Source organism: Thamnophis elegans, chromosome 2, assembly GCF_009769535.1.
Source record: "Thamnophis elegans isolate rThaEle1 chromosome 2, rThaEle1.pri, whole genome shotgun sequence".
NCBI lineage: Eukaryota > Metazoa > Chordata > Lepidosauria > Squamata > Colubridae > Thamnophis > Thamnophis elegans.
This window is the reverse complement of record NC_045542.1, coordinates 110,963,903-111,035,991: the sequence shown is the minus strand read 5'-3', so window position 1 is coordinate 111,035,991 and position 72,089 is coordinate 110,963,903. Positions and strand designations below refer to the sequence as shown.

The 72,089-nt window shown below is 37.2% G+C and overlaps 1 protein-coding gene across 1 annotated transcript; it reads left to right on the top strand.

The window, feature by feature from the left end:
• The first annotated feature begins 29,533 nt into the window (after positions 1-29,533).
• On the top strand, positions 29,534-44,783 carry PTPDC1 (protein tyrosine phosphatase domain containing 1). The gene is made up of 9 exons (XM_032211831.1): positions 29,534-29,747; positions 30,092-30,263; positions 31,041-31,121; positions 31,323-31,441; positions 32,205-32,342; positions 33,848-34,989; positions 36,051-36,236; positions 38,804-38,914; positions 44,667-44,783. Exons 1-9 carry the CDS (start codon positions 29,534-29,536, stop codon positions 44,781-44,783), a joined length of 2,280 nt encoding a protein of 759 aa, XP_032067722.1.
• The last annotated feature ends 27,306 nt before the right edge of the window (positions 44,784-72,089 follow it).

Here is a 72,089-nt window from a genome sequence, read left to right as displayed (position 1 = left end):
AAGGTAGTATGTTTGCACACCTGTCTGTTCTGAAGCACTTCGTTATATTTGTGTCTGAAATGCTGAGCTCCAGTTAGTATTGCAGGTAACAACCACTTGTTCAGCATCTGGTTGAATTACAATGGTGCTCAGTGAGTTTTACTTATTTACTTATTATTATTGAAATAATGGCTGTCACAGCATTCCTGTAGTCATGTGATTGTTATTTGAACACTTTGTAACTGGTTTGCATTTATGACAATTGCATTGTTCCATAGTAGGTATTCACTGTGAACTTTCCTGCTAGCTTCCCACAACTCTGGTAAGTTTCCAACACTTGGCAGTGCCATCCCAAGCCCTATCACACTGATGCCACTGATCAATGGCTCCTTGTGCACCATTCACCACCTGGGAGCAGCCACTTACCTGCCCACTTACCAGTCATCTGGGACTTGCAATTTCCTGCTAACTTCTCCACTGACTTTTATTGTTGAAAACCAGAAGGAGTTGGGAGGACAGTCTCACTTAGCAACCCTTGTTTAAAAACAGCAATGGGAACTGCTGCTATTGTCACTAAGCAATGTACTCCGGTGATATCTGGCTTTGCAACCATATTGCTTTGCAATGGAAATGCTGGCCCCAGTTACCATAGTTAACCAAAGAGTATCTGTATTGTTCCGGCGTTTTGTACTAACAGAAGTATCTGGACTGTCTTCAAGAGCAACAACTCATAAGTCATTTTTTAAATAACTTATTTGCATGATATTGTTCCAAATCAGTAAAATGGGATGTTTTTGCAATACTTTGCATGCTTTGTGGCTGAATTCATGGGTATTTTCTCCCTTGTGGTAGAGTACCTATTAATATTTACTTATTTCCAGAACAATAGAATCATAGGACTAGAAGCAACCTTGGATACCTTCTAATTTGTCAGGGATGGAATAAGGACTCCTGCTTTGCCCTAGGCATGAGTCCTTATTCCATCCCTGACAAATGGTTGTTCAATCTTTTCTTGAGAACCTCCACTGATGTCTTATGATATCTTTAAAACATGCCTATTCATACATTAAAAAGAAAGATACAGTGTTTGGATATTGGAATAGTAATTAAAGCCCATTTTTTAGTGTACATCAAGTAATAATGTGCTAATTGTTACTAATAATTGTTTGATTTTGCCTTGTGTGAATGGCATTCCCCCCTTACTGGTCCTTGAATCCCTGAGAGACAAGCCATCTTCTGCTGCAGATCATGCAGTGATGATCTGAGATATCGATACACATTCAATCTACTTGAGAATGAATAAAAACCTGAATGAATAGAAACTGAATGAATAGAAAATAACATTTTATTTTAAGTGAAGATAAGATTGTACTGTATCTCTTCCTTACCCAATTCATACTTACATAGAGTGTCTGTGAATAGAACCAGCTATTGCATTCGTATTGTTCTTATGCAAAAATATCTATTGAAGAGGTAAAAAAGATAATCCCTCAATTCAAGCTCAGATCCTGAAATATATAGAGAGTCATCCACGCTGTTTCCTTGGCAACAATATTGAAGTGGTTTGACATTACTGTACTACTATTACTACTACCTTTTATCCTGTTAATTATTCTGCTCTGGTATTAGTAACAAAGAAAATGACACTAAAATAAAAGCAAGGGTTGGAAACCTTTTAGTGGCCAAAGGCCACATTTAACTTTTTTTGTCAGGTCAAAAGTAACAGTGAGAAAGATAATGAAGAATGGATGGAGAGATGTTCATATATGTGATCAGAGCCAAGATTTTATGCTTTTTCTGTTTTACATTTTTTAAATGTAGTTTAGGAAAAGTAGAAGGATGTTTTGCACTTTTAAATGTGCTCACTACAATGAGCCAAAGCCATACCTTTATTAGAAACTCAAGAGTTTTTGCCTAATAGTCAGAGACAAATCGTTAGTTGATACAATATTTTTAGACTTAATTAGATTGCAGAATTAGGCCTCATACATGCAATAGCTGCCTCTAGAAACTTAATGTTTGCATAATTAGAATAGATACTTCTCTCTAAAATTTTGTGAATTTAAATTATCATACTCTAGTGGAATTATATCACAATGAATACAGTGACTCATACATTGTCAGTAATGTAAAAAGAACAATCATTAGAACAAGCACATTTGTTGCTAAAATATAATTTCATTTTAGCTTATAGACTGCTCTACATGCAATTTACAGGGGGAGGGGTTGAGTTATGATACAGTGTCCAAAATTACTGTATTTTTCATAGTTTAAAACGCATCTTCCCCCCCTCTCCAAAAAGAAGGTGAAAATCTGGGTTATACACTGAATATAGCATTTTTGGTCTCCTGAAACCCTGCCCTGAGCATTCCGTTTTTCGCAAAAATGGATATGCAGAGGGTTTGGGTGGCCTGCAAAGTGCTCCTGGGGGCCGGGGAGGGAAAATGATTGAAAACAGGCCCATTTTTCACAAAAACGGGGGTGTTTTTGCCTTCCTCAGCCCCCAGGAGCACTCTGCTGGCCTTCCAAACTCTTTGCACACCCCGTTTTTTGCAAGAAATGGGACTGTTTTTGCAAAAAAACATGCCATTTTTTGCTTGTTTTTTCACTCCCCAGCCCCCAGGAGCACTCTACAAGCCTCCCAAAGCCTCTGCACGTCCTCCCTTTTTTTTTGCAAAAAACGGTCCTGTTTTTGCCTCCCCCCAGCCCCCAGGAGCACTTTGCAGGCCTCTCAAACTCTGTATGTCCCATTTTTCATAAAAAAACTGGGCATGCAGAGGGTTTGGGAGGTCTTCAGAGTGCTTCTGGGGGCTGGGGAGGGCAACCCCCCCTTTTAAAAAAAAAATACCTGTTTAAAATGTTGGTGCATCTTATAGTCCGAAAAATATGGTATTTATCAGGTTTTGGCAGCTGCATTTGTTTTATCCTTTTATTCATTTCAGTTACTGTATTTACTTTAAGTAGATTAAGATATTTAGGTTATATTTTGTCAGACAAGAAAAGAGTATGTTGGAGTTACTACTTTCATGCTCCCTTACATTTGTTTTTTCTTTCTAAATAATGAACATTTCAGAAAGAATGTTAATATAGCAGAAATAAATTCAATGCACTTTCATTCAGTCTATTGAACTGAATAGAAACAGTGGATTGTATTGTAAATCTGGATCTAGGTAGGCAGTCATAAAGTCATACAAAATATAAGTTAAAAATGAATGATATTTTTATAAATTATATTAGAAATGAATATATATGTACTTGAATAATATTTACATTATATAAATACACACACACACACACACACACACATAGGATGGTAACTGTTAATGGCTATGACACTTTATATTTTTCTCCTTTTTGTTGCATTTTCTAAGTTTGAAAGCAGTTTTTATGCATAGTTTTATGTGTATTTGCATTATAGTTAACTTTGTGTTTAATTTTTTCATTTTCTGTTGTTTAAAGCAATAGAATTATTTTTTCATAAAGGTATGCTTATTATATATTTATAATTAATATAATCTTATTAAACTTGACAATTTAAAATCAATTGGATTTCAAAATAGTAAAAATGTTGCATTATGATTTTTCTTTAAAAGTGATATTAATATAAGAACCTTGGGTTATTCTCTTTTTATTTGTTAGCCATGTTTTTCTTTTATCTCAAAACTTGACATTTTCAAGGTTTAATGTATAATGAACAGAATAAATGCAAAATAACATGTAATACAATAAAATGAGAAGAAACAGAAGAACAGAAAATAAAATTGAATGCAGTTTCAAACTAGATAAATATTAGTATTGTATTTTGTACTTACTATGCAGCACAGCACAAGAAACTAAGCTGTTAATGACTCTTCCAAGATTACCTTTATAAATCCAATTAAGCACAGCAAAAACTGCACTGCTCCTTTACTAACCTTATGGTGCAAGCAGATCCTCTATCATGGTTTAGTTTTTATGATTAAGCAGAACTGAGAGTAATGGAAGAGTCCACCATTACTAGTTCTTTTTCCTGGGTTACAGGTAAGTGAGGCAACGTGAAATTATTGTGCACAGCTTCTTAAAATTCATTTGAAGTAAGGATAGGGTGCAAAATTCTGTGTAAAATTAGGATTTATGAAAAGTTCAGATATAAAAGAACTACTCAATTTGTTGAAAAATAGGCAAGTTATAAAAGAAAATATAGGTGTAGTTATTGAATCCATATACAAACTGGTAATTCTAATAAAATTGAAAAAAGTGAAATTTTTATTTTGTGAAGCAATTTTTATGTACAATTCATTAATATTCCATTATGGTTTTTAATGTTCATTTTTAGATTAAAATGTGTTCAGCTTACTGCAAAATTTCTGAACATTGTTATGCTACGGCAGGCGTGTCCAAACTTTTTTCAAGGAGGGCCAGATTTGGTGAGGTGAAAATTTGTGGGGCCGACCATTCAGCCTGACATTCTTTGAATCATTAACATTAATGTGTGGTTAATCAGCCGGCGGGGATAAGTGACAGGCTGAGCTGGTGGGGAGAAGAGGCTGCGGGCCACTCAAAATTTGAAAACAGGCTGCAATTGGCATTCGGGTCGGACATTAGACATGCCTATGCTAGGATATGATAGTATTCTGGCAATTTGATTATATATTGCTAATTAATATTTTTGTTTTTAATTGTAAGCCATTTCCAAATGCTGAATAATACAACTTTATACTTTTTGATATATTGTAAGCCATGATGACAGTGTATCATAAAGTTTAATGAATAAGTAAAATCTATGATTAAAACAGATAAAGAATGCCTTTTAGTAAGGAAAGGGTCTTGGATGTTGGAATACTTTATACTTACGTTATTTTAAAATATTGTTCTGGGTTCATCTGGCATCTTAGAAGAAAGAATTGTTATTTTTCCAAAGATACGTACTTTCTATATGCCAACATGCATAGTGTAAATCTGTGGACTTTAATGCATACATTAGAGTACTGGATGCTGTAGTTTTCTCTGCTACTTCTCTATATCAAAATTTCTGCTGGAATACAGTGACTCAGGTTTGAAGTAATGGCTGTTACCAACACTTCAAGTTCAAATGCCACTTTATACCAGTTTTTTTTTTGAACCTCTTCTGTAGGTGTGGCCTGCTTTGTGGGAGTGGCTTGCCATCCATGTGGCTGGGTGGGAGTGGCTTGCCGGCCATGTGACTGGGTGGGAGTGGCTTGCTGGCCATGTGACCAGATGGGTGTGGCTTGGCAGTCATGTGACTGGGTGGGAGTGACCAAGATGATGTCACTGAATTCTTTGCCCCAATGGATGATTTACAAAAAGATATAAAAAAGGAAATGTATTATTTTGTGTACTTACTACTTAAATAAGATTAAAATAAACAATATACAATATAAAATAAACAAAACAATAAAACAATAAAAGAGCTACTTTCAGAAGGAAGATGACTGTCCTTGCCAGTCTTCAATATCACTTACTCCAGTGAATGGCCTGCACAAAGAAGAGACACAGAAATGAACTCCTTCATTGCATGCACTGCATTAGGATGAAACCAGCACACAAAATAATAGAAAAGGAAGATTACTGTCCTTTTGTGTGTTGAAGTCACCCACTGACCACCTTGCTCCAATGAATGGCTTGCACAAAGAGATACAGAAAGGAAGACTTTAATTGCTTGCACTACTATATTAAGGATGAAACAAGCACACAAAGCAATAAAACAGCTACTTACATAGGAAAGATGACAGTCATACTCTGTTGTCTCTTCAGCCTGTTAAATAATACGAACTGCAGAAGAAATAAAACAATATTGGACTCGATTGTGGTTGTAAGCTGAGGACTACATTAAAGGTAACAGAAGGGACCTCTGTTTTCACCCAACAATGTACAGTCTTTTCAGGAAGGATGTTCCCCAACAAACAGGAAATATATAGTTTTTCATCTAAGAAGTTAGATCAAGAACTAATATCATAGGTAGATTCACAGAGCAATACAGATTTCTTTTTCTGAAATTTATTTCTCAGTTCAAAAAACAGGAATATATGAACTAGGTTAAGTATTTAGGACAGACCAAGTAGCTATTCAAGAGTTAGTGGTGTCGTGGTTAGAAGCAATAGTAAAGCAAGATATGGATTTAAAACCAGTAATATTTAGTTGGGCATTTCAAAGGGAATACAATACATATTTAATTTTACACATGTTAACAGCTGCTGGAATCATGTTTGCACAACAGCGGAATAACAAAGATATGAAAATGAATAAATATTACAATGTGCAGGAATGAATAAATTGACAATTAAAATCAAGAAGGCTTTGAATACTTTTTCACGTGAGATTTGTTTTATCAATTTTATCAACTAACAGAAACAGAAATTAGAAATCTAAAAGTATGAAAGAAAACACCAATTATGTAAGGGAAGGTCACTAAAATGTATAAGAAAATATTATTAGTACTTGATCATTATTAATGTGTAGATAACTGCGGGACATTACACATCCACACACACAAACTACGACAGTGCCAGGAAAACACCAAAAAATAACAATTTTCCCCCAAAAGACTGCAGATGAAACCAGTTTTTTCCCTAACCCTAAGGACAGGAAAGACAAAGCCACTGGAATAAAAACCATCAAGGCATTGTGTGAAATTATAAAGGACAGTGCTAGGAAGCTCACAGAACCAGGAACCACAATTACCTAAACAACCAGGTATCACACAGAAACACACAAAATCTGGCAAAGCTGCCTTGCACCAACCTGGCCTGCCCATAGAAAAGCACCCACTTTGAGACACATAAACCATGCACCAACCTGCACACTTAAAAGCAACATATTGCATCACAAATAAAACATTTGCAAAAAGGAATAACATTTCTTGTAATAAACATATTCTATCAACAATAAATAAATAAAAATTCCCTAAAAATATTTTTAAAGATATTCTATAAATAATAAAAAAATCCTTAAAAACCATTTAAAAATATTCCATACACAATAATTTAAAATAAATCCATTTTAAAATATTACACACACAATAATTTAAAATAAAACCAGTTAAAAGTATTCCACACACAATAATTGAAGGCCTTCCTTCTCGAAAGCTGTGAACTGACATACGCTAGCCTCCTGCCACCGCCACTCCCCCTCGCAGTTGCTTACCTGAGGGAAGCAGCAAGCTGCTGGAAGGCGAAGCAAAGGGAGGATCCGATCAGCAAGCGTGATGCGACAGCTGCTTGGTATGTTGGCTGTTGACGCAGCGCTATCAAACGGGTGTTAGAGGGGGTCGACTCCAGCCTGCTCACTGATTGGCTGGACAGTGAGTGGAGGGCTGGGCTAGTTTAGTATGGACAGCTGCAACGGAATGGGTGGGGCGAGCGAGCAACAGGGCCGGGGCAGGCATTACTTCTGGGTGGAATTTTTTCTAACCAGTATGGTAGATTGACGAACCTCTTCTACCGAACCGGTTAGAACCAGCAGGAACCCATCTCTGCTTTATACCATTATTTTTTTTAATGAATATTTTTATTTCCATTTTCATTTTCATAACACACACTCACATGTATACTATGCATAGCCCGTATCATATGGTATTAAATAATAATTACATCAGTTCCTCTTGTCAACAATGCCCAGAAAAATAGAAACCCATTATAGCTCTTCTGCTCTCCATACACCTCTTTCTTCTACCACCCTCCAACTTTCTATCTTCCCTCCATCATCCTTTTCTACTCTACTTCCCCTCCCTTTCTACTCCTCCTCTCTCTACAATCTACTCCTCCTTATCCTTCTCATCTTCCCCCCTTACCCTCTCTCCTATCCTTCTCTTTCCATCTTTCTTCTCCCTTCTGTTTCCCACTCCTCCTCTCCTTGGTGTATTTCCACTACATGTCAATATGCTTAACATATCCTAGTTTTGAAAAAAAAAATAAAAAAATAGTAATAATAATAGCAATGAAAATATAAGAAAAAAAAACAGTATACATGTGGGGTCAAATTACATTAAAATCTAACGTGTCTCATCAAACCTAATATATATCCCTCCCCCCCCCCAGCCCCCCACAACCTACCCCTCCCGGCTTCCCAGAACCCGTACACAGTATAGATTTTTAACAAACACAGTCTAAAATATATTGGAAAAAAGAATAAGAAATTAATAACATCTTTACATTGAACTTAGCTCTTCCTTGCTAAGCTAACTTTAAACAATTTAAATCATTCCTGATCTTAAGCATAAGCTATCTGGAATTTCTTAGTCCCGTATTTATTTTGTATATAATCAATCCATTTTTTCCAGTCTTGTTTATATCTTTCATTTGAGTGGTCCTTATGATATGCAGATATTTTAGCCATCTCGGCTAAATTTGTGACTTTCAATGTCCATTCTTGAATTGTAGGCAAGTCTTCCTTCTTCCAGTATTGCGCCACCAACAGTCTTGCTGCCGTTAAGTGCAGAATCAAGTTAATCTCTACCGCTGTACAGTCAGTAATTATACCTAACAAAAATAACTGAGGAGTAAACTTTATCCTTTTTTAAAGAACATTTTGCATAATCCACCATATTTTTATCCAAAATGCCTTAACCTTTTGGCAAGTCCACCATATGTGGAAATATGTAGCATCAAGAAAACCACATCTCCAACATTTGGGTTGTAAATTCGGATACATAGAAGCCAACTTTTTAGGATCTAAATGCCATCTATAGAACATCTTGTAAAAATTTTCTCTCAGGTTTTGGGCTTGTGTAAATTTTACATTTCTTACCCAAATTCTTTCCCATATATCCAACATTATTGGTTCTTCAATATTTTGAGCCCACTTTATCATACAATCTTTAACTAGTTCTGTTTCAGAACCCATCTGTACTAATACATTGTATATCCTCTTTATATGCATTAAACTTTGATCTCTTATTTGTTTAAATAAATTATCCTCGACTTGCATGAAACCAATTTTTTGATCTGTTTTCCACCTGGCCTGTAGCTGTCCATACTGGAACCAAGTTTGAATTACCTTTTCCTCTTTTAATACATCTAAGGATTTTAGTTGTAATACACCCCTTTCTAGGATAAGAAGCTGTCTGTAAGTAATTATATCCTGTTTTTGTGCTATGTTCATATTTTCTATTGCATGTCTAGGAATTGCCCACATGGGTATCTTGTCATTTAATTTGTATTGATATTTTTTCCAAACCCGCAGCAAAGCATTCCTTAAAATATGACTTTTAAAGTTTTTATCCACTTTTTTGTTGTATAACAGATAAGCATGCCAGCCATATACCAAATCATGTCCCTCAATATTAAGTATCCTATCATTAGTTAAGTCAATCCAATCACTAATTACAGATAATACTACTGCATCATAATATAATTTTAGGTTGGGTAATTTCAAACCTCCCCTCTCACGCACATCTTGCATTATTTTTAGCTTTACTCTCGGCTTCTTTCCTGCCCATACAAATTTATTAATACCCTTCTGCCATTCTAGCAGGTTCGCATCTTTTTTAAGTAGAGGTAGCATTTGGAAAAGAAATAAAAATTTAGGTAAGATATTCATTTTCACTGCTGCTATTCTTCCCAACAAAGATAACTGCAACTTATCCCATTTTTTCATCTCTGTCTGTATACTATGCCAAAATGGTTCATAATTATACTTATATAATTTCCCATTTGAGGTTGAAATATTAACTCCCAAGTATTTGACCTTCTTAACTGTTTCACATCCTATCATTCCTCCTAGTTCTTCCTTTTGTTTAGTATTCATATTTATAGCTAGTATTTTTGTTTTCCCTAGATTTACTTTAAAGCCAGACACTTGACCATATTGGTTAATCGTATTCATTAAGATCATACTAGATTCCTGCGGTTGATCTAATATAACCAAGTCATCCGCAAAAGCACGTACCCTGTACTCTTGCTGCCTAATCCTAATTCCCTTTAGACCCTTCAAGCCTCGTATTTTGTTCAGCAGTATTTCCAAAGTTATAATAAACAGTAATGGAGACAAGGGACAACCCTGTCTTGTACCTTTTCCAATTTGAAGAGTCTGTTAAACTTCCATTGACTATAATTTGAGCCGTTTGCTGTTGATATATTGCTTTGATTGATTGTAAGAAACTTTCTCCTATTTGCATTTTTTGCAGTGTTTTCAACAGGAATTGCCAATTAACTTGATCAAAGGCTTTCTCAGCATCCAGAAATATGAACGCGGCAGGAATTTGATTGTTCTTTCCCAAATATTCTAGTGCATTAATAATTAATCTTACGTTACTTCTCATTTGTCTCCCTTGAATAAAGCCTGTTTGATCACTGTGGATCAATTGTTGAATAACCAACATTAACCTATTTGCTAGTATTTTAGTAAAGATTTTATAATCTACATTAAGTAATGAGATAGGTCTATAATTTTTGGGTTGAGTAATATCTTGGTCTTCTTTAGGTATCAGGGATATAAAAAGTGTCTTCCAAGATGGGGGTACCTTACCTTCCGTTTGAATCTTATTAAATAATTCCTTAAGAGGTTGCTTTATACCATTATTCAATGACCTTTGGTGCAGCATTAAGTAGTGACAGTTCTAAATTCATTTCAAGAACTAATTGGAGTACTGTATAATTTCCCACTTGTTATATATTAGATGCTACTATTGTAGATTTATCATCACCTGTTTTTTCTATTGATCACAACTTAAGGATTCATTCTGTGAATGTCCTTGGAAGTACTATATATTTTGTTAGACTATGATGCTTTTCAAGTGACTGTCAGATACCTAAATGCAAAATATTTTCTGAAAAGGTCTATCCATAGAGAATCTTCCCAGAGCAACATAAAATCATCTATCCAAAAAGAAAAAACAGCTTTATTTATTTTAGGTATTTTATTAGATTTAGATACTTGTCATCTCTAAAGCAACTGAGTGGCACGCAATATAAAACAATATAAAAATACACAATAATGCACAAATAAAAAATACACCAATAATGTAAAATCTTGCTTCCTTTTTTTAATAATTATATGGCTATGAACTGCCGTAGTTCCTTTTATTTTCTTTGGTTGGGAAGTTGAAGTTAGCTATGTTTTCATTCCTTGATGAACTCAGATAAGATTGTGGAATAATTTTGCTGTATTATTGATTCATTTAATATGGTATACTGAGCAATATATTACTCTTTATGTAACATATTTTTACACTTTAAAATATTTATTCCATTTAAATCTGTATTAAATATCTAGTGCTTTTTTTCTCCTGATAACGTCCTTTCCCCAAATCAAGTTGGGAACAAAGTTTTGAGCATTCCTGAGAAGAGATATATCATTCCTGTTATAAAGTTAACATAGGTGACAGCTAATTCAATTCAGGATCAGATTTTAACTTGATTTCAGTAGGAGAAAGCACAAGCATTTATTTAAAAGTTAAAATTGAAAGCTTTTGAATTTTACCATGGATGTAAAAAATGTCTTGAGAGTTGAACTAGCAAAATCAAAGCATTTCTGAATGGCTAATCTTCCCTCTCTAATTGACTATTGTTAATTATCCCCCATTACCATTGACAAAAATTCATGACAACCCCATTGATTATTCACTGTTTTTAATTTGCACCCTCAGTTATTACTTGTATTCAGTATGTAACTGAATCATGTTCCTTTTCTCTTTGTTCCTTTAAAATTCAAGCCTTGACATTAGGTGGCATGCAGAATTTAAAGAGAGAAAAAAACCTGTCATAGAACTACCTCTGTAATTCCTTTGTAGTTTCTTAATTATCCATTCTTCATTTTGTGGGTGCATGCAGAAAGAGAGAGAGAGAGAGAGAGAGAGAGAAAGAGAGAGATTCAAAACCAATATACTGCTTAAAAATATATTGTTAAAAAAGGACAGTAATTTTTTCCCTATACTTAACATTCCTTATGTCCTATTTTGAATGTTACAATTATTTGTAAGTACTTTTTTTAATATTAGCCACATGTCAAGCTTCAGTATTAAAACCATAAGGGTTTATATGTTGACACCATAATAAAATGTAATGCAATCCTCTTTTATAAGTATCATATAAGCTCTTAATAAGCACCTGTTAATCCTGAAATCTTTTTTTTCTTTCTTGTATTATTTTGGATTTTTAGTATACATATACACACTGACTCTCTTTCCTTATGCCAGTGAAGTAATACCATTGATTATTAAAAGGAAGCTTCAGCTACTGCGTCCTACTGTATTGATCTGCAGTAAAACTTTCTTGATTATATCTTTGTTTTTGCAATCTGGACTAAGCCAGTCTGGAAAAGTGTGAGATCTTTCCCCATGGTCCATGACAGGTTCAATATCAGGTATCAATGGGTATCTGCCAAGAGCTACTTATTATAGTGAAACAGGAGTGTTCTGTAGCTTGTTCTTTGTTGTTACTATTTGGTCACCTGCCCTTATTGACCTTGTAAACAATGATAAAAAATGAAAAATACACACACTCTTCATTTGCATAGGTCAGTGGTGAGTTGCAGGCAATACGCCCTGGTACAGGCGTAGCGGAGCCAGCCTGGAGCACCGGATACCATTCTGGTACAGTGCTCTGGAGGGCCCACCCACCCGTCTGAGGTCCTTACTGGTGTTTTAAGGCTTCTGCGCCTCCGTGCATGTGCATGGTGTATACAGCACCTGTGCAATGCTCCACTGGGCAACTGGAGCATTGCGGAGGCGCTAAGAAACATGCACGTGCTGCGCGTGTCCATGTAGATGGTGCCGGGCCCGTTCCAACTGTACTGGTTGGAATGGAATCCTGAACCCACCACTGGAACATCTTGCAATATTCTAAGTCTAGGAAAGGGATGAAGAGAATGCGACCTGTTTATTGTATGTGGTCCACCAACATCTTTGAACATTTGAACTAGGTTTTTACACTAAGTTCTGTTGAATTAGGATATGTAAGCCTATTTCAGTTAATGCATAATTCTGATTCATAGTGGACCCAGTATTTTATCTTGATTTTTAAAAAGCTTGTCAATTGCTTATGACTGGAGCAATTCATAAACAGCTACTGAACCATTCTGAGTTATGTCTTATATTTGTAATTCACTTTGTTAAAAAGAATAGAACTGATTTTTCTTAAATAGATGAGGATAAAAAAGGAAGTATGATTAACAAAGAACTGAAATTAAAATTCTTGATGATTTTGGCTCTGCAAGAACCCCCCCCCCCCCCAAACCTCCTAAATACTATTGGAGAACTGTACATTTACTTAGGTATGTTAAATCTGTTAATGATTGTCTGGCCAATAAAGCCAAACCTAGTGTTTAGAAAAATCAAAATAACAAATGAAAGAATAATGCAAGGAATATAGTACTGGATACTGAAAATAAGTAAAAAAAAATCTGTTAAAGTGATGCCCATAATATTAACATCATAGTTTTTTTTGAGACAAAACAAAACAGTTATTACAAACAAATTATACCACTGAATATATCCCATTATTCAGTCTTACTAAAGATAGAAGCATTATAATAAAATATCTATAGAATAGTACAGTAGGTGGATAGCAAGCTATAATTTGCAAATCTTTTTATACATTAATACTATGATTCTAAATATAATCCTTTACAGGAGAAGAATTCATATAAGTCTATAGAAAAGGTACTGGGATTAACTGGGATTAAATTAATTAAATGATGGAGTAACAATATTCCTGTACTTTTTTCATAATACTATGTTTATTATTAATTAATAATATTTGATGTATGGTGAAATCTTTAATGGACTACTGGGGTTGTTGATTTCTTCCAACTGCCCATTAAAGTACATCATTGCAGAGAATTACCTCAAATTTTGGTGACATCATTTATCACCACTTCTGTTTTAAAATTAGCTTAAATTTGACAGCATGGACTAATTTGATTGTGTGAGATGTATTCATTATGTTGGTGAGATGTCCACCAGAAATCTGCTCCGGAATATAAAAGTTTATTAAGTGTTAACCTGTCAAATCAAGGTTTTGTTGTTCTGCCTTCGCAGAAATATATAGTCAAAGCAATATACAACAAATTAAATACATGTAAAACAATAACTATTAAAGATATTAAAGCTGTGAAACACTTGAAATAGTTAGTTAGAATACTTTAGACTACTTTATTGGCCAAATGGGATTGTACACACAAGGAATTTGTCTCCAGTGCATAAACAACAGAGTAATATAATCAGTGTGCATACAAACTATGTACATAGAAACAAGTGTTCATACAAACAAGGTAATATAACATATCAATAGGGGAAGGAAGTAGAAAAGATGAGAAGAATAATGGTAATACATCCATACCAGTGGTGGGTTCCAGATCCCGTTGCCACCGGTATGCTGCGATGGGGCCGCGACGGTCCATCTGCTCGGCGTGGCATGCCACAGGCACTGTACGCTGCATGCGCAAATGGCCCGGTTGGGTCAAATACAGATAAGGAACACAGGCTGGCGGTGCTCCCAGCAGGCATTGGTATGCCCGTACCGGGACATACTGGCCAGAACCCACCACTGATCCATACTACATAGATAACTATTCTTAGACATGAGACAATACTAAGATGTTCATCAGAGTGATGGCATGAGGGAAAAAAACTATCTTTGTGTCTAGTTGTTCTGGCATGCTATGCCATATAGCAGTGTCCCCAGGTGAGAGGTTGAAACAGTTTGTATCCAAGATGTGAGGGGCCTGTAGATATTTTCTCAGCCTTCTTTTGGCTCATTCAATATAAAACTACTCAATGGAAGGCAGGCTGGTTACACTTTTTTTTTCTGCAGTCCTAACTATCCATTGAAAGACTTAGTTGTGCTGAAACAGTGGACAATATTCTGTTACAGTATAAAAGTCTATATGTATTGCAATTCCTTTTTAAAATGTTGACAGGAGCACTCTGTCTCTGAAGGAGTGTTTCATACTAACAAGAGGTACAAGGAAAAAAACCTTCCCTGCTTGCCTGAGAGGTAGGCTTCTGTGAATGGGAATGCCTTAAAAACAGATGTCTTCTGCTGGCCTTAATGATCACATTTAACACAAGATAGATGATCTCCTTAGATGGGAAGACTTTAAACTACTAAACTAGGGTTGAAAGTAGAGATCAGCATCTTGAACATAGCTAGAGAAACTACTTGTCAAAAAAAAACCCAACAACAATGAGGAAAGTTCAGATAGTTCTCAAATTATAGCCATAATTGAGCATGGTGGCCACAAGTCATGATGGTCTCAATCTTAAAATATTTTCCATGGCAGTTATTCAAGTGAATAACTTAACAACAACAAACCATACATTGTTTGTTATGGACTAATTTTGGTTGGAAACCGAAAGTAAACCATCATAATTCGTGGTGACTGTGGGGCACTGCAAACCCTAATTGAGTGATAAGTTGAAGATTGTATTCTTGATCAGCTTTTTTGTATTTTTAAAGTCAGATGAAGCTTCTGCAGATTCTTTATGGTTAGTCTCATGTCTAATGTGGTGTAGCTAGTATTGTGCTCTAAACACATTGAAATGATACACATTTAAATAATAAAGGCATACATACATACGTACGTACGTACGTACTTATATTTAAATCATGAAAGCAAAGTTAATTTTCTAGATCAGAATGACTCGGGAAGTATCATAATTGGAACAGTGAAGTATCATAGTTGGGCATATCCTTCCTGCTGCTAGAACATTGAGTAATAAAGTTAGATCTTTCAGCTCAAAACTGGCTCTTTTAGGTGGTCATGATTCCTTCTAGAGTATATCAAATCCTCCTCTAAAAGATAAGTCCTTTTACTGGCTTAAAGAACTTAAATAGCATCAGCCTTCCTGGATTCATTTTGTCATATTTACTTTTATTCACAAAGTTGACTCCAAACAGTGTTAAAGATTCTGTTTCTTGAAATTAGGTGAAGATATCATTATTGCTGAACTTAATCTGCATATTAGAAGCATTGCTGTCCCAAACAAATTATTTTACTGAGCATCTCCATTCATCCTTTAAGTAACAGGGAATAAAATTATGAACTAGCAACCCTGGAGCTGAACACTTGTTGCCCAGATTCACCTTCTGGACGAGACCTGACAGAAAGAACAGAACCAGATGCACTATTCTGACCTATATTGTAAGGGGTTTTAGAAGGAAACAATGATTCACAACAGGTAATTTCTCTTCACCTTTAAAGGGGTGAAGAAAAACAGACAGCCTTCTCCCCCTATAGATATCTCGTAGCTGGTACTGACCAGAAAACTAGTACAGTAGTCTCAGATCCTGACAAAAAGCTCAATTGACTTGGACCCTGCCAATTAGTAGCTTTCAGATATGATCTTCTTAGGAAATGACTTTAATCAGCATAAGGGGAAGAAAAATTTCCATTTCATCCATGCTTCTAAGATTACAGATCATTTTTGTAGAAAACCAGGGTGACAATATTGAGGGAAAGAGGCAAGAACTGTTATATAAATAAAGAGTGATGAAATATTCCTTAAGTTGTGTAAACAAGATAGTGTTCGGAAAAATCAGACAAGCTTCTCCCTGAGTTTCTTATCTGTGAGAGCAGTTAGAGGTGCATGGTGCCTAGATAAATGTAATTGATCTGATTAGCCAGCAGCTAATGATTCAAAGACAAATGGCGTCATTATCTCTGCAGGCGAATTAGGAGCATAACCTGAAATAACATGCCACATGTCTTGAGTAAAAACAATCTGAAAAAAATTAACCAATTGTTGACATGAACATCTTCCTAATAAGTATTGTTTAGAATTTACAACACAGTTTAAGCAATTGCTTTTTTGCTCTGTTCAGGAAAAGAAATGTTTTTAATAATGATAAAGAAAACATCCTACGAATCAAATTATTCATTAATATACATGTGTAACATTTTTCACATTCTGTTAGCATAAAGGACTTCTCTGTACTCTGGAAAATTAAGTGGGAATTGGATTGGTATACAGTATTCCATAGAAGGTAGGAAACTGACTAAATTATGAATGGCATGGTTATCTTAGTTAAGAATGCATGCAGCTCACTCTGCCCAAAAACTATGAGTGGGTTCCTCACCAACATAAGAGAAGTAAAAACTATCATGTAACTCTTAAATACCCTACTTTGCATCGTTGAATGCAACCCTCTTCAAATAGAAATATTACCAATCTCTAATTAATTTGTTTATAATTCATATTTAAGACTATCTAGAATATTCCATTATTTTGGAATTTTAATAATGTTCAGTAGAACGTTTTGCCCCATGCTTGGTCTTTTTTATGAATGTAGAACTCAAACTTGAAAACTACAAGTAGTCCTTGTTTAGCAACTACTAGTAGTATGACAGTGATAAAAAAGTAACTTTATGACTAGTCCTCATATTCTCCATGATGGGGAGCGGGAGATACTACCATTGGGCTAGCATCAATCCTGATTGGTCCATAGACTGAGTAAGTGTTGCAACCATGCCTCTACTCCTTTTGCCCAGTTCCTCTCAGTCTATGGTCCAATTAGGCTGATACCTCGTTTTCTCTAGTGCCAATTATTGAAAACTCTCTTTTATATCAAATTCGGTTACTAAATTCTACAATTGGCTTCTACTATTCAAAAATTTCAATTCAACTAAATTAGCACAAGGAGGAGGAAGGGCCGTTTACCTCATTTTCCGTGAGGGGTGCTGGATCGCCGGTTTGGCAAGTGGATCTGGTAGCCACAATGGAGAGAATTGGCTTGAAGGTCAGTGCAGCTGGCTGGGCTTAAAACTAAACTAAATGCTCGCACTGCCGCAGTCCGGTGCTGAGGAAGGCCGTTATCAAGCAGAGACTTGGGGGGGCGAGTCAGCCAGCCACTGCTCTGCATCGTGCAGATTGCCTAGCTGCAATTAGCGCTGAGGGGGTTTTCAGACATTGGCCACCATTGCTGGGCGCTCTGAGGAAGAGTTAACAAAGACAATTGAGCGTAAGTGACTGGCGCCATTCTTCAAGGCCGTTCCTGGCCGGTGTTCTGTGATTTGGGTGACCAATTTGGGAGCCTTCTGTGGCAGTAAGGATCTACTTAAAACAAGGCTTGCCGCCAATTTATTTATTTGCCAGAATGCTGAGTGGCCATTTTGGGGATGACTATGCAGAGGTCATTTTCTTTGCAGTGAGGCTGACAAATTTAAACGGACCCACTTTTTTACTGCAGACTCGCAACTCACATTGCCATCCCCCTTACTGTGAACTATGTTATTGAAGTGGTGCCAGGAGTAAACCGGGGGAGATATGGCAGCGGCTAAGGGGGCACCATTGGATGTAGCCACTAATAGGCTGCAGGTTGAGCCTCAGGAGACAATGAGGCCTACTACCAGGGCCACCTCTACCATCATTCCAGCTGCTCAGCGCCAATCCAGAGCAGCATTAAGAGATGAGCAGTGCAGACAGAGGGCATTAAGAGAAGCGAGTGGCCCGGGCTGAACGTCAACTAGCAGCCCAAAGGGAAAGCAGATTTGACAAATGCAAGGACTTATCCCAGACAATGTTTGCTAAAATGGCCATGAACAAAGAGGAGGTTCCTGCTTCTCCTATATTCCTAGAGGTAGTAAACAACCAGTGGACTCACCTTGGAAATTTTCCAAACCCGGGAGGGAGCGACAGCCGCTATTACAACCTAGATCAAGGGTTTTCCCAAGCACTTCAGGTTCCCTCGGTTGATACCCTAGTTGCAGCCCTGCCTTCTTCTGCCACAGTGGTCTCTTTAGACATTGCAGACAAGCTGAAGCCTGAGGATAAAAAATCTGAACTCTTCTTACGGAAGGGGTTCCGGCTTCAGCATGGGCCATTAAATCAGCAGCGGCTGCTTCTTTCTTTAATAGAACTACGTTTTTATGGTTGCAGCAATTGCAGGAGCGCATATCACCTGAAGACGCTCATGCACTGAAAGATCTTAATAAGATTAACGCTGCAACACAATTCTCTGCAGATGCTACACTTGATGCCGTCAAGTTCCCTTCTCTTCTTCTCGGAACCCTGTAAGGTGCAATCTTATATGGCTTGCAATTTGACACTTACTGGAAATTCGGGCAATAGAGCCGGTTCTATTGAAAGAGCAAGGGTTGGGTTTTTATTCCAACCTTTTTATAGTTCCTAAGAGTTCAGGAGTGGGGCAGAGTGATCCTGGATCTGAAATGTCTCAACAGATATATCATCTACAGACATTTTAAAATGGCCTCATTGAGGTCTATATTATAAGGAATCAGGCAACGAGACTATATGGCCTCCATAGACCTCACTGAAGCATATCTGCACATCCCGGTTTTGCCTTCCCACCATGGGTACCTCAGCCAGTTACGAATCCATCTGGTGGTGATGCTGTCCAACCCACATTCTTCTACTTTATCTAGTAGTAGGTTATGGTCTACCTTATCAGTTGCCTTACTGAAGTCCAAGTAAACTATATCAACGGCATTCCTCTGGTCCACTAATTTTGTCACTTTATCAAAGAATACAATAAGATCCTTCCTAAAATTAATACTCCCTTTCATAGGGCGCAGGAGGTAGTATTACCCAACTTCTGTCCGGCTCCTTCCACACAAGGGAGCGTCTCTGGCATAGGCTGGATGTCTGTAGGGCTCTGCACATTTACCTCAGATGAACGATCTCGTTTTGAAGGTCAGAGGAGTTGCTGGTGGCCTTTCAACCAACCACGCAAAGTGCTAGAGTATCCCCGAACACAATAGGTAGATGGTTGAGGAAGGCTATCTCCTTGGCTTATGGAGCCAAGGGCAAGGTTCCACCTCACGGTATTATTTATTTATTTATTTATTTAATCGATTTATAGGCCGCCCAATCCCGTAGGACTCCGGGCGGCTTACATCAAAGAAAGAATAATAATTAAAAAATGACAATAAAAACATATTGCCGCACATTTTACTCACAATGCAGCCACCACGGCGGCATGGGCGACTAGAGCGCCTTTTTAAGATATCTGTAGGGCTGCATCTTGGACATCCCCTACTTCTTTTATTCGACAGTACAGACTAAACGCTTATGCATCAGCTGAAGTGTCCTTTGGACATAGAGTGTTGCAGCAGATAGTGGCTCCTACAGCTGCTATAGATTCATAACTTCTTCCCCACCCTATGGACATTAGCTTGGGTACGTCCCTATGGTAGCTCCTCCCGCTTTCCATCATGAAGAATGAACATTGGTACTTACTTGAGTGTTGATTCTAATGATGGGGACTGGAGGTGCTACCTCCCACCCTATTAGTCATAGCGGCCTGTCCTGGGAGGGGGTACCCTTGTGAAGTCTATTACAGATCATTACTCCATGCGACCTCAAGGAACTGGGCAAAAGGAGTAGAGGCGTGGCTGCAACACTTTCTCTCAGTTTATGGACCAATCAGGATTGATGATAGCCTGATGATAGCCCGATGGTAGCACCTCTCGTCCCCATCATTAGAATCGATGTTCAGGTAAGTACCAACGTTCGTTTACAAGCTTTTCAGTTTGTAAAGTAGATTTACTTAGCAATCTATTTGCTTAACAACCTCCTCCCAATTTGGTCACTAAATGAGGACTACCTGCATGAAATAGAACATACAAAATGCTATTTAACTGTAGCAGCCTTTTAATACCAAATATTGTCTTGCTATATTTTGGAATAAATGCTATCCGGATGCATAGATAGATGGATAGATGGAATATATCACAGTAAAGAAGTCATGATCATAAGTTCATAAGAACCTCAAGCTCCTTTGGCTTAGACAAATAGTTTTATTAAGAATTATATCTATATGAATTAATAGCTCCCGCTTCAGTTAAAAGCTAATATAACAATGAAGACTATTACAGCACTCTTAATATTACAATGAACTCAATGAAACAGTGCTCTAGGTAGAAAAATGGAGCAGAAAAATCTTTCCTCAAATGGTGAAATGTACTAATTAAAGAAACAAACCAAATAGCTATAAATTCAAGCCAAACAAAACTGTCTAGTTTTTACTTAACATATAATTAGTTTATAGAATTTGCCAAATAAAATGTGATACATTTAAAATTGGATTAAATACATCCAGAAGAAATGAGACCTATTGTTAACTAGTATTCATTACAACATAAAACCTAGGAAGTAAAAAATAAGCTGGTGGTACCTATATAGTGAAAGGAGTTTTTAGTATTTAGACACATTTTGAAATGAAATATTTTTAATTAAAAGACAGATTGAAACAGTCCAATGTGGACCTTTACTCTTCGAAACTAAATTAATTTTGTAGGCACTTATTATTTAAGTTAGAGCTTCCAGGTTCATATAGGATGCCAAAAAATATTTACAGCTAACTTCGTGTTTGAGAAAATCAGATGGATACTAAAATCTTGGATTTCTTTATTATGTTCTATAATCCAAGGAAGAAATTATTTTAAAGAAAAGATAAATTCTGTAAATATATTTAAATAAGGCTAGAACTGTATTTTTAGACTAAGGTGCAGATGTAATTCTTGACTGTTACAGTTGCTGAAAAGTACAATTAATATTACTGCTCTTTGTGCATTTAATGTTTTCCATTCTGTCACATTAAACACTGCAATGTGTCAGTGACTTTGGTGAGATTATAGGTGTCGCATCTAAATCTGGAAGCAAGTAAAGAATTTAGCACAGTTACATCTATTATTGAAAGCAGTTGAGACATCTCAGGGTTTTTTCTTCTTCTCCCCTACCTTGCTCTGAAGGAAAATGAAAGTATATGAAAAATACTATCCTTCTTCCTCGTATTATTCACTATAACATTATTAACTATATTTCTCCATGCCTTTCTGTCCTTGTAAACCAGCCATCTTCTCACTGTTTCCATATCCATACACTGCTTCATATATTGCCTTTATTCTTTAAAATGCTCACTACTCTAAAAGTATCTTCAATTTGGTTCTGTCATGATTTCTTCTGATTCACTCAGTTTTCTTTCATATATTTGTTTTACAATTCAAATCTCTTTTATTCACTAATGACACTGTATCTGTGTGTAAGTTTTGATTATTAAAGTAATGCTGAATGCAAACTAAAAGAAGAGAGAAAAAAGGAGAATGAATAAAAAGTGAAAGAAAAATATATATAAACGCAAAAACACTCATGGAGGAATCATGAAATCTTCAGAACTGTAAAGCCTACAAACTTGAAATTTGGCACGTATGTTCCTCTTGGTTTCTAGGTGCTCAGTAACAAAGGATTTTTTGAAATGACCATCAGAGCATTTAGTATTTCATATATTATTATTAACTTTCTCTGATGCTCATGAATTAGACGTTCTACTCCCCCTCCCAAACTGAAAACCTGGAAGTGGCAGTGGCCAGCGCTTGACTCATCCAGCCTGCTGCCTGGGAGTTTGGAGAGAAGCCTGAGGAAGAGAAGGTAGTAGAGGATTCTATGGGGCAGGCCTGAAGGAGAGAAGGGGATAGGACAGGGGAGCTTTCTGTGGGGAAAATCCTTCCCAAGACCTCGCTTGTCCTGGCAGCACCCAAGCGATAGCAGCTGAGCGAGGGAAGGAGGAATTCTGGGAGTTGAAGTCCACAAGTCTTAAAGCTGTCAAGTTTGAACACCCCTGGTTTTTTTTTTTTCTAAAGGGTTAGGAGTGCAAGGGTCTTGTAATTTGACAGCTTTAAGACTTGTGAGCCGGAGTTCCTGAGCCAACATTTTGGTTGCTAAGCAAGAGCGTTGTTAAGTGAGTGTCACCACATTTTACAAGTTGGCCACGCCCACCTGGTCACATGATTGCCAAACCACTCTCACCCAGTCCCATGACCGCCAAGCCATTCTCACCCAGTAACACGACTGCTGAGCCACTCCCACGAAACAGGCCACACCTACAGAATAGGTTCTAAATTTTTTTTGAAACCCACCATTGCTCTCCACCCCCTTAAATGTTACAATTATTTTTTATTCCATATTTCATCTCTGATATAAACAAATACTTAGAGCCGAGGTGGCGCAGTGGTTAGCGTGCAGTACTGCAGCCACTTCAGCTGACTGTTAGCTGCAGTTCGGCGGTTCAAATCTCACCGGCTCAAGGTTGACTCAGCTTTCCATCCTTCCGAGGTGGGTAAAATGAGGACCCAGACTGTGGGGGCAATATGCTGACTCTGTAAACCGCTTAGAGAGAGCTGAAAGCCCTATGAAGCGGTATATAAGTCTAACTGCTATTGCTAGACCTGTGATAGTGAACCTATGGCACACGTGCCGTAGGTGGCACATGGAGCCATTTCTGAGGGCACACAAGGCGTTGCCCTGTCAGCTCCAGCACGCATGCGCGCACTGGCCAGCTGATTTTCAATCTTGATTTTTCGCCCTCCAGAGGCTTTAGGGAAGCTTCCTGAAGCTTCCAGAGGGAGAAAAACGGTCCAACGGGCAACTCAGAAGTCTGCTCCCAAATTTCCGGTTTGAGTGTTGGGCTGTTTTTCACCCTCTCCAGGCTCCTAGAAAGCCTCTGGAGCCTGGGGAGGGGAAAGAACAGACCTATTGGGCTCACAGGAAGTTGGAAAATGGGATATTTGTGGCCTCCGAAGGGCCTCTGGGAGGGGCTGGGGAGGCTGTTTTTACCCTCCCCAGGCTCCAAGAAAGCCATGTGTGCATGAGCAGGGCAGCGGGAGAGGGGGGGTCTCACACACACACATGGCTGGGGGCATGGCATGGGGAGCTTTAAATTATGGGGGTGGGCACACAAGCGCATGTGCAAGCTTTGTGCACCCGATGCGAAAAAGGTTCGCCATCACTGACCTAGAACGTATTTTCTGCCTTCGTATCAGCAGAAAGTCTATAAAGGGTTGCCTAAAGTAGCAATAGTTAGTTTGGTCTATTAAGACACCAGGCTAAAAATCAGGAGTCTATGAGCTCCAGTCCTGCCTTAGGCATGAAAGGCATCTGTATGTCTTTGGGCTTCTCAGGACAACTCTCCTCACTAGATTGTTGTGGGGAAAATGAGGAGGAAGGTGTATTATGTGTATTTGCTGCTTTGAATTATTTATAAAAATAAGAGTTATAAAAATAACAAAGTTGAGATAAAAATAAGTAATTTGTTGTTCAAGACTGAATGCAAACTCACCCAGCATTTTCAAACTTATTGTTCTGAAAGTTTCTAATAGCGTTGAAGTTCAGATAGTCATCAGTTAATGCTGCTTTTTCAGTAAACATTCAAAGTTATGACAGTGCTGAACAAGTGGTGGTTACAACTAGTTTAGGAAGTTTCAGCTAGCATACCCATGATCATGTGATCGCCTTTTGGGCACCAACTGACTTGCCCGTACAATGGTTGCTGAACCCATAGTCACATAGCCTTCCCGGAGCACTGGGTACCGTTCCGGTATGGTGCTCTGGAGGGCTCACCCGCCCATGCTCCTTACCTGTCCTTTAAAGCCTTCGGCGCTTACGCGCATGGCACATACAGCATTTGCGCAACGCTCCGCCGAGCAGCTGGAGCATCGCGGAGGCTTGCGGAGGCGTCACTGGAAGGTAAGACACATGCGCACACTGTGCATTCATGTGGAGGACGCCGGGCCCCATTGCAACCGTACCTGTTGCAATAGGATCTGGAACCCACCACTGATTTGCTGATTATAAATGTAACTTTCACTGGATTCTTCCCTTCATTTTTTCAAACTTTAATTTTATTCTTTCATTTCCTGGCGTATATGTCCATCAACGCCATTCCACAAGATAAGACTTCCTTCAATTGGATCTATTATTTCTCTTTACAGATATACAAGAATTCTGTTAATTTTATTTTATTTGTTAATCTTGTTTACCATTTATTTCTCTTACATCCCATTGGTCAATCAAGGCTTTCATGTTGTTTAATAATATAAGTAGTGTAACATTTTAAACACTAAACTCTAAAGTAAAGGCATGTCAGCAGTTAAAATACTTACAAGCTGCTTAAATATATTCAACTAAAAATCCAGATCAGTTGAATCTGATTTGTAGGGCTGACACACACATGCACATACATAGAGAAACACATGCTTATTGTTAAAATTTTGTTCCTACAGGTACTGCAATGGCTGCTGTAGTCTTATTGCAAAATGAGTCACCTTATTGTTCTCTGATAACCAGCAGCACAACCATGAATACAGGTAATTACTTTTTTAGTAAATGAAATTTAGCGGATAGAACCAGTTGCGGATAATAATAGGGATGAGATATTGAATTTATCTAAACTCTGAATGCAGATCTGAAGCAGATTGTTTCAAGTAGATTTTATAGTTCCATCAGTTGAAATAGGATTCAGGTAAAGAATCAAATAAAAGCCATAAACAGATTTTATGAATAATTTGTCACTACTAAACCGTGCCAAAATTGCTACAACCTTTCACCTTTGTTTTAGGATTCATGGGAGGAAGGTAATGGAATCAAGTGGTAAGTCTATAGTGGAAGTATTATTTCTAAGCATATAACAGCCTTATGCAATACAACTCCTGTTGTTGTTTTATCTTCATAATTCAGTTTTCTATGAAGGTATTGCAAATCATAATTCATATTTTTATTCTTCCTGAAGAAAAATATTCCCTACAAGATGAATAAACTGTTTCATCAAATGTAGTCTACCATTGTTCATGCCAAAGGAAGCCTGGTGCACTGGCTCTCTGCTTTGTCTTGCATGGATGAAACTGTTTATGTAGGAGAAGACATTGAGCTAAGTCTCATTAATTTGCCCTACACGAAACTGGCTAAACTGCCTCATGTGTTCCTCCATTGGGTAAAACAGGACAACTGAAGGACCACAGCTCTTGTAGCTGGTCCAAACGTGACAATGGAAATGGAGTTGTGAATGGCCATAATTTTAGAACTTTCTAACCCAATTTGAATGTTTTTGTTTGTAGTAATGCCATGTAGGGCAGGCTAGACCTACACAACTTAAGAAGTGAAAGGTCCAGATTGATAAATTAAAAATAATTATGGGGCACAAAGGAACAGATTGCATGCCAGTCAATCGTTTGGCAAATATCTCATGTATATATCTTTCACTTCTGCTGATATTATCTCTTAATTGCACTGTTTTCTGAGTATTAAAAAGTTATTATTTTAGTTGTATGTGAGAAGAAAAAAAAAACCAATGTGTTAACATCACAGGTTTCCCAATATATTTCTTAGCTATTTAGCTTGTTGGGTTTTTTTGCTTCATATATTTTTAAACTTGATATCAGGTTGTAAAATGAGCAACTGCGTCAGAAGGAATAGTAAATTAATTCTATGTATTAAAAGGTTAATACTGACAATAGAGGAGAACAAATATTCATTGTTACAAATTGTAATTCTGATTCATCTTTGGCAGAAGCTTTTAAGATCATTGAAGATTTTTACAAATAATATAATCTCTTTGTATTCACACAGATTTCCTATGACAGCTAAAAAATAAATTGGAGAACTAAGGATAATCTATGCTTATACGTGTTCTCTTGTCTCAGGCTTAATTTTACAAAATAATCATCATTTTAAAATTCATTTAAACCAAATTTGTTTCTTTGCTAGTCCAAATATAGTAGTAATTTCAGATTTATTATTTATTTCATGCAATACATTCTTTCTTTGCGTAATCAAGAATGATAAATTGAACATTATGCAAAGAAAAAATGTATTGCATGAACATATTCTTTAGATATCCAGGAAGATAATATCTAAATGCAACTTGTCTCAAAAAGGTTAATAAATTATTCTGCTTGTTTAGGTTTATTGCTTCATATTCTTTGCAGAAAATGACCAGTAATTGCCATCTCATTAAAATTATTATCTAACTCCCACATGGTAATTTTGTGGAATGTTATTGTATGCATGAAAACAATACCTTTTATTTTTGGTTATGAATTAAATTAATAGGTTGAATGCCAGCTAAAAGTCATATTGTATTCATTACAAATACTAAATGAAACAAAATGACATGGGAGTGAAGATGTGAATTTCTACGTGATATTAATAACAACGTCATATGGCACTATAAAAATTGCCAGATTAGCATGGTGGTGCCATAGACTCAGAAGGGTTACAAGATTTATGACTTAGCTGATGCTGTTTGGTCCTTAACTCAATATTTTTAATAATTTTGATTCATACTAACATGAACTAATAGGTTCTGTAGCTTTTGAAGTGAACTGCTTATTTATGGAGCATTAGCTGTGGTACAAATGTCTTCATTTTATACATTACAAACATTATGTTAATATCTGATCCAAAACATTTTGTTGTCTGATGTAAAAACTCCAAAAAATGTCTGTCATGTTGAAGTGGCAATCTTAATCCAGACTAGTCTATTTTTTTGAGGAATAAGAAATAATTAAGTTACAGTATGGTCTAATCCACTTATGTTGTTCTTTAAGCATTACTGCCTCTGATATTTATGTTTTCTGTACACCCTCAATAAATTGTGCTTTCATACAATTTGGAACCTCTTCATAGCAGAGTCCCTATAAATTAGGAGCAGACCATTCTGTGTCTGCCCCGAGTCTTCTATTTATAGTTTTCGATGAAAAGTCCTTTTAAGCTGCAGTCTACAATTAGAACAACTGTACAGTATATATTTATCTATTTTGCCACTGAATATTTTACATGACTGCTGAAACCCAAAAAGGGATTTTTTACATTTACTTTTTACTTTTAAAAAAATAAAATAAAGCCTGATTCTATTTATAATTTGAGAGATTGATTTGACTCCCAAAGGAGTAGGCTAATTTCCTTTGTCATATCTTTCAATAAATAAGGCTAGGAGGCAGTGCTATAGAATTTATTTTTCCTTTTTTCCTTTTGACTTCATTTTTGTCATTTACTTATATAGATGCTTTGTGAGTCCTATGTATCTTACACTGCAGGATTGGGGGAGGGGGAGGATGACAGGTAAAATCACTCACCCAGAAGATAGATAGTGGAGGTGAGAACTACCAAACTACTTCACTAAGACAGGAGGGAGAAATAGAGCAGTGTTTTTCAACCACTGTGCCGCGGCACACTAGTGTGCCGTGACATAGTGTAAGGTGTGCCGTGGGAAAAACACCTGCCTATAGTCAATATAGGCACAGAGTTAAATTTTTTTAACATTTTCTAATGGTGGTGTGCCTCGTGATTTTTTTTCATGAAAAAAGTGTGCCTTTGCACAAAAAAGGTTGAAAAACACTGAAATAGAGCATGCAGAACCAAGAAGTCTTACAAAGGAAGCTTGGGGATTTTTACCCTATGAGTTCAACCCAATTTTGCTGTTACAATTGTGAATAATGCCATAATTCCTGTTCAACACAGGCATTTGTGAGCTAATATCTCAAAGATTCTGAACCTTTAAAATCCTTGTCTATAAAGATTAATCACAACTTTCCAGTCCTTAATACTTTGTACCTAAATGCATTAAATCTGCTTATTGAGTAGGCTCATTGCAATTGGTAGGTGGGGCAGTTGTAAAGATTGAATTTTGCAATATCCATTCTGATTCTTATTAGTTTGTTCCGCACTGATGTTCTGACAGGAGCACATTATTTGGGGTATTGTTTAACTTATGGATCAGGTTTTAGATAAAGAAAAAAATAAGCACTCAATTTCTAGTTGACAGCATGATTACATTTCTAGAAATAACTGATATAGTTTCACATTTTAAAACTTGGGTAGTATGTAATATTTGTCATTGAGGTATACTTAAAAGATCAGTTTCTTCAGAAGAGTGGCAGTAGTTTTTAAAGAATATAGGCAGAAATTGAAATGAAATCATAGGACTATTATTCCATGAAGTGTATAATTTTAAATAGCACATTTTAGTTGTAGGTCTTTTTGCATGGTGGTCTATGTAACCAAGAAACAATAGCTCGGAATTCTTTTTGGTATTAAGTGCTTCTGGATATTGACAGAACTACTTTGTTTACTTTGCTGCTCCATCAACCAGCAATAATTTATTCTATTACGTATTTCACAAGACAGCAGAAATACTGCTTGTGTATTGCATTTTGTTACTGCTGATTAAATATATGTGAATGATTGACGGGATAGTCTTTCAAACCCTACTCTGTCTTTGTAAACCCTTAATGGTAGTGCTAAAAGCAAGAAGTATGATAATTGCTTTGCTTACAAAATAAGCTCATGACACAATTTGGGGAGGAGAAAAGTTTGTTCAGTTATAAATGTTTCTGCTTTCATTTTACAGTCATAACTAAGTTGCTTTTGTCTATATTTACATCTTTATTAACTTGAGATTACTTGAAGGATGCAAAGTTCTAAGAGGTCTTCTGAAGAATAGGCTGTACCTTGTGATGCTAAATTCAGTTCTTCAAATTCCAGGATTCATTTCTGTTCATAGAAAATATTTTCAGAATTCCTGGTCCAGTTCAGAATTACCTGCTTTGAGTGATTCTAATTCTCATCAGTAGTAGAACAATTTGTTCTGCAAAAAAAAAAAAAGAAAAAGAAAAAAAAATGTATATAGAATTTAGTTGCCAAAAGGCGTAGCTGCCATCAGTGAGTTCATTGTTCGTTTCTATGGAGACAGCAGCCTATTCTGAATGGCTGTTAGATCTTACAGAAAGATGCATGACTCTGTATAAGTTCAGTACTGAGCAAGTGAGCTTTCTCATTCAGCTTCATCCTCTGGCATATCTTAAGTGCAGCAAATAGAGGGTAACCATGCAAGGATCACCCAGGAGGCGTTTGGCAGTGAATCTTTTTAGCAAGTTTTTTCAGGGCCGGAGACATTCTTCTTCTGATCCTCTCTTCCAAGTGCTTCAGAGGCGACGGAGCTCAGTTGTAGAGGTCCTCTCGACTTCTACACATAGGGTTATGGTGGCTATTTCCTCTGTAAGCCCTGAAGAGCTGAATGCTGCTTTCCATGAAAGAAGAAGTAAAGTATTGGCATTTTTATCATTCTAATCTTAATTCTGATCTTTTTTTATAACTAATCATTTTAAGTTGATCACATCACTTAATTAATAAAATACTACTGTATCACTTTTAATCTTACTGTTTGTTTATAATATGAACAAAGATAACAGCTGTTATTAAATGTTTCTAGCTCATGAGATGATCCTTCCTGTATTAAGGAAATACTACATAAACAGACATCAAGAAAGAAAAGTCTTATTTCTTTATAAATGTTATTTTTGGATTTAGTTTACCTTTTTATGTTTGTTTTTCAGAATTGATTTTTGTTGGAAACTTTTATTTTGTCTTGTCATTGGGTTACAGGAAAATCTAGACGTCCAACTGCAAAATATACAAAAGTTGGAGAACGCCTTCGTCATGTTATTCCTGGTCATATGCAGTGTTCTATGGCATGTGGTGGCCGTGCTTGCAAATATGAAAACCCAGCTCGGTGGAGTGAACAAGAACAGGCTGTTAAAGGATTATATTCCTCCTGGTAATATACAGTATTCATTCATGATACATTTTTAAAAATGTTAACTTTTAAATATCGTATGAAGCAGTTCGTAACTCTGTTGAACTAATTTGCAAAAAAATATGCTTAGTATTAAATTATACAGTCAGTGAAAGAAAACAGCTTGATAAAGATTTAGGCAAGAAGTGTTTCAGAAATGCTGGACAGTTTATATATAATGTCTGTGTGTCCATTAGCTTAATGCTTGAAACATTTATATGCTAAAACTGTTGGCTAGATTCAAACAAAGGTCAATTGTTTTCATCTAGGCATTAATCATACTGAATGCATTCTACTGATGTCAACAGAAACTAAATTCAACCTAATCCAATATGTTTTAAGATGAAACATGGATTTCATTATGGATATCTTTATTATAGACTTAAATGTAACTAAGATTCAAATGTATTGATCAGGTAATTGAACTGAAATGTCAAATTAAAAAACCCAACTGAATATAATGAAAGCATTGTCAAGATATGTGGGATCATTTTATAAACTTTTTAAAAGATTACTGAAGAAAAAAATTTTATACATAGATAAAAAACTAGAGTGGTGTTAGCTCTGTTTTTATATCTTGTCATCTTATTAGCATTCTGTTATGTAAGTATTTATTAAACAAAGATCAAAAGCATTTCATGGTTTGAAAGCACAGCATATAAAATGTTATCATTAATTTGCTAAAACAATTAAACATGAGAAATACCTGAGACATATTTTTACTCCTATTTTTTATGTCTTCTTCCATCATCTCTTCAGGGTAACAGATAACATACTGGCTATGTCTCGACCCTCCACAGATCTTATTGGAAGATATAATATTATTGAACAGTTCCAAAGGTAAAAGAAATTGGTAACAAATTACTAAAGTTCTTAGAGAATGAAGCTCATCTCCCCCCCTTCCCTGCATTGCTCAGATCATTTGTAGCATTTTATTCTGAAATAAGAATAATAACATGGGATGCGGGTGGAAAAGACTCTGAAAGGAGTCATTGAAAGGACGCATTGTTCAATAATGCATCATCTTTTTCTTTGCCTAAGATGTGACATAAAAACAGTAATTAACCTTCAGCGTCCCGGGGAACATGCTAGCTGTGGGAATCCACTGGAACAAGAAAGTGGTTTCACCTATCTTCCTGAAGCCTTCATGGAGGCGGGAAGTAAGTTTGCTCCTGCTGCTGCTGTTCCTGGTTAATTATAAAGTGTGTTGCTTGCAGGCTGTTTCTGCCACCTACTTCTAAAGTTAAAAGCAGCGAGTTGAGGAATGTTTATTGATGAAAAAATAACATACAGTAACATACAACTAATGAAGATGTAGAAAAAGAGAGGGCGGCTATCACAAATGACTTGACATGGAATTGACAGCTAAATTATGAAAGTTGCACCTGGTAATATCTGTAACATTACTAGCAATTATTCACCAAAAAATTACACAGATTACACAGGACAATAGGCATATATTCACTGGCAGTAATTCTGTGTGTGTGTGTGTGTGTATGAGAGAGAGAGAGAGAGAGAGAGAGAGAGAGATTGTGTTACAGATGCATACATATCTATCTACTTAATTAGCATCTCTTTCACAAAAAGAGTTTTCCACACTGTCCAAACAAATAATTGTGTTTGATTATTTTGAAAAGGATGTAATTAATTGAAGAATACTGAGTGTGTATTTTTATATACTATCTAAATGCATGTACACCTACATAGAGAGAGACATTCCTCCTTCATTGTAGGTTTTATGTTTCTAAAGGAAAAATCCTGCTGAATTTAGACTGTAAGATTGGAAAAATTTAAATTTAAATGAACATTCCACAATGTGGGAAGATAATTCATTCTCTTCTACTGCTGATCTTAGGAATGTCATTAGGATATATCTGTGGGTGCACGGTTTTCTAATTATAATGTTCTAAATTTTTTTTCTAGTTTATTTTTATAACTTTGGATGGAAGGACTATGGTGTAGCATCTCTCACTACTATCCTCGATATGGTAAAAGTGATGACTTTTGCCTTACAGGAAGGGCGAGTAGCTATTCATTGTCATGCGGGACTTGGCAGAACAGGTACAAATATGCAACAACTAGTTTAATTAAAATGTATTTTTCTAAAATTCAATATTGAACTTTATGCATTGTACGGGATGCATTGCAAAGTCTGCACAAATTGCAGATACTCCTCAACTTACAACCATGTACCCTCCTTCCCTGAAATAAGATCTCCCTGGATAATAAGCCCAATTGGGCTTTTGAGCGCGTGTGCTAAAATAAGTCCTCCCCCAAAAATAAACCCTCCCCGAAAATATTGCAACACAGCAGCAGACATGAGGTGACCACACTCGCCACCTCCTGCACCTCAAAAATAATAAGACCTCCCTGAAAATAAGGCCAAGCGCTTATTTCAAATGTCAAAAGAAAATAAGACCCTGTCTTATTTTTGGGGAAACACGGTATTTAGTGACTGTTCAAAGTTATGATGCCACTGAAAAAAGTGGCTTATGACCATTTTTCACATGACCGTTGCAGCAACCCCATGGTCCTGTGATCAAAATTCAGATGCTTGGCAGCTAGCATGTGTTTATGATGGTTACAGTGTCCCGGGGTCATATGGTCACCTTTGCTGACCTTCTGACAAGCACAGGGGGAACCAGATTCACTTAACAACCATGTTATAATTTAACAATTGCAAATATTCATTTAACAACCGTAGCAAGAAAGGTCATAAAATGTGGCAAAACTCCCCATTTAAGTAACTATCTTGCTTAGCAATGAAAATTTTGTGCTCAATCCTGGTTGTAGGTCAAGGGCTGCCTGTATTTGCTTGCTGGCATTTCTTGGATTTTTTTCTTTGAAAGTGGCCCATGCTTCTAAACTGCTTTTTGAGTTCAAAGAAGAAATTGAGAATTAATCATGAGAGAACCAAAAACATTTAAGACAAATCCTAGTTTTCAACTGTATTTCCTTTGACATTATTTCAAAAGAAAACAGAACTTTGGAGTAGAGAATTTAGCTACTTTAAAAATATTATTCAAAGGAATAGGAATTATTTAATGCCCTTAAATAGAAATGCAAACTATGAATGCCTTCTCTCTCTCTCTCTGGATACCTACCATTTGGAAATACTTGTTTGGCTATTTTCTCACTTCCACTTCTGAAGCAGAGAAAACATTTGCAGGAAAGCTTAACATAGCCTTCTTTGACCTTATTTTCTCAGCAAATAAAATGTTACGCTTCAAAACTCTTTTCCCATCTGATTTTGTGTGCAATTTATTCATAAAATCAGCTGGTTTAATGTACAAGTTTCAATATATAATGTTTGTTTATATAATGTTCAATGGTTAATTTTTTAAATACTTTAAGTAGTGTGTGTGTATAGAAGTATAAACACACACACATCTAGAGAGAGAGAAAGTATGTAATCTTAAGTCTTACGGTTGATGATAATTTATATACTGACAGATAACAGTTTGCTGTGATGTAAACAGCATCTATGTTGTTTTCTGAGTTTATCGTTTTATTTTTGACTTTACCTGAACTTGGAGATTAATCTATTTTTATGTATCACTTTCTAGGTGTCTTAATAGCTTGTTACTTAGTTTTTGCAACAAGAATGACTGCAGACCAAGCAATCCTTTTTGTAAGAGCAAAAAGGCCTAATTCTATTCAGACTAGAGGACAGTTGTTGTGTGTAAGGGAGTTTTCACAGTTCTTAATTCCGCTCAGAAATGTTTTTGCCACCTGCGAGCCCAAAGCACATGCAGTGACTCTTTCCCAGTACTTGATCAGGCAGCGGCATTTGTTGCATGGATATGAAAGCAGACATCTCAAGTATGTGCCAAAACTTATCCATCTTGTTTGCAAATTGCTCTTGGATTTGGTTGAAAACCGACAGGTGATAGAGGAAGAATTAATAGATATGCCAGACCTGTCAGCTGAAATTGAGAAGACCGTTTCTCAGTTAGCTTCTACGGAGCTTGATAAGGAGTTAAGAAGACAAGACAGTAGTACTTCGGAGCCATTCTCTCTCTCAGGATCAAATCCTCTTCATCCCAGGGAACACGATTGTGATCCTCTTTGCAAATCGAGGACTGCTGATCACTTTTTGTCTCTTAGCCGTTCCAAAAGGCGCCTTAGCTATAGTGAAACAGATTTAAGAAAATTTGCATTTATCGCTGAGCAAGGAGAAACACTATGGTCAGTGCCTGTACAAGCGCCACTCTGCAACAAATCTAACCCACCAAGCAAGGTGAACGACTGCCAGCCTCTTCATATTGAGCTAAACCAAGAAGTCTTAATTCGTAACACGTTTACTTTCTCAACTCAGGGAAAATTTAATCCAGGAAAAAATGAAGACGACTCTTCTGCCTGCCATAGATCTAGACATACAAAAAGAGTACTGCGTAGTAAAACCTTTTCTTCAGGCCTTTCATATCATCAGAAAGAAAAAGAGGAGGATGAGGAAGAAGAAGAAGAGGAGCTAAAAGCACTGAACTATAATTTTGTGAGAAAGGATATTTATGGTAGACGAATATCATCTGAAGATTCAGAAAGTGGGACTTATGATATCAAAGATCTTTCGGACGCAATCCCCCATATCATTGTGCAATCAGAATTAACTCAAGAGGCACGAAGAATTTTGGCAGCCAAAGCTCTGGCAAGTCTGAATGAATTTATGGAAGCAGAAGAAGTGAAGTCTAAAGTAGAAATGTGGCAGGTATTTCATTTTCTAATATTTTCAGTAATATTGTCAGAGATGTGTACATTAGATAAACATGGAAAGAATGTTCCTGGTTAGGAGTAGTTGAGATCTTCTATTTCCTAAGCTTCAGGGATGAGAAGTGAACAGCCAGCCATCTTGTGTGTGTGTGTGTGTGTTTTCCTTTCAAATAGGAACTAGGGAGTGCAGCCTAAAATTAAAACAGACACGAAGGAACCAAATATTCTGCACTCTCTCCTCCAACTTTTTAAATAAATGCAATGTAAATTAAAGGTAAAACTGAACTTTGTGATGCAGTTTTACCTTAAATGCCAGTGTGGGGACAATGTATGTATATGGGAAAGAGTTGGGAAAATGTTCTGCATTACCCTTCTTTGTCTCCTGATTGTCTTGTATAAAAGCCTGGAGAATAGAGAGATTAGGATATAGACTTGGCACTAGAGCATGAACAATTTTACGGGGACACTAACTGTGCATTCTTGAAAGACTCCCACTGGCACTTTTGCTGTCTAAAGAAAACAAAAAGAAACTCTCTTGCTTGGAGTGATTTACTTTCTGGTGAAGCAATTGCTATATGATACTAAGATATTTGCTCTATATTAAGAAAGGGTTAAGCATTGATTCTCTGACAGAAAACAAAAACTCCCTCTTTCTATAGTCTCATTTTCTTGGCACACAGATTGGGAATATATAAGCCACACTTCAGTTGTTGGTTTATGATCTTAATCACCTGAAGGAAGGCAAGAGACTGTCTGAAGCAAGAAGCCTGTACTGTATATGGTTTCTAATATATTAGAACAAACATGGAGAAGAATTAGGCATACAACAGATGTTGTCTTCAGAATGCCTTTTTTCGGGCATACAAATGTCTGAATAGTGACAGAGATTGGGCAGGTGAAAAACTAGTAAATATTACCCTACTCTCTTCTTTGTCATAGTTATGATGTTATAGAAGAAAGTGCTTCCCGCAGTTGTTTTTGCCAAGAAATAATGCAGTTTTGTCTTAAAATATGCAATTAATAGAGCATTTATTTAAATGTTTTTTTTTCTTTTGTTAGAAAGAACTGAATAGTCAAAATGGAGCCTGGGATAAAATATGTGCTGAGAGGGATCCTTTTATTCTCAGTAATTTGATGTGGTCTTGGATAGAGCAACTTAAAGAACCTCTTCTAACCAAAAATGATGTTGATGTGTTAGCAAAAACTAACACAGATTTTCAAGAAGCATTCAAATTACTAGAAAAGGTAAATAACATATGTATCTGTTCACATTTCTTGATCAACAAAAGATTCTTGCTGCTTTCATGAGAACAATGAAAGCAACTGCACCATTCCAACATATGTTGTTAATCTGGAAGTTCTTCTTCTTTTATTTATTTATTTATTAGACTTATATACCGCTTCATAGGGCTTTCAGCCCTCTCTAAGCGGTTTACAGATTTTTAGCAAATTGAGTCAGCAACTTGCCCCCACAGTCTGGGTCCTCATTTCACCCACCTCGGAAGGATGGAAGGCTGAGTCGACCTTGAGCCGGTGAGATTTGAACTGCTGAACTGCAGATCACAGTCAGCTAAAGTGGCCTGCAGTACTGCACCCTAACCACTGCGCCACCTCCTCCTCCTCCTTTTGCACGTGTGATGAGTGTTGTGACTTATGCAAAAAGTGGCAGGTTTGCATTGTGATGTTATGATGTTGCTTTTGTCAGCCCAGATGAAGCAGCTTTCATATTTTCCCTGCTTCTTTACAGTATGTGAAAAATGAGTGATTTATTCATGTATTTGTGTCTGTTTATCAGCCCGGCTTTCAGTGGCAGAAATGAGCTGCATTGAATAAAAGTACAATATATACTTGCTTTAGCTAACATTTAAAACCAATTGAAATATAGCAGCAATTGAATGCCCTGTTGCAGAATGAATGGAAAGTAATTTATTCTACTGATTAAATTTTTAATAGATCTATAGTGAGGTCTTCTATTTTAGATAACTGGTATTTGTTTCTAAGTTGTATCTTTCTCATTATGTTAGTGACACCTCTGGCTAATTATCATTTTTTATCATATATTTCTTCAAAGGTAGTTTTGACATCTCTTTCGAGCATTTTTGTGCGGAAAAAATGAAAATAGATTTGTTCTTAATTTTGTATGAATGATGATCGAGCATTTATATTTATTTCTTTGACTTAATGTTTTCTCTGACCTTTATTTCCTGATAGAATTCCTTCTTCTCTTTTAGTAAAATATAATGATAGATTGAGAGATAGTTGGTCTAGTGGTTATGGCCCTGGAGTAGGAACGGGAAAATCTAAATTAAATCCTGATTTATGCACAGAAGCCAGCAATATGACTTTGGGCCTGTCCTCTGTCAACTCTAGGAAGAAGACATAGTATACCACTTACAAAACTTTATAGACTTTCCATGTGATTGCCAGGAGTCAAATCTGATTTGAAGGCAGAGGGTGGAGAAGGGACATGGAATCCATCTAGAAGATCTTGGGCTAGTCACAATCTCTTTCTATGATGGATGGATGGATGGGTAGGACAGGACAGGACAGATATAGCTATATTGATATGAATGTAGGAAGTCCTCATGTAATGATTGCCTTGAATTCACAGTTACAATGGTGATTAAAAATTACAGTGGTAATTTTTATAATTGGTTTTTATAATTGGTTTTTATAATTGGTTTTTATAATTGGTTTTTATAATTGGTTATAAAAAATTACCATTGTAATTTTTATAACCAATTTGTAAAATTTAAAAATTTGTAAAAATTTGTTTTTTTACAAATTTTTGAATAAAAACCCAACCAGTTTTTTACAACCAATTTTCACATTTCCGACCATCACAGCAAAATGATAATTGAAGTAAGATCATAGTCATAGTTTCACTTAGAGATTTAATGAACAAATTGCTGGTCCCAATTATTGTTGCTAAAGGTTTACCTGTATGAGACATATTCAGAGAACTCATTACTGCATATTCTATGTCTACTATACATCATTTTGTTTGTACTGTTAGCTAAAATTGTAGGAGGTATGGGCTGGAAGAACTGAATAATTCTTTCTAATTTATTAGGTGGCAATCTATTGGGGCGCTTTTAGAAGAAATGTTACTTTTTGCTTATTGCAAGATTTTTCTATGATCAGATATATTTTTAAATATTGAAGGATTGCCCACTTAACAGAGATTTTCAATAGTAGTGTTTTGGAGAAGGCTCATAGTAACAGTAACATATAAAAAGGGCGCCTCTTTGTATGCTCCCAAATGGTTGCTTTCTCTTCCTTCAGCAAAGGAGTTAAAAAGCATTTCTTTAAATGTTCATTTTAAGCTTCTAGTAATAGATTATCAGTGTCCTTTAATTATAATCTTACTGATTTTAAATCGTAATATCTTGATGACATTTGTGGAAAGGAGTTATATACATTTTAACAAATTTAAGTAAATACATTTCCTGCTAGTGACAATTAAATATCAGGTATGCTTAAATGAACAGAATTACTTTCTCCAAACTTGCTAACTTTTGTGAATGGAAGGGCTCTTATGAATCAAGATCAGAAGGAAGAGGTGATATGATTCTTTCTCTTCAAACCTTCTTTCCTGGTCGACTCTCTTCCCTCACATTTTCAAATGTTAATTGGAGTCAGGAGTTCTCCCCTTACATTTTTCATCCAATGATAACTGTAAATCACAGCTTGCATCCAAAGGGTCATCTCCAAAGGACTTCCATCTTGCTTAACTTGGGTTGAATTGTATCCTATTTGTTTTCAGAGTTTCTCTCTAATAATACCTAACAGCCTGATTTATGCTTCCTCAGGGAAAATATCACACCATATTGTGTATCTTAAACTGTGTGGTGAATTTGCAGACAATACCAACAGATGTGGAAGAGCTGCTTCTTAATCGTGCCATTAAAGCATTCACCAAGGCAAGTAGCATATGATTGTGGCCTTTTGTTATAAATACATCAGCGGCTGCTGATCAGCCTACAGTGCTTTCCATAATCCTGATAATAAAGTATTCCAACAGATATTTCTTTCCAGGAACTTGAATTGTCTCCTTGTACTGAGACCAATTTATAAGTGGTTCCTTGTCTATTCAAGTCCATGGAATAATGAGAATGCAGCTTCCTATGGAGTTTACCTTATAGCTTATTAATTATAGCAATTTATGTAAAACTTTGAGTAACTGAGTTATTGAATCTTGGATCATTTTCAGTCTGAGGACAGGTTTATGAGAAGAAGAAAAAACTCTATGATTTGATCTTCCACATTGCGGGCCATTGCCTTAATATCTGAAACATTTGTAAACAGTGTACAAAGTATAGACAAACATTTCTGGACACATTGCATTTGGGGTCTTGCATTTACCTCAACAAAACATATCAGTGGCTATAGTTCAACACAATCCTGTATAACCATTCTTTCTAATACACTGGATTGTCAATTTCATTTTTTCCTTATTTTTATTTATCGTCTGTTACAATATGTTGAATTTTGTTTGCAAAGTTATTTTTGCAACCAATTTCCATGCATTTTTGTAAATTTCTACATATTTTAAAATATTTCCTTCTACAATTTTTAGGCAGATTTGTATACACATGACAAGTGTCTTGCAAAATTTGGAAAGATGCAGATATTGAAAGATTAAATTCCAGTTTGGGTATTAATTCGGAAATACAAGCAAAACATACTTTACCTCTATTTCGGACAGATGCACCTATAATCTCTCTCACATCTACAGTCATGATTTATTTAGAGAGAAGAGGTGGCCATCTGTTTTCTGTCAGTAAACCTGGGACTGGGCTAAAGCTTGAAGAGACAGATTGGTGTAGTGGTTAAGGTGCTGGCCTAGAAATAAGGAAACTGTGAGTTCTAGTCCCACCTTAGACATGAAAGTCATACGGATGACCTTGGGCCAGTCCATCTCTTAGCCTGATCCACCTCAAAGGGCTTTTGTTGAGGGAAAAATAGGAAGAATGAGTATTAGGTATGTTCATTCCTTGGGGTATTTATAAAGTAATAAGCATAAGTATATAAGTATAAGTATAATCTTTATTGTCATTGTACTTTAATACAATGAAATTGGTTTTAACCTCACTGGTGCAAAATTATAACAGAAACGAAAAAAGAAAGGAAAAAAAAAAACCTAGTGTGCGCATGGAGTGATTGTGGTTGTATTTAAAAGTCTCACAGCCCAAGGATAGAAACTATCTTTAAACCTGTTTGTTTGGCTGGCTATACTTTGATGTCTTCTGCCTGATGGTAGAAGTACAAAGAGACACTGACCAGGATGTGAATCATCTCTGAGTATCTTCCTTACTCTGCTAAAGCAGCGAGATCTAGCGATGTCATCCAGTGGTGTCAGGCCAATCAATGGTTTCTTGTTCTGAATTGATCACTCTCTGTAGTGCCTTCCTGTCCATAGCTGTTAAACCAGCATACCATATTGTAATACAATATGTGAGGACACTTTCTATGGTGGACTGATAGAAAGAGGTCATCAGCCGTTGTTCCACCTGACTTTTTCGCAGGACTCTAAGGAAATGAAGTCTGTGTTGGGCCTTTCCAATCACCAGAGACATATTGATTTTCCAGGTGAGATCTTGACTAATAAGCACTCCCAAGAATTTAAAAGAGGAAAGCCTCTCCACACAGTTTCCCTCCATATACAGTGGGGCAGGTTCCTCTCCGTGCTTCCGGAAATCTAGCACCATCTCTTTTGTCTTACTAGTAATTTAGATGTACCGTATTTTCACGACCATAAGCCGCACCGGATTATAAGCTGCAGTATCAGTTAATGTTAATTTTTCAAACTTTTTTCACATATAAAGCGCACCGGGTTATAAGCCGCGCTCAGAGACCCGGCTCCCCTTGGTTCCTCATCGAATCACGTACGCAGGTTGCAACTGGAACTCCGTCTGCCCGAGTTGGGGCATTTTCTGGCTTGGGACGCTCCGGCGGCTTCTTCGGGAGGCAGCCCGCCGGCTTCGGCGAAGGCTGGGACGGAGAGCGCGGCGACCGTGGAGCATGTGCAAAGTACTTTCGCCCCCACGCCGGCCCCCCTCACCGCGCGCTGGCCTTCGGGGATGAAGGGGCAGGACTTCCCGGGCGGAAGGCATGCCTGGCTCTGCGGCTCCAGCCCCGGCACCTTTCGGCCGAGCCTCTCCCGCCAGGCGGCCGCCTCGCCACCCCGGGAGATCACCAGCGCGGGGGCCTGGAGCGCCGCGGCCAGGGAAGCCGAACCGGGCGGCGGCGGCGCTCCGGTCGCTCTGTCCTCTCCGTCTCCCGCGCCTTGCCCGCCGCCCGCCCGCCCAGGATGCTGACCTACTGCCATGCCCCGCGCCCGCCGCTGGCCCGCTCCTGCGCCTCCGCTGCCGCCGCCGCCGCCCTGCTCGGAGTCCTCTGGCTGCACGCCTGCCGCGGCATGCCCCATGTCATCCGCATCGGTGAGCCAGGCGGGGGGGGACGGGGGCGGGCAGGGCGCCCGGGTTGCAGTCCCCGAGGCGGGCGGGTGGGTGCACGTGGCAGGCGTCGGCTAGCGGGACGTTTCTGGCGCGGGAGGCTTTGGGCTCCGCTGCTCTCCCGGCTCTTGCCCGGCCGGCGTGGTGTGCTGGGAAGACCGGCGCCGCACCGGCCACCCGCGCGCCCTTGACCGGCAGCGCAGAGCTGGCTGGGGCGCGGAGCGGAGTTAGGCAGGGCGACTGCCGGGGCGGATGGGGTGCTCGGCGCCGGCAAATCCTGAAGGGCTGTGCCGGTCTGCCGTCCCTTCTTGCGGCGGCGGGGGTGACGGAACAGCCCAGTCTATAGGGGCTGGGAGCTGGGTGGCTCTCTGCTCGCCCCCCGGTCTCCGACTCAGAAAGTAGCGAGGTTGAAGGGAGAGACCCGAGGGACGTGTGCTTGCTTGCGAGCTTCAAGTTTGAGTGTCGGGAGGGAGAGATTTTCTATCTTTTTTCACATATAAAGCGCACCGGGTTATAAGCCGCACTGCCGGTTTTTGATCAAATTTTAGGATTTTCAGTGCGGCTTATAGTCGTGAAAATACGGTAAGTTGTTTCTTGAGCATCATGCGGATACCTTCTGGACTTCTTCCCTGTATGCTGATTCCAGTTATGAGACCCAGCACTGTTGTGTCGTCTGCAAACTTTATTATGATGTTGGATGGATCAGAGGATATGTAGTCATATGTATACAGCAAGTACAGGTATGGGCTGAGCACACAGCCCTGAGGGGAGCCTGTGCTGAGCTTTAACATGGAAGATGTAAAGGACTCAACCCTTACTGTTTGTGGACGATCTGTCAGGAAGTCTTTGACCCATTCACAAGTGAGGGGAGGGAAATTCAGATCAACTTTTCAATGAGAATTCCTGGTAAGATGGTGTTAAAGGCCAAGCTATAGTCTAAAAAGCATTCCGACATAATTCCCAAATTTCTCAAGGTGGCTCAGTGCAATATGTAGAGCAGTGGTGATGGCGTCCCCTGTCGACCTGTTGTTCAATAAACAAACTGGTATTGATCAAAATTTGGTGGAAGACAGGACCTGAGGTGTTGTAGGACCAGTCTCTCAAAGCACTTCATCACTATAGATGTCAGTGCAATGGGTCTATAGTCATTCAAGCTTTTTATGGCTGCTTTCTTCGGAACTGGGATAATTGTGGCTGTTTCAAGCATGATGGGACTCTAGCCTGTTGCAGGGAGAGGTTAAAAATCCTTGTCAGGACCCCGGTTAATTGGTCAGCACAGGTTTTTACCACTTTCCCCAACACTCTGTCTGGACCTGCAGCTTTGTTGGGATTTACAGCCTTCAGCTCAGCTCTCACTTGATGTTCATCCAGGGTGAATGGCTAGAGGTCAGAGGCCTTTGGACTAGAGCCACAGAGACTGATATTTTGACTTCAAAGTGGGTAAAGAAGCTGTTTAGCTCCTCTACTAGCAGGGCATTAGCATTGGCTATTTTTTTTGTATTGCCCTTATAGTTGGTTAGGTGTTGTAGCCCCTGCCACACCTGTCTTAAATTATTATCTTCCAGATATGTCTCTACCTTTTGTTTGTATTTCTGTTTAGCCGCCTTAATGCCTCTTCTCAAGTTTGCCCTGGCTTCATTGTATTTGTCTTCGTTTCCTGCCTTGAAGGTGGAGTTTCGGGCTCTCAGAAGTGATTGTACCTCTGCTGACATCCAGGGTTTACGATTACTGTAAACTCTGATGTGTTTATTCGTTGTTACATTGTCTGTGCATGTTTTCATGTATGATAGTACAGTGTCAGTGAATTCTTGCAGCTCCAAATGTTCAAATATACTCCACTCAGTAGTCTCAAAGCAGTCCTGCAACTGGTAAAGTGCTACCTCCGGCTAGATTTTGACAGTTTTCAAGACTGGCCGTATCCTTTTCCTAAGGGGGATATACTTTGGGCATAGTAGCAGAGAAATGTGGTCAGACGTACCTAGATGGCAGAGGGGGGTTGCTCTATATGCCTGTCTTAAGTTTGAGTACATATAGTCTAGAGTATTCTTACCTCTGGTGGTACATTGCACATACTGTGCAAACTTAGGGAGAACAGAACTTGCTTCATTAAAATCCCCAGCCACGATAAAAAGCGCCCTCAGGGTAAGTTTGCTGCTGCCTCTCGATGGCGTCATGTAATTTAGAGAGCGCTGCGCTAACATTTGCATCGGTGGAATACAGAAAGCAGTGACAACAAAACAGAAATCTCTCTAGGTAGGTAAAATGGCCGACAAATGACAGTTAAGAATTTCACATCTGCAGAACAGTGAGTATAAGCAACTCTACTGTTAGTACACCAGTTATTATAATAAAGGCGACATTCAAATAAATAAATAATACAATAAAAAGTTTCATCTTTCTCAGCAGTATGTTTCACTTCTGGGGAAAATTATTAACAGTGGCTATAAGTTGTTTGTATAGAGTCCAAAGTTTCAGTGAGCTGAAAGAATTTATATTATCTCACTCTATCACATCCAGGTTGTCTTTCTACAAATGGAATCTAAGGAAAGAATAGCGCTGGAAGCAAATTCATATGTGTACTTCAGTCATCATTACTTTTTATTTTAATATAACACAGATTTTTTTTCATTATTTTTTTCACATATGACAAGAGTCAGAATAGATTTATTAAAAATATACAAAATTGTAGAACTAACACATTTTCCCTTGTGTACAGAAACCAATTGCTCCTGCTTAGTTGTAAGAAAAAAATAAATAAAGCGCAGTATATGTCTCATTAACATTTGCTTTGATAAAGCGTAGCATAGCTGAAAGAAAACAGTAACTTACTAGAACTTTGAATAATTAATTCAGAAATATTTGTAGCTGAGATTGCAGATTTAGGCAGAGGTTTGTCCTCTGAGCTTGGTGTTGGCTCCTGGATGTTTCATTAGCAAACTAGGTAACATCTTTAGTGGGGTTTTGGATAAAGTGTCTTGTCCTGGGTTCAGGACAAGAAGACTGATTGAGTCACAAGACTGATTGAATCACAGTGTATAAACACAAGACCTATATAAGCAAACAAGACACTTCACCCAAAACCCGCTGAAGATGTTACCTAGTTTGGTAATGAAACTTCTGGGAGCCAAGCAGCCAGCAAGCTCAGAGGACAAACCTCTGCATAAAACCCTGATGTTTCTTATGTTTTGTAAGATAACTTTATGTTTGTTTTCAGCAGATGAACTATGATTCTGAAAGTGGATCAGAGGTTTACAGCATTTTAAAGAATGTTTTCAAACAGATACTGGAACACCAAAGACAATATGCCAATGAAGAAACGGGAAAGCTTTTATGAAGTTTACATTTCTACGCTACAATTTTTTGTAGTGTTGAAAAATTACCTTTCTTTCGTATCCCTTGTTTTGCGTAAATAAAATTTCTGTTAATGTTGTTTATTAAATATCAGAAGGTTGCTTTCCTATATATGTATGTACATTGTTATTTAATAACTTGCCATTTTTTGTGATTGTAATGTGGCATTTTGGTTTTGAAGATTACAATAAAATGCTATACAGTTTTTCAGCGATAAGTTAATGGTTGGATCAAGGAGAAAAATCCCTTTGTTCCAGAGTAGATAAAGTGATCCTCACTAATTCCTCCTCTCCCATATGTCACCAAGAATATGTTCAGGAGGGTTAGGGACAGAAGAATGGAGCTCCGTGACCAGTAGTGTTGGCAACTGTTGTTGGATGGGGAATCAGCCTAGATTGCTTTTCCTTCACCTTTTTCCCCAAGCAGCAGCACTTTGTTAGGCTCTGTTCCCATTGGCTGAAGAAAGCTACATTCAACCTGCTATTTTTCACATTGAATTGTTGCCATAATTCACTGCCATAATCTGCTTGTTTATTCAGTTAAATATTTGTGTATTAAAACTTTTAAGCCTAAATGCTGTTTACATTAGTGGTATTATGTTTTATTTTGTGATTAGTAAACATTGATACAAATGACTGTTGTACAGCTAAATGACTTTTTCTTGGTAGCCATAAAAGAATTGATTTTAATGCCAAAATAAATTTGTAGCAAAAAAATATAAAGATGACTTAAAATATGAAGGTAGACTACTGCCAGCTCATAAATGGTTTTGAGAAAGTTGAAACTTTCTATTTTTTTAAAATAAAATACTGTAAATCTGAAAAATGAGATGTGTATTACAGGAGCTCATTTAAAAAAAACAAATAAAGAAAATATTTACAGTAAAAAATGTTCCTGGCTGTTGATAAATCAGGGTTTCTTCATGGTTATTGACATTCTTGATTTAGCTTTTCAATCTAGTTTTATCTTAACCCAGATAATTAAATGAGTTTAAATACATTCAAAAATATCTAAGATGTCTCTTTGTTACTTATACAGTATCAGTACAAAAGAGACTAGAAGGGGATTTTATTTTGACCATGAGATCGATTTACCAAAAAAAGGAGATCATTTGCTATTTAAAAATGCTTGGCCAGTATTTTGCATGGTACTAATATAAAATATCCTGTTAGAAGCAGGATTGATAACAAGATCCTTGATAAAAAAAATACAATGGGAAGCTTCCTGTGTAGATATCCCTTCAAGAACATCTTTGCTTCTGTCATTAGTATCAACTCTTAATACAATTATTGAGTTTAGAAATCTGAAAGGGACATGGAATTATTTTTGCAGACTGGAATGCAAAACCTCTGCAGGCAACTAGAAAAATTAGAAGATAAACTCTCATATTATTATTATTATTATTATTATTATTATTATTATTATTATTATTATTTTTGCCTTTCCCACAAATCCTGCTTCTGTTCGCATAAGAATTGATCTCTTCCAAGCCCTCCTGTTAATAGCGCTGATATACAACTGCACCTCTGGATGTGGAATGTAAGTCCATTGACTATTTAAAAAAATACTTAACTGGATGTTAACAGTGAAAAGAGGATAAAAGCCATTCTTGTCAATCAGATATTACAGGCTTTATTAGACCCATAGCAGCCATATTCACTTCTGTTGTAGTAGTATTAGTAAGAGTTGTATGTCATACATAAGAGATGAATCAGGCTGATTATCCATCTACTCAAGCATTCTGTGCTATTCAAAGAATAACTATGTCTTCTGGATACTCCAAAGCAGGAAAGGCGGCAATAGTCCTTCTTCATTGTTAATCTAGTAATTCTAAGACATGTCATTTATGATTATGTAAGTAGCCATCAAACCTAGTAGCCATTGATAGCCCAACACTCCATCCATTTGTGTAGTCCCCTTTGAAAACCATTCAAATTGTTGCCCATCTCCACATTTCCATGCAGCAAATTCAGTTTTATTATCTTTTTACATAATCCTTAATCTCACATTTAATTTAATGGTTACTTAAGTTTTAATTTATGACAGGGAAAAACTATCCTTATTTATGTTTTTCATTTCATGCGAATGAATTTTAAATACTTTCTCTTGTTCCAAACTAAAAGCCTCAGACACTGCAGTCCATTCTTGCATAACAGCTACATCTATTGCCTCATCAATTTGATTGCTCTGCTTTTGTACTTTCTTCAAGTACAGAAGGATAGCCAGAAATTACATAATACTTCAAGCACTTCTTGTAACCACTGTGAAATCTATTCATCTGCAATTAAAGGAAATAGTTTTTCTGATGTAAGTAGCACAGTTCCTTTGATGTGCAATTGTCACATTGGGAAGCATGCTAGACATCAGCTTTAAATGTAGGATAAAGCCACTTTAAACAATACATGTGATATGCAGATTTTGAAAGGGGAAAGGCACTCACATTCAGATGCTGATTATAAGCTAACATCCTTCAACACTGTGCTCTCTGGAATTGTGAGCAATTATAGTTCAGCAATATCTGGAGGGAGCAAGTTCTGCATTAATTAATTAATCCATCAACCCATTGCTTAGTTGAACTACTTACTATTTGCTCTTTCTTACAGGAAATTTCAAATTCTCCTGTAAGGCAGAACAATGGGTTATATCCTCCAGAATTAGCAATCCTTACAATGGAACAATGGATGTTAAATTAATGATGGTTACAGTAATACAAGTCCCATTGAGTTCAGTGGTTCACTGAAGAAAAATCTAGCTCCAAGTCATTGTACAACCTTTAGTTATGTAACTCTTATTATACAATTTATCTAATATACAAATTTAAATCATATTTCCATGATATAAAAATGAATATTTTAAATTCAGAATTCATTAGATGTTGCTTCTATAAAAACTGAGGTGTTACTGTTGGCTTATGTTGCTATGGAGTTACTGTGAGAAATGAGTCATAGAGTGACATTCTAGAATGTAACTGTAAATGTAGCTAGAAAAGAACATTACAGTTGGTCTTTATCTGTTTCATTTCAGGAATATTATGGAGGCTTTGGTGCAGGTGCTGTCCTGTCCAGTGTGCTTAGAACTGTTCACTCCCCCAGTGCTGGTCCTCTCTTGTGCACATAATTTCTGCAAAAAATGCCTGGAAAAGATTCTCACCCTCCAAAATTGTAGCCATGTCAATGGGCATTTCTGTTGTCCTATGTGCAGAAAAGTAAGTAGTATCTCATACTGCTCTTACTATGTCTTGTTACTTTTCCAAACAAACTTGGATATTAATGAATAAACTCCAAGAAATATATACTTTGTCCAAGAGAACAACCAATTACCAAGAAAACTATCTGTGGAAAAAGAAACTTGAGGCCACAGATCATGGGAAAATTATTGACCAAAAACCAGTTAGAATCCAATATCCTAACTAGTGGAAATGAAGAAAAGTCCTCATTATGAAACTATACTTTGATATGGTGAAATGAAAAAAAAAGTACTTTCCATTGTGATAAAGCCAATTATGGAAAATCTGGATAGAACAAAATTATGCCCTATGGAGTGAAAATGATGCAATAATTCACTATAATTTTAAGTTGGAGAGCACATCTTTAGGAAAATATCATAAAGTGCCTTTTTTATGAGCCACACTTATTCATGCAGGTAGTCCTCAACTTATGATCATAATAGAGTGTGCCTGTTATATTGTTAATTGAGGTGTTTCCCACCCTGCTGAGTCACCATAGGCCTTGGAGTTGCTTCCTTTCTCTCTGGATTGCACCCCCTCAACCACTCCCCAATCTTTGCTTGGCAAACTTACCTTTTTTGTAGATCACCTTTGAGAAAAAGCAGGCGATCTGTCTTATGGCCTTCCTACTCAAAGGCTACATGGTGCCACATTGGAATCGGGCACCATTTTGGAAATGGGACAGTTTTTGTGATCTGAGAATTGCAGCCGTTCCCCAAATGCCCACTTTTAGGACAGCACGACATGGCTTTCCTATATATGGAGACTGCAGGCCAGCCTGTTCTCTTCCTGAAGTTGCTTTAGCAGATCATCCTTGGGAGTAACTGATCTGCCCTAGGGCCTTCCTATACAGTACAGTGGGAAGGGAAGCAGGGCAGGAAGCAAGCTCAAATGGTACAGAAGCAGGTTGAAGGCCTGCAGGGACCCTGCAGAACAGGATGGTGTGGAGGAGAAATAGATGGAGGGGGCAGTGCAGCATATATGTGGCTAAATGTAAGGGTGGCTGGATAACCAAGAACCTGAATTTTGTTCATGATTGTGGGGGCACTGCAACAATTGTAACTTCAGGTAAAGGTCGTAAGTCCCTTTGTTCAGCACTGCCGTAATTTTGAATGAGCAGTTGTAACACAAAGACTATCTATAGTTTAGAATGCATGGCTGCAAACAGGCATTCCACAGAAGACAAACTGGGTTGAAAGATTTGTTTGCTAAAAGAATTTGAGCATAAAGCAGGTACTAAAAAAAAGTCTGTTTATACAATGGCTTTGTTTCAGATTGTGTACTTGAGAGGAGGAGGACTCACTGGCTTGCCAAGAAATATCCTAGCGGAGAATGTTGTTGAAAAATTTAAGTATGAGCTTGAACTTTTTCATGCCAGAGAACAAGACCGTTTGTCTCAAATATGTGAAGAGCATGGAGAAAAAATGACTTTGGTATAAAACAATATTTCTGTCACTAACATAATTTACACCAACATACATACATACATACATTGTTTCTTGGAGGAATGTTCATTTTAAAGTCTACAGTTCACACCTGCCCTCCTGACTTCTTCAAGTATAACTCAATGTAATGGAATTTTATAGCCATTCGGACTCATCTTGAGATGAGAGATGGGTGACAAATATATTTAATAATAACCACACAAATTATCTAAAGGTAAAGGTTTCCCCTATCCAGTCATTAGGGGTGATGATGCTCATCTTTATTTCTTAGCCGAGGGAGCCAACCTTGTCTAAAGGTATTTTTGCAGTTATGCATCCAGCATAACATCACACTACAGTGCACAGTATGCAGTGAAACACTGAACATTGTTACCTTCCTAACAAATAGTACCTGTTTTTCTACTTGCATTTTCATGCTTTTGTACTGCTAGGTGGACAGGAGCTGGGAAAAGAACAGGATCTCCCACCATTGTGCAGAGCTCAGGTGTCAAACATGAGCTGTCAGCTTTCCAGCTGCCAAACTCAGATTCTTAATCACTGAGCTTCACAAACAGACATACACACACCTATACATTACCTAGTCTGATTAAAATTCTAAGGGATGAATAAAGGGTATTTTCAACACATGCCATGAAGTGCTTCATGTGATTACTGAATTTCTGCAGTTAATGTAATTACTGATTTCTAAAGAAATGTCTCATTTTAACCAATCTTAATAGAATATTTGATAAGCCGTGATCTGCTGCATCATCTTTTCAGATATGTTTCCTTATTAAACAGAAAAATAGAATAGCCATAGGCAGACAAAAATTAGAGAGAGCAGGAGCAGCTTCCAACATCCTGTTGGTTTCCCCACTGATGTTCCTTGACGGGAGCTGGCACTGAGAATTAGAAACCTTCCTCTCTCCCTTCCCCCTTCCTTCCAAAAGCGGGCAGCCCAGGTTTGAGACCCAAAGCCACACAATGTGATGAACCCCACATCCTTCAAATGGGAGTAGATAAATAGATACCACTTTGGTGGGAAGGTAACTGCTCCAAGATGGCATGCTGACCACATGACCATGGAGATGTCTTCGGACAGCGCTGGCTCAATGTCCTTGAGCTCCCTGTAGTCAGCAATAACTAGAGGAATAAAATCCGCTGGGATTCCTCTTTTTTTTAACTGCTTGTTATGTTTCCAGTGACAAATAGTACTTTCACTTTATAGCAAGGAAGTGTGACAAACTTGTGGCCCTGCCGATTTTGCTGAATTAGGTACATGTCTCACTATTGAACAGAGTTGACTGAGGTCTGGATAGGAATTGTATTTCAGATTGGCTCTACTCTACTTTAGAAGCTCCAGATTTCTTACAGTACCATAACTAAAATAAGCTTTTCATTCACCCTGAGAGCACCCTGTAAACAACAAAGAGATTTGAAAACCTGAAATCATTTGTAGTTATTTGAAGTTTTAGAGTTAGGGATGGTAGCAGAGGTGGGTTGCTGCCAGTTCAGTCCGGATTGGGCGAACTAGTAATGGTGGCGGCAGGAGGCTCCACCTACCTGCCCAGATGCTTATGTGCATACACAGAAGTATCATGTCCGAGGGATCACACGCACATGAGCAAACTGATAGTAAAACAAATTGCAACCCACCACTGGATGGTAGCCCTAATCTAGCCCTGGATGAAAAAACACCAACAGCAGCAAATATTGTATTGCACTCTAAGACTATGCCACCAGGAAATAACTTAACAATGTCTTTTCATCCAGGTATGTCTCACTGATGATAAACCAATATGTGCCATTTGCAAGCTCTTTGGAGACCATGAATCCCATACTGTAGCAAAAATTGCTGAAGTGTATGCAGAGAGGAAAAAGAGTTTCATGAAAGGTTTAGATTGGGTATGCCAACAGTCTGAATATGCTGAACAGGCAAGGAAGGTACAGTCCAAGAAACTTGATTCCTTCATTTTATGACATGAGAATTTTTATTTCAGTGCTTTTATTTCATGATTTCAAAAATCAGATTACATGACCAGACTTGATTATATGACCTTGCCTACCTTGGTTGCTATGTGAAACACATGATTGTTAAGCAAATCTGGCTTCCAACACACACTTTGCTTCATGAAGCCAAGTTTTGAAGGTTGCAAATCTTGATCACATGACTGCAGATCACTGCAACCATCCTGAATGTGATCTGATTGCCAAGTGCCCGAATCATGATTACTTGACCATGGTGGGTGGTGGGTATGGTGCTGTAACAGTGTAACCTAAAGACAGATTATAAGTCACTTTGTTCAGCACCGTTATAACTCCAAACCATCATTAAGTCAAGGATTACATATAGGAACCAGAATAAAATGCATTTACAAAAAGTAAATTATATGGTTAGTTAAAATTTAGCACCTAGCTAATTACATCCTACCAGGAGGAGAATCAAATACTATGGGCTGTGTATGTATGTGTGTGTGTATTCGGGTGGGAAAAAGGCATAGGGAGGTATCTTGAAAGTAGCAATCAAAAGACAAGTCACAGTGATAGGCAAAGAGGTGGCACAGTGTAAATCTTTAATTTTCCATCTAAACCTGCTGATTCCTCATTGGTGATAAGACGCCAGAATCAATGCTGTTGGATTTAAACACCCAGCAATTAAGAGAGAAGTAATGAAAAGAAACTAGAGATTGAAGCTGTCATAAGTATGATTCCATTAAATTAGTTCTTAAATATGTTTGGTTGTATTACTATATTAAATCCATTTCAATGTCACTTTTGGCATTGAAATAACCTTTGAGAAAATTAGTTGCATCACATTGCCATAGACTTCAAAATATCTCATATGAAACTAGAACTGATGAGCATTCAGAGCCTAGAAAAAAGTTGCTAGAGCAAAAAAAAAAAAAAAAAAAAAAAAAAAGCAAAAGCAAAAGCCATAAAAGTGACAATTCGTTTTGGGATGGTTGAGATTCCACTCTGGTGAGAGATTGGACTAGAAGGCCTCTAAGATCTTTTCCAGCCCAATGATTATGCTACAGTGCTATTTTATAGGTGTTGAATACTTGATTCTCCCTTCCCTCTTGGGCAACAAGCCAGGACCTTAGGTGATCTCATTTTCAGGGAGTTTATTAGTATAGAGGCATAAATAGCCTTGGTATAATGTGTTTTAACTTTTGTTCCGGTGATTTTTGTTGTTTTTAAGTAGATAGCCTCCGAGAGTTGCACACTTAGTTAGCAGCCGTGTAAATTAAATGAAAAGTACAATCTATCAACCAATGGACAACATTAAAGTTATTAGTTCAGTGTCTCCTATAAAAGAAAACGACAATATTTTAAGTGTAGAGAAGTGCAAAGTTTTCTAGGGTGAGACTTTTTTTTGGAGCAAAGCCCAGATGAGCCAAGTCTCTCTTTACAGATAGTCCTCAACTCACAATCACAACTGAACCCAAAACTGGTTACTAAGCGAGATATTTGAAAGTAAATTTTACCCAATTTTATGAATTTTCTTGCCACAGTTGCTAATTGAATCACTGTAGTTGTTAATTTAGTAACATGGTTGTTAAGTGAATCTGACTTCTCCATTAATTTTACTTGTCAGAAGGTTGCAAAAGGGATCACATGACTAGGACACTACAACCATCATAAATATAGTTGTACAGTAGTACCAAGCATTTTAATTTTGATCATATGATCATGTCAAGGCTATAATAGTCATTAAGTGTGAAAAATGATCATAAGTCATTTTTTTAACTGCCGTTATAACTTTGAACAGTCACTTAAACAAACTATTGTACGTTAAGGATTACCTGTAGTTTGGAGTTATGGAAAAATTATGAGCGTATATCCACCTCTGCTTCTACCAGTAGAGTCATAGTAGTTCAACTTCATATGTTTTTATCTTGGCTCATATGGTAAAGAATATTTCTCAATTTTTTTCTTACTATTATGGTCTTTGAAATAGGACATAATAACAGTATCACAAAATTTTGCCAGTATTAGTCAGCTTTGTATATTAGAATGGCAGTCACATTGTCATTCAATTATGTCACGTTCGAGGTGACTTCCAATACTTAAAATATATGAAGCCCTTAGTTGAAAGTTAGAATTCCTCTGACGTGGTGCGTTCATGATGTGTGATTTTATGCAGAAAACATCTTAACAAACTATCTACAATATCAGAGCGGCAATATCTTTGTAATTTTGCCACCAAAGGTATTTATCAATCATTGTTTTGATTACCCAAATTAAACAAGTATTCAGAATTCTCTTTCAAACATTTACACTGCTCTAAATAGTTTTTTTTTACTGTTTCTAAGCTCTTATGCATTATACTTTGACAGGAAATTGAAGTAAAGATCACCGAACTTGTGTATACCAATACTGGTATCAAGATTATGATTGAAGCTGTAGGGAACAGCCTAATCAAAGGTATCAGATGCAGAATGGCTGAGCTGAAAGGAGAGTTACACAAGGATTATTCTACAAAACTAGAAAAGCTGCAGCTCTTAGCAAATGACTTCCAAGTCCCCACACACCTTTATCATCAAATGAAAGCCTTTTTGGAAAAGCATACCACTTCAGTGTGTTTTCTTCAAGAAGACAAAATATTTAGAAGTAAGTTAGAGAAACTTACAGAAGGAAAGCCTGTGCAACAAGATACAAATGGCTGTAATATTTCTATTGGGCATTATTTCAAGAATTTGATCAAAGGCATCAGCATTAATAATTATATCTCCTGTAATTCTGATGAAACTCTTGCAAGTTCCAGTGAGCCCCCTGAAGCATTCAAGCTGGAATGTCCTGCATTTTCTTTCTCTGGTGGAATTTCTAATGAATATTTCTGCCAAGAAGTACTCGATTTTTTCCAGAAATCAAGTAAAATGAAGCAAGAGCCTAATCAACACATTTCCCACAGTGAAGGAAATAACACACCACGTAAAAGCGACCTCTCACTAGAAGCAAAATGAGTATCAAGCAAAGTTATGATGTAATGTGCTTTAGAAAAGAATACTATATTTATATTCCACATTCAAATGAGTTAAAAACTAATAGCAAAATGTCAATGTACTGGCTGTTCAGTGTTAATTCCGAAGTAAAATATTTATAAATTCAACAATACAGTATGCTATTTGATATACTATACACCAGCCGGTGTTAATTATCACTTTCAGATTAGAAAGTCATTTGAAAGGCGGGGGGGGGGGGGGGAGAGAAATGCAAAATCTGACGATAGGAACAAATAAAGAGGATTCCTGATTGTTTAAAGAAGGGTTGTGGAACTATTGGCTTTTTGCAGGTTTTGTTATTTGAGTGCTCTGCTAAATATATGACTGAATTTCTAAAAATCTTAGTTCTCTGCAACTTTGGATTACAATGCTTTATATAATATAGGTGACAAATCTACTACCCAGATTCCTCATAGATCAGTTTAAGGAAAGTATGAATTACTTTGCAACTCTACACAATGTTGAACTGAGTCTAAGGTTCTCTCTAACCCTGAATATCTTCAGTGCTAAGTAGAAAATGAAAGTCTGCTTTGATCACTGTGCACTTTATATCCAATTTCATTATCATCATAGAACAATTAAAACCTCCTTATGCCATGAAGCACTTTTAGCAATTGTGGATCGCCAGTTCATAATTCCAAATAAGCCAGTTTTCCCTCAACTTTGCTTATCTCTAGTCAACATTAGCATTCTAGTTCTTAACAATTTGGAACATGGGAGGATCTGTATTGCTTAAATTAAAACACATTTCAGTGATGCAGATTAAAAGGCTGATAAAAGGGAGGTTAATTATTTGCAAGATGTATAGGTTGATATGAACACCACTCTTCTGTAATGACTTTTCCACATGGCCTTTGTTACCCATAATTTATAGCACTGGAACCACAGAACTGTTTCTAAGCATGAAATAACGATTGGAAAATGGCTCTGTATTCTTATATTTCAAAACAGAGTTGGCAATACTCTTGTTGTGTCAGTACAACCTATATGCTACCTAGTTCACAGAAGGGGGCTTGTAAGGAAGATTCTTCTAGGTTATGGAGTCTAGCTTGCCTAGTACAGCATAAACACATGGCATAGTGGACAAACGTGTTGGTATTGATTCCTCTAATAAATCCTGGAAGAAAAATTAGGAAAATTGTCTGTAGAGACAAAAATATGATTGTAAAGCTTGTAATTAAAGAGAGTAAGGAACGGTAAAGTTTAAGAGGCAGAGAAAATTCAAAACTATTTTGATGGAAGTAAATTGGTGAAGAGGGCTGAGTAAGTCTCTGGGAGAATAAATAAATGGTATTAAAAGTGATGAAATGATTCAGGATGAAAATGAAGAGAAAGAAATGCTAGGAATATTAGAGATTTGTATGGGAATGGTATTGATATGTTAATCAGTGGAACTGAAAAAAATGCTACAAATGATCACTGATTACTGCCTTAGATTTTATCATTTCAAGAAAATGTAATCTTTTTTTATTTTTCTTTAAAAAAAAAACAAACACAAATATATCATCATTCGTCAATCATTAAGACATTGAAATACAATTTTTTTTGTTGTGTGTACCCCTCCCTCCCTCCACCCCCCCATCCCCCCTCCTCCTTCCCCCCCCCGACTTCCCAGAACCCGTACACGGTATGGATTTTTAACTAACACAGTCTAAAATCTATTGAGAAAAAAGAAATAAAGAAATTAATGACATTCTAGATTGAACTTAGCTTCTTCTTACTGAACTAACTTTTAACAGTTTAAATCATTTCTGATCTTAAGCATAGGCTAACTGGAATTTCTTAGTCCCGTATTTATTTTGTATATAGTCAATCCATTTTTTCCAGTCTCGTTTATATCTCTCATTTGAATGATCTTTGAGATATGCCGATATTTTAGCCATTTCAGCTAAGTTTGTTACTTTCAATGTCCATTCTTGGATTGTAGGCAAGTCTTCCTTCTTCCAATATTGCGCCACCAACAGTCTTGCTGCAGTTATCAGGTGCAGAATCAAATTGGTCTCTACCACTGTAAAATCAGTACATATACCTAGTAAAAATAACTGAGGAATAAACTTTATCCTTTTTTTTAAAAACATTTTGCATGACCCACCATATTTTTATCCAAAATGCCTTAACCTTTTGGCAGGTCCACCATATATGATAATATGTAGCATCGAGAGAACCACACCTCCAACATTTAGGCTGTACATTCGGATACATAGAAGCCAACTTTTTAGGATCTAAATGCCATCTATAAAACATCTTGTAAAAATTTTCTCTCAGATTTTGAGCTTGTGTAAATTTCACATTTCTTACCCAAATTCTTTCCCATGTATCCAACATTATTGGTTCCTCAATATTTTGAGCCCATTTTATCATACAATCTTTAACTAATTCTGTTTCCGAATCCATCTGTATTAATACATTATATATCCTCTTTATATGCATTAAGCTTTGATCTCTTATTTGTTTAAACAGATTATCCTCAACTTGAATAAAGCCAATTTTTTGATCTATTTTCCACCTAGCCTGTAATTGCCCATACTGGAACCATGTTTGAACTACCTTCTCCTCTTTTAATACCTCTAAAGATTTTAATTGTAATACCCCCCTTTCCGAGGTAAGAAGCTGTCTGTAAGTAAATCTATCCTGTTTTTGTGCTGTATTCATATTTTCAATTGCATGTCTAGGAATTGCCCACATGGGTATCTTGTCATTTAATTTATATTGGTATTTCTTCCAAACCCGCAATAAAGCATTTCTCAAAATATGACTTTTAAAGTTCTTATCCAATTTTTTGTTGAATAACAGGTAAGCATGCCAACCAAATACCAGATCGTGTCCCTCAATGTTCAATATTCTATCATTGGTTAAATGAATCCAATCACTAATTACAGATAATGCCACTGCATCATAATATAGTTTTAAATTAGGTAGTTTCAATCCTCCTCTCTCACGTACATCTTGCATTATTTTCATCTTTACCCTCGGCTTCTTTCCTGCCCACACAAATTTGTTGATACCCTTCTGCCATTCTAAAAGGTTCGCATCTTTTTTAAGTATAGGTAACATTTGGAAAAGAAATAAAAATTTTGGTAAAATGTTCATTTTCACTGCCGCTATCCTGCCCAGCAAAGATAAGTGCAATTTCTCCCATTTTTTCATCTCTGTCTGTATGCTATGCCAAAGTGGTTCATAATTATGCTTATATAATTTCCCATTTGAAGTTAAAATGTTAACTCCAAGATATTTGACTTTTTTAACTACCTCACATCCTAGCATCACTCCTAATTCTTCCTTTTGTTTAATATTCATATTTATAGCTAATATTTTGGTTTTTCCTAAGTTTATTTTAAAGCCAGACACTTGACCATATTGATTAATCGTATTCATTAAAACCATACTGGATTCCTGCGGTTGTTCCAATATTATGACCAAATCATCCGCAAAAGCGCGGACTCTATATTCTTGCTGCCTAATCTTGATCCCTTTTAAACCATCCAAGCCCCGTATTTTATTCAACAATACTTCCAAAGTTATAATAAACAATAATGGGGACAAAGGACAACCCTGTCTTGTACCTTTTCCAATTTGAAAAGAGTCTGTTAAACTTCCATTGACTATGATTTGTGCTGTTTGCTGTTGGTATATTGCTTTAATTGACTGTAAAAAATTATCTCCTATCTGCATTTTTTGCAATATCTTCAGCAGAAATTGCCAGTTAACTCGATCAAAGGCCTTCTCAGCATCCAAAAATATAAACGCAGCAGGGATCTGGTTGTTCTTTCCCAAATATTCTAATGCATTAATAATTAATCTGACATTACTTTTCATCTGTCTCCCTTGTATAAAACCTGTTTGGTCCGTATGTATCAATTGTTGAATGACCAACATTAACCTATTTGCTAATATTTTAGTAAAAATTTTATAATCTACATTCAGTAATGAAATGGGTCTATAATTTTTGGGTTGAGTAGTATCTTGATCTTCTTTGGGTATCAAAGATATAACGCTGTCTTCCAAGATGGAGGGACTTTACCTTCCGTTTGAATCATATTAAATAATTCTCTAAGAGGTTCTACCATTTCTAACTGTAAATTTTTGTAGTAAACCGCTGTCAAGCCATCTGTACCTGGTGCTTTCCCTGGCTTTAATTGCTTAATTACCTGCAGGATTTCCCCCGAGGTTATTGGTTGATTCAATTTTTGCCTGTGTTCTTCTCTAACTGAAGGTATTTTCTCCTTGTCTAAATATTTGTCTATGTCTAAACCATTAATTTTATCCCCTTTATACAGTTCTGTAAAAAATTCCCAGAAAGCCTTTTGAATCTCTTCCTGTTGGAACACCTCCTTCCCTCTGTAAATCAGTTTAGATATATTTCGAGTTTTCCTTTTTTTCCTAATCTGATAAGCTAACCATCTGCCAGGTTTGTTTGCATTACAAAAAGTATTGTGTTTTGCATATAATAAATTAGTAGCTATCTGGTCAGAGATCAACATGTCAAATTGAGATTTTAATATGTTAATAGCTTCCTTAACCTTTGTATCGTCTGGTTTCCTTGTTAACTCCAGCTCTTTTCTCTTAATTTCCTCTTCCAGTTCTGTTCGTTTTAGCCCTTGCTTATTTCTATGTGTTTTATTTATATTCATCAAAACTCCTCTCATATACGCTTTGCTTGCATCCCATACAAATTCCATAGATGTACCCTTATTCATATTCAAAACAAAATATTCAGATAGTAATTTTTTACAATCATTAATATAGTTTTCATATCTAAATAAATTTTCATTCAGTCTCCAAGACCTTCTTGCCTGCACTACCCTTCCCAACTCCATCCAAACTGGGTTATGGTCCGAAAGGACTCTAGCTGCAATCTTTGTTTTCTTGACCCTAGGAAGCAAATCATTAGTGGTTAGAATAAAATCGATCCTTGAAAGGGATTGATGCCTGTCCGAGAAGAAAGTGAAGTCATATTCCTCTGCATTTCTTTCTCGCCAGATATCTCTCAATTCAAAATCATCCATAATGTCAAAGAAAGATTTGGGTAACTTTGCTCGCATCTTGGTATTTAGGCGGGAAATCTTCTTATCTCTCTTAGTATCTATCACTCCATTCCAGTCACCCAATAGTATACAGGAACTATAGTCCCACTGTACTAATTTAGCATGAAGATTTCTATAGAATCTATCTTGCTGTTGATTGGGAGCATAAATTCCCAAAAGTAATGTCTTTTTCCCTTCTAAGATTAAGTCTAAAGCAATATATCTTCCGAAGGGATCTGCTTCTATTAATTCAGCTTTCATATCTTTTCTTAAGTATACAACTATACCATTCTTCTTTTCCATAGCAGGAGCTGCAAAATGTTGACCAAGTTTTGAGTTGATCAAATATTTTTGATCAGTTGACTTGATATGAGTTTCTTGCAAACAAATTACATCGTTCTTAAACTGTTTAAGATAATGAAATATTTTCTTCCTCTTCTGTGGAGAGTTCAGTCCGTTGACATTCCATGTTAAAATCTTAGTTGTCATCTTTGGTTGGTTGAAGCATTTTTAGAGCTTCCTGCACGGCCTGTTTAACCTTAGGTTTAGCTCCTCCCACTGCTTCCAGATTTGTTGTTGTAGTTCCTTGATCGATGGCCGATGATTGTTGATGCTGTTGCCTCTTAGCTTGTTTCTCCATACGTCTAGTAGTCATGCGGCTAGGTCTTGGTTCCATAGCACCTTGCACTTCTAGAGAAGAGAGATGCTCCATCTTGTCTGGTGGTTGTGTAGTTTGCTGTCTATCCTGTCCTTCTTGTGGTCTTTCTCTAGGTCCAGATGGTGCAGGGTGTCCGGCCTTCAATATATTATAATAAAAATCTCGGGCTTTCCATACAGAGTTGAGGCGGTACCTTTGCTTATCAAATGTAAATATGATGCCAAATGGTGCATCCCATCTATACTGTATCTGACGATTTCTGAGTTCTTCGACCAAAAAAGCGTAGTCTCTTCTGGCTCTTAACATTTGAGGTGGTATCTCTTTCAAAACAGCCAGGTCTTGACCGCCAATTTGAAGCTTAGTGTTATAAGACGCTTGCAGTACCATATTTCTGAACTCTCTTGTAGTAAAATATATAACGATGTCTCGAGGAAGCTGCTTCTGCTTTGCCAGCCAGGAGTTAACGCGGTAAGCTTTGTCAATTTGCCAGCCTTGGTTGGTCCCTGGTCTTCCCATCAGGCGGTCAAAAGCTTCCGATAGGATCTGTTTCAGGTTCTCCTGTTTCTCCTCACGCAGCCCCCTTACTCTTAATGCGAACTCCATTTGTCGGTACTGTATCATAATAATTTCTTTTTCAGCATTTTCCACTTTTTGTTCCACCACCTCTGTTTTCAATGTCAAGTTAGCATTGGCATCATTAAGAACCTCTAGAGTATCTTCCACTCCAGAAATATGTTCTGTTAATACAGTTACAAGACTCAGCATGTCGTCTCTAATTTTATCAACCTTAGCCTCAAATTTCTCATACAACTCCTGTTTAAGTCCTTTTATTTCACTTTTAATTTCACTTTTAATTTCTTCTTTCATTTCTTTTATTTCCTCTTTTCTCTCCTCTCTATTATCTCTAAATTTATCTTCCATTTTAATTGTCTGTGCATTAAAAGCCTCGCTTAGATTACTCAGAAAAAATTCTTTCGTTAACACATCCCCAGCAGGGGGCGTAGGAAGCGGAGGCTGCAGCTTTGTACCAGGCACTGAGGATGTGCCCCTGAAAGTAGAGGGTGACGTCTTCAAGTTAATATTTGGTTTTGAGGCCATTTCAAAATTTGTCTGCCTGCAGTTAATAAAACTCTATTGCCTAAATATGCAGCTTTAAGTAAAGAGGCTTTTATTTTGAAATTTAAGGCTTGGCAAAAGTTTCAGTGAGTAAACATTGTAACAAAACCGTTCAACAGATTCATCACCATTTAACTTCCAAATAAGCAAAGTTAATGAAGGAGTAAAATTCTTCTATTGTGAAACCAAAACATGTGATAAGCTATCTCTTTTGTTTTGAATTCTTTTGAAGTCTTGTGAGAATTAGCAAAAAGTGTTCGTTATTACCGGAGAAACCAGCCTGCTCGGCGCCATTTTAAAAGCCTCTGAGTAAATAATTTTTCGGAGGAGAAAAAGAGAAGAAGCTAAAATATTGATAAGCAATTATTGTCCTCGCAGTAAACGGATTCAGCTCGTGATAAGATTAAATCAAACAAAACTTAGAGCAGAGTGGGAGAGACCTACTTTGTCCTGCACAAGGCAGTTGGAAGTTCCCAGCACGGACAGCCGTTCTGCCTTGGGCTAGCCCCCCTTTCCTTGCAAGCACAAAAGCTGCAAAAATCGAAGAGCATTTGCCAGCAAAACAGTTTCTTCTTTCCCTCTTGCCTGAAGGATAAGAAAACCTGATAAGACGTCAGATGGAAGATCCTCTAATCAGGTACGTAGCCAGGAATTCGGAGGCAGCTGATTTTTTGCTGCTTCCACCAGTAGGCTCCTCCCAGGAGTAGGAAGCCCTACTCTACTTTAGAAGCTCCAGATTTCTTACAGTACCATAACTAAAATAAGCTTTTCATTCACCCTGAGAGCACCCTGTAAACAACAAAGAGATTTGAAAACCTGAAATCATTTGTAGTTATTTGAAGTTTTAGAGTTAGGGATGGTAGCAGAGGTGGGTTGCTGCCAGTTCAGTCCGGATTGGGCGAACTAGTAATGGTGGCGGCAGGAGGCTCCACCTACCTGCCCAGATGCTTATGTGCATACACAGAAGTATCATGTCCGAGGGATCACACGCACATGAGCAAACTGATAGTAAAACAAATTGCAACCCACCACTGGATGGTAGCCCTAATCTAGCCCTGGATGAAAAAACACCAACAGCAGCAAATATTGTATTGCACTCTAAGACTATGCCACCAGGAAATAACTTAACAATGTCTTTTCATCCAGGTATGTCTCACTGATGATAAACCAATATGTGCCATTTGCAAGCTCTTTGGAGACCATGAATCCCATACTGTAGCAAAAATTGCTGAAGTGTATGCAGAGAGGAAAAAGAGTTTCATGAAAGGTTTAGATTGGGTATGCCAACAGTCTGAATATGCTGAACAGGCAAGGAAGGTACAGTCCAAGAAACTTGATTCCTTCATTTTATGACATGAGAATTTTTATTTCAGTGCTTTTATTTCATGATTTCAAAAATCAGATTACATGACCAGACTTGATTATATGACCTTGCCTACCTTGGTTGCTATGTGAAACACATGATTGTTAAGCAAATCTGGCTTCCAACACACACTTTGCTTCATGAAGCCAAGTTTTGAAGGTTGCAAATCTTGATCACATGACTGCAGATCACTGCAACCATCCTGAATGTGATCTGATTGCCAAGTGCCCGAATCATGATTACTTGACCATGGTGGGTGGTGGGTATGGTGCTGTAACAGTGTAACCTAAAGACAGATTATAAGTCACTTTGTTCAGCACCGTTATAACTCCAAACCATCATTAAGTCAAGGATTACATATAGGAACCAGAATAAAATGCATTTACAAAAAGTAAATTATATGGTTAGTTAAAATTTAGCACCTAGCTAATTACATCCTACCAGGAGGAGAATCAAATACTATGGGCTGTGTATGTATGTGTGTGTGTATTCGGGTGGGAAAAAGGCATAGGGAGGTATCTTGAAAGTAGCAATCAAAAGACAAGTCACAGTGATAGGCAAAGAGGTGGCACAGTGTAAATCTTTAATTTTCCATCTAAACCTGCTGATTCCTCATTGGTGATAAGACGCCAGAATCAATGCTGTTGGATTTAAACACCCAGCAATTAAGAGAGAAGTAATGAAAAGAAACTAGAGATTGAAGCTGTCATAAGTATGATTCCATTAAATTAGTTCTTAAATATGTTTGGTTGTATTACTATATTAAATCCATTTCAATGTCACTTTTGGCATTGAAATAACCTTTGAGAAAATTAGTTGCATCACATTGCCATAGACTTCAAAATATCTCATATGAAACTAGAACTGATGAGCATTCAGAGCCTAGAAAAAAGTTGCTAGAGCAAAAAAAAAAAAAAAAAAAAAAAAGCAAAAGCAAAAGCCATAAAAGTGACAATTCGTTTTGGGATGGTTGAGATTCCACTCTGGTGAGAGATTGGACTAGAAGGCCTCTAAGATCTTTTCCAGCCCAATGATTATGCTACAGTGCTATTTTATAGGTGTTGAATACTTGATTCTCCCTTCCCTCTTGGGCAACAAGCCAGGACCTTAGGTGATCTCATTTTCAGGGAGTTTATTAGTATAGAGGCATAAATAGCCTTGGTATAATGTGTTTTAACTTTTGTTCCGGTGATTTTTGTTGTTTTTAAGTAGATAGCCTCCGAGAGTTGCACACTTAGTTAGCAGCCGTGTAAATTAAATGAAAAGTACAATCTATCAACCAATGGACAACATTAAAGTTATTAGTTCAGTGTCTCCTATAAAAGAAAACGACAATATTTTAAGTGTAGAGAAGTGCAAAGTTTTCTAGGGTGAGACTTTTTTTTGGAGCAAAGCCCAGATGAGCCAAGTCTCTCTTTACAGATAGTCCTCAACTCACAATCACAACTGAACCCAAAACTGGTTACTAAGCGAGATATTTGAAAGTAAATTTTACCCAATTTTATGAATTTTCTTGCCACAGTTGCTAATTGAATCACTGTAGTTGTTAATTTAGTAACATGGTTGTTAAGTGAATCTGACTTCTCCATTAATTTTACTTGTCAGAAGGTTGCAAAAGGGATCACATGACTAGGACACTACAACCATCATAAATATAGTTGTACAGTAGTACCAAGCATTTTAATTTTGATCATATGATCATGTCAAGGCTATAATAGTCATTAAGTGTGAAAAATGATCATAAGTCATTTTTTTAACTGCCGTTATAACTTTGAACAGTCACTTAAACAAACTATTGTACGTTAAGGATTACCTGTAGTTTGGAGTTATGGAAAAATTATGAGCGTATATCCACCTCTGCTTCTACCAGTAGAGTCATAGTAGTTCAACTTCATATGTTTTTATCTTGGCTCATATGGTAAAGAATATTTCTCAATTTTTTTCTTACTATTATGGTCTTTGAAATAGGACATAATAACAGTATCACAAAATTTTGCCAGTATTAGTCAGCTTTGTATATTAGAATGGCAGTCACATTGTCATTCAATTATGTCACGTTCGAGGTGACTTCCAATACTTAAAATATATGAAGCCCTTAGTTGAAAGTTAGAATTCCTCTGACGTGGTGCGTTCATGATGTGTGATTTTATGCAGAAAACATCTTAACAAACTATCTACAATATCAGAGCGGCAATATCTTTGTAATTTTGCCACCAAAGGTATTTATCAATCATTGTTTTGATTACCCAAATTAAACAAGTATTCAGAATTCTCTTTCAAACATTTACACTGCTCTAAATAGTTTTTTTTTACTGTTTCTAAGCTCTTATGCATTATACTTTGACAGGAAATTGAAGTAAAGATCACCGAACTTGTGTATACCAATACTGGTATCAAGATTATGATTGAAGCTGTAGGGAACAGCCTAATCAAAGGTATCAGATGCAGAATGGCTGAGCTGAAAGGAGAGTTACACAAGGATTATTCTACAAAACTAGAAAAGCTGCAGCTCTTAGCAAATGACTTCCAAGTCCCCACACACCTTTATCATCAAATGAAAGCCTTTTTGGAAAAGCATACCACTTCAGTGTGTTTTCTTCAAGAAGACAAAATATTTAGAAGTAAGTTAGAGAAACTTACAGAAGGAAAGCCTGTGCAACAAGATACAAATGGCTGTAATATTTCTATTGGGCATTATTTCAAGAATTTGATCAAAGGCATCAGCATTAATAATTATATCTCCTGTAATTCTGATGAAACTCTTGCAAGTTCCAGTGAGCCCCCTGAAGCATTCAAGCTGGAATGTCCTGCATTTTCTTTCTCTGGTGGAATTTCTAATGAATATTTCTGCCAAGAAGTACTCGATTTTTTCCAGAAATCAAGTAAAATGAAGCAAGAGCCTAATCAACACATTTCCCACAGTGAAGGAAATAACACACCACGTAAAAGCGACCTCTCACTAGAAGCAAAATGAGTATCAAGCAAAGTTATGATGTAATGTGCTTTAGAAAAGAATACTATATTTATATTCCACATTCAAATGAGTTAAAAACTAATAGCAAAATGTCAATGTACTGGCTGTTCAGTGTTAATTCCGAAGTAAAATATTTATAAATTCAACAATACAGTATGCTATTTGATATACTATACACCAGCCGGTGTTAATTATCACTTTCAGATTAGAAAGTCATTTGAAAGGCGGGGGGGGGGGAGAGAAATGCAAAATCTGACGATAGGAACAAATAAAGAGGATTCCTGATTGTTTAAAGAAGGGTTGTGGAACTATTGGCTTTTTGCAGGTTTTGTTATTTGAGTGCTCTGCTAAATATATGACTGAATTTCTAAAAATCTTAGTTCTCTGCAACTTTGGATTACAATGCTTTATATAATATAGGTGACAAATCTACTACCCAGATTCCTCATAGATCAGTTTAAGGAAAGTATGAATTACTTTGCAACTCTACACAATGTTGAACTGAGTCTAAGGTTCTCTCTAACCCTGAATATCTTCAGTGCTAAGTAGAAAATGAAAGTCTGCTTTGATCACTGTGCACTTTATATCCAATTTCATTATCATCATAGAACAATTAAAACCTCCTTATGCCATGAAGCACTTTTAGCAATTGTGGATCGCCAGTTCATAATTCCAAATAAGCCAGTTTTCCCTCAACTTTGCTTATCTCTAGTCAACATTAGCATTCTAGTTCTTAACAATTTGGAACATGGGAGGATCTGTATTGCTTAAATTAAAACACATTTCAGTGATGCAGATTAAAAGGCTGATAAAAGGGAGGTTAATTATTTGCAAGATGTATAGGTTGATATGAACACCACTCTTCTGTAATGACTTTTCCACATGGCCTTTGTTACCCATAATTTATAGCACTGGAACCACAGAACTGTTTCTAAGCATGAAATAACGATTGGAAAATGGCTCTGTATTCTTATATTTCAAAACAGAGTTGGCAATACTCTTGTTGTGTCAGTACAACCTATATGCTACCTAGTTCACAGAAGGGGGCTTGTAAGGAAGATTCTTCTAGGTTATGGAGTCTAGCTTGCCTAGTACAGCATAAACACATGGCATAGTGGACAAACGTGTTGGTATTGATTCCTCTAATAAATCCTGGAAGAAAAATTAGGAAAATTGTCTGTAGAGACAAAAATATGATTGTAAAGCTTGTAATTAAAGAGAGTAAGGAACGGTAAAGTTTAAGAGGCAGAGAAAATTCAAAACTATTTTGATGGAAGTAAATTGGTGAAGAGGGCTGAGTAAGTCTCTGGGAGAATAAATAAATGGTATTAAAAGTGATGAAATGATTCAGGATGAAAATGAAGAGAAAGAAATGCTAGGAATATTAGAGATTTGTATGGGAATGGTATTGATATGTTAATCAGTGGAACTGAAAAAAATGCTACAAATGATCACTGATTACTGCCTTAGATTTTATCATTTCAAGTTGACATGCAGCACATGTCAATAACCAGAGCATTGGGATAATCTGTAAATTAGGATTTATTTTTAAAAATATTTCTTAATTACGACATGGACAGAAAAGGACTCATTAGTGGTTATACAACCAGTAAAAATCTATATTAGTGGAGATTAGGAGAAATTAACAGAAAAAAAAAGAAGAGAAATCTACCTAAACAAAGAAAAATGTTTAATATTTTACCTGTATAGTATCGGTATAGAACTAATTCAATCCTTAAGCTAAAAAATTAAACCCAGACCATATGGAAACATACTGCTTCAAATCTTATTTTTAGAAGATAAATATTTTAAAGAAAGTTTTTATAAAGACTCTAGCACAGATAATGAATTCATGTTCTGAATTCATTCCTCGCTGTCAGGGGAATAAGTTTCTTTCCATTTACAATATGTAAAATTATCAGCTTTGCTGAACTCAATGCTTAGAGCCAAAACTCTTCATTAAATGACAAATTCATTTTGTTCACGATACATGCAAGTTTCTAAAGTTTCTAATGTCAACTTTGTGAAAAAAAAAGTCATTATTTTTCTCTTTCAATTCATTCATTTCTAAAATGGGAATCAAACCCTTACTTGGACTCTTAGTGACATAAGACATTTAATTTCAACAAAAATACTAAAAAATATTAATGAAGCATTTAACAGAATTGTGATTTGAATGAGAAAACTTTGGATCAAGGTTCATATTTCTTACTAAGATACATGTGGGACAAATTTTCTTTCTCAGTTTCAGATGCTGGTTGCCTATCTGAAAAATTATTAGAGAAATGATTGTCCATGACATTACTTATGAATTTACTTGATCTTTGAGTAAATGTGATACAATCTGCTTTTGTACCGCAATCAAATATTTGAAAAATGCAGTCTAAGTAATTTTAAAAAAGAATTTTATTTATTTTATCCTATTAATATTTCACTATATAGGATACAGAACAAGATAGTTATATACAATAAAAATAGAAATCTATTATTGGATAGTGATTAATTGTCATTTCCTCTTGAGTCAGCTTCCATCAATCAAAATGTCAGATTCAAACTAAGAGAGTCAGAGAACAAAAGCGTTCCATTTTAAAATAGTTAACTATGGGATTTTTACAAGTAATTTCTTATCTTATTGTTGCAACAGGAAAATATTTATGCAGATTCTATAATTTCACAGCCCAAATATAAAATAGTTTAAGTAGAATTCTGCACATACTTTATTCATAACAATTATATAGCTGCTTAACTTATACCAAACGGCTTCCCATCAAGGCTTATGTCAACTCTGAATCGAACCTGGTTATCTTTTGCTGCTTCATAGTTGCCACGTACTCTAAGGTGGGGGAGAAGTAGGTGGACTGTCTCACAGACAAAACAACAAGCCTTCCCCTGGGAACCAAGGTCATCCCAGCAGGTGGCAGTTGAAGGAGGAGAGGAGTGACCAGGGAACCCACCGACTGTTTTAATTGGACAATGTGACTTGGAACACTCTTTTAAGTATGCTATTAACGTGGGAAACTTCAGAGTTGGTTTTCACTAGCTGTGCCCATATGATGCATCCAATAAACATGTTTTTTGAGGGACCTGCCTTGGAGTTCTGATATCTTTGGGTGCGTTACTGGGAATGCATAAATACTTAAACAAGCATAAAACCATATTAAAACTATTAAAACAATAAACATTTACACATGGTTTCTGATCATACCTGGCACCTCATCCTATCCCAGTGCTTGACGGAAAAGCAAAGTCTTCAGTGCTTTTTAGAAAGCTAGAGGGTAGACACCTTTCAAACTTCAGGAGGAAGAGCGTTTCATAGGGCAGGAGCTGCCACCAGGGGTGGGTTTCAAAAATGTTTACTACCTATTTTGTGGGCGTGGCTCGGTGGTCATGTGACTGGGTAGGCGTGGTCAACTTGATGTCACTCACAGGAAATGTCATGCATTGATTGGATAAAATGTGGTGAAGCTCACTTAACAACACTTGCTTAGCAACCAAAATTTTGGGCTCAATTGTAGTCATAGGTCAAGGACTACCTCTGCCTTCCTCTGCAAGACAGTCTTGTCCTAGTAAACTCCTTTTCCTATCTGGCAATTTTCCTCTCTGTTAGAGGCACCAAAATAATCCAGACAATGTAAAGTTTCCTGCTGCAGCAGAGGGTTGGACTAGATGACCTCTAAGTAGATTTCTAGCCTTAAATTGCTGTGTTGTTTTCCTTCCTTCCTTCCCACTGTGGGAAGCAACCCCCACCCAAATAAAATATTACTCCCAGAAAGGCTCCCAGAAAAGGAAAAATCAAGCTGCTAACAAAGAAACCTGCCTGAGACTCATTCCACATAGAGATAATAAGCCTATAGAAAGTTTGGCTCCATTCACACAAGCAGGAAATCATCCAAACACAAAGGCCATATTGCACAAACCCCAAAACTTCAAAAACATAGAACCATATAAGAATCCTTCCTTTTATCCAGTTCAGCTGACCCAGAAACAAACTGCTGAATGTCACTTTGCAAACCTCCTTCCGAGCAGCTTTTCAAGTTAAAGCAGGAATCTCCAAAGTCTGCAGCATTAAGACTTGTGGACTTCAACTCCCAGAATTCCACAGCCAGGCATGCTCAGTTCCAATTTAAAGCAACATAATTTGTTTTTTTCCTTTGTTGAATCTCCCTGCTGGAAAGTGAGTTTCCTTCTTTCTTTTTTTCTTTCTTCCTCCCCCACTCTCGCTTTTAGTTTTTAAAGCCTTTTTTCCCTTGCCTGAACTAGCAGGGAAAAAAGGCTTTTTTTAAAAAAAGCTTCTGACGAAGAGCTTCTGGGAGAACAGGTTTGGGGCCGTGGTCAGGCTACCATTACTATCAGTCCTGTCCAGTACTTCAGATTTTCACTACCTCTTCTGGCGTACTGTACAGGGAGGAACCCACCTCTGGCTGCCACCAAAAAGGCACACTTCCTTGATCCCATAAAAGTGGCAATGTTTCAGGGAAGGGACGAAGATAATGCTTTAGTGAAAGGCAATCCCACATAACCTGGCTCTGTACTATATAGGGATTTAAAGGCACCTTGACCAGCACCTTGAATTGCACCTGTAAGGAAGGAAACTGGAAGCCAGTGAACTTCTCACAACAGAGAAGTTACATGGCTAAACCTGTTCTGACCTAGGGTTCTTTATAGAGTAAAAAACACACGCTTAGTCCCCAAAACCCTCTTTTTATTTCAAAGGCTGTGAGTTATGTTTATTCACAGCCATAATGAGTCCCAAATAGTTGTAAAGAGTCCTACAGTGGGCTGCCAAAGTCCTTTGGGATAAGGCTGATAAGCACCCACCTTTATTTTCCTTGAAATGCTGCCAAAGTCTTAATTGGCAATTATCTTGGCAAGGCCACACTAGGAGACTTCAGAAGGTAAACTGACCAGCATGAAACAAATTGTTTCCTGCAAAAACTCACATGCCTTTGCTCCTTCTGTATGTCCTATGAGAGGGGCCAATTACCTCGAAGCCTTACTCCCAAGTTGTCCCTTTTGTCTTAACTGCTCTTGCCTTCTGACAGCTCTGTGCATGCGAGCACTGGGAACAGCGGGGGCCTGTTCCTCTGCCTCACTACTGTCTGATTCTGGTGGCTCTGGAGCAGCACATAACTCCCAGATGGCTCTGGCCTCTCTGCCTCTGATGCAAAGCTCTCATCTGAGCCTTCCCCAGATGCCAGGAATGGTCCATGTTCCTTCCCAATCTCCTCCCTGTCTGACTCTGATACATTGCCACTATGTATGCCTCTGCATTCTGGACGAGTTGAAGCTTCTGGGTGGTCTTTAATGGTAGTGCATTGCAGTAATGCAATCAGGAGATGACCAAGACATGAGTGACTATCAGCAAGGTCTCCCGGTCCAAGAAAGGACACCATTGGTTCACCCCAAAATATCTGTGCAAATGCCTCCCTCAGAGCTGCCATTTGCTCCTTCAGCAAGTCACGAGTCCAGGAGGATTACCAAAGTGTGCATTGGTTCAATCTGGGAAAGTTCCACCCCATCCAAAAATAAAATATACCTGAGTCTTGGGAATGGAGAGCAAAAACCAAAGAGCCGATCTGTCTTGCCAGGGTTGGGCCCAAGCTGGTTGCTTTCCATTCAGATCCTTACAGCCTGCAGGCATCTGACCAGCACCCTCACATTACTGTCTGGCTAGAGATAGAGATAATTGGGTATCATTAGGCTATTGATCATACCAGACCCCATACTGACATGATCTCCCCTAGCTTTCTCAGGTAGATGTTAAAAAGGAGCCGCAAAAGGCTCCTATTAACACCAACTGGAATCAGCTGCAGAGGAAGGCTAAGAACTAATATAACATAGTGCCTCCCAACCCCTGAAGCTGGTTGAAAAGGATACCATGGTTTACGGTACTGAAAGCCACTGAGAAATTCAGAAGGGGCAGAATGGTTGCGTCACCCCATCCTGATCCCTTCAAAGGTCAATAACAAGCATGACTAAGGCTGTTTCAGTGCTGGGCCCTGGCCTAACCCAGACTAAAATGAGTTCAGATAATCTGCTTCATCTACAGCCCTTGATAGCTTTGTGCTAACTACTTTCTCAACAATCTTTCCTGAAAAGGGAAAATTGGAGACTGGAAGAATTTTTTCTAATATTGTGGAGTTCAAGAATGGCTTCTTAAGAAGGGGGTATACTAATGCCTCCTTCAGGGCACTATTACCACCCCCTTCAACAAAGAGGCCTTTTTGTAACCAACTGATACACTTTCTACAGTATGTAAAGAAGGGATATTTTATGTGTTGTGTTTGTTTTGAAAATAAAATTTAAAAAAACAAAACAAAACAAAGAGGCATTAATCACCGCCTGGACCTTTACTGGGAGTACAATGAAAATAAGACTTGATTCCAAGTTGCTATACCATACAAATAATTATGAAATTGATATTACAATGCAAAAAGTCTAGTACTTCAACTGAAATGGATGATCAGTATTTAAACAATGTAAGGCTAAAGTGTTATT

What these genes read in the sequence shown, in the direction of transcription:
- PTPDC1 (XM_032211831.1), top strand. Translation starts at nt 29,534, where the DNA reads ATGCAAGGATCACCCAGGAGGCGTTTGGCAGTGAATCTTTTTAGCAAG. An exon ending in ATTATTGAACAGTTCCAAAG is followed by an intron (nt 31,122 to 31,322) that starts GTAAAAGAAATT and finishes TCTTTGCCTAAG; the next exon opens with ATGTGACATAAAAACAGTAA. An exon ending in CCATTAAAGCATTCACCAAG is followed by an intron (nt 38,915 to 44,666) that starts GCAAGTAGCATA and finishes TGTTTTCAGCAG; the next exon opens with ATGAACTATGATTCTGAAAG.